The following is a 53,876-nucleotide window of genomic DNA, read 5'->3' as shown; positions in this document are numbered from 1 at the left end:
AGTTTCTATGATAGTATAGTATCATAGAGGTAAATGTTATAGTTTGGATAATGTTTAGGATTTTTTGTCGTATTTTAATATACATTTTAGGATAAAATAGTAAAAAAATTGTTGTATGCATTTGTGTTTAAATACATAGAGCATCATAAATAGAATACTCTACTTACACGTAACATGACACTCTAAGTAACTGGACTGATGTTTAAAAGGTCACAGGTCAGAGTGCTCAGGATATTCTTGTGACCACACGGATCATGTACGAGAAGTGCTTGGAAGCTAGACAGCAACAGAAAGGAGGGGTCTTTCTCTTGTATCAGTTTCAGGCACTGCGATGTTCTTGTCACATGACTGACTCAGAAAGTTGTCTTTATACTAGATTTTTACTGAAACAACTTATGTGTCGAGCTTCAATAGCCACAAATGTCCTGGCCGCAGTTCAAAATATATTTCAAATCCGAAATTCAACAATTGACTATCAGATCTTTTTGATGTGTTGATATCACCATTACCACTACCATATTTAATCAATTTGTTCAACAGTATTCTCCAGATTTTTTTTGAATACCATCTATTTTAAATTGTAACTGTAACGGAATATAGTTACTCGTAATTTGTATTCTAAATACGTAACGCCGGTACATGTATGTATTCCTCCCCAACACTGTCTATCTGTATATACAATAGATGGGTACTACCTTAAGTGAGGCTTAGTTTGATGGTTTAAGTGGTTTAAGCTAAAACCACCTACGTGTCAAATTATCACCATCACTACCATTTGACATCAGATGCCTCAATGACGAGAAGCAGTTAAAGCCATCACATTAGAGAGAGATGTTAGTGTGATATATGCGTTCAAAAATTTGCTGTGGCCCTTGAGGGACGATACAAAACTTGAAGTAGCCCTTGATAAGAAAAACAGAGTCCAGGACACCAGTGAACAGTCATGTGACACACTGTTATGTACTATATATAGGGAGAATCATACACAAATAAATACTTTTTTGTTTGTCTGGTCATGATACACCTCTGTGGCAAAGTTTGATTAAACGCCATTAAAACACGATGTTCTGGACCATGAGTCTTTTGATGCTGAGCCGTAAACAACAACTCCACTCCTGCAGTGACAGTGTTCAAAGATCAAAGAAACCTTATGTCTTGCAAAGGCGACTCCCTCTCTCTTTCTCTCTCTCAGAATTGGACATTTCCTCAAACAGTGTAAACATTGAGGTACGGCGAAGGTTCATCCTTCGCCAAAGGAGACGATGTTGTCATAACTCCACTGTGCATTGTCTTATCACCACCAATTATTGCAAAGATTGTAAATATCTTTGCAATAATTTATTTCAATCATTCAGAATTCCAGGAGTTCCTCAATTACCTTGTTTTTTATCATTAAAATTCTTATTTTCAGTTGTCCTTTTTAACTTTTTTAATAAAAATCATTTTTGTATCACTATCCTTCTAAGGCACAACATTGTTCAAAAATGACCCATATTCATTTCACATGATATTTCATGTATGGCTGTGCTTCTTTGCTATATCTTTAAAATTGATTTATTTAATCATTTAATATTACAAAGTAATATCTTGTTTTTGATTACCACAAATCATTATTTTCATTTTCCCTGTATTCATTTTTTAACTTAAATAGTTTTTGTGTAACTACATCAAGATTACACACATGACTCAAAAATGACCCATGTACCAAGGCAATCTGCAGAAAGCACCAGAGAAACCTAAGCCCAATGGAAAGTCCAGAATTCACATGAAAGACACATCCAGTACTAAATTCAATAGTTCACTTGCAGATCACAAAGACACTGCTGCGTTTATCGAAGCTGTATCCAGTCTGAAGAATAAACAAATGCAACCTAAGCACAAGGAAAAGTCCAGAATACACATGAAAGAAGCATCCGAAATTAAATTCAATGAAACCAAAGAAACCAAAGCGCAGGGCAAACTTATCATCCTCTACTCCTTCCCGTATTGCAGGTGTTTTCATGAAGATTCACAGATTTTTCAAATCCCGCTTCACGTGTTTTAAGTCGTAGCAGATCAGATCTGATTGAAGACAAAGGAGAGCTTCCTGAACTCTGCATCCCAGACTCATTCACATCTTCATAGCTAGGTTTGAAACCTGCCCCTGGACCCAACTTACGGCTACTGTTGGTCACTGTGTGGTCGTTATTAATAATGACTTATCAATGATGAGTTATTATTGAGATGTCAATTCATTCATTCATTCATATTGGCTATAGGACAAAAGAGACTTGTGGTCAGGATTGTGCTACAAATGTATATTCCCATCTATTGTTCACCAATACTATGTCCCAACACTGCTTAAACATTCCAAAAGGGAGCCCCCGAAGAGCCTACCTTATAGCTTCAGCATGAGCAGCCACGGCACAGTCTTGCCAAATAAAATAAGCAAAAACTTTTATTTGATTAGTGTGATGTTTATAAGTTTGATCGATGTTGCTTTGATTTGTTGGTAATAAAAGCGTTACGGACAGAGGTGTCAAAAGTATTCACATTCATTACTCGAGTAGAAGTATAGATACTAGGGTTTAAAAAGATTTCTGTAGAAGTTGAAGTATCAACTCAAGCTTCTTATTTAAGTAAAAGTGTAAAAGTACTGGTTTCAAAACTACTTAAAGTATAAAAGTAAAAGTAATGTAAGGGGAATTTTTTTCCCATTAAGGACAAACTCTTAAGCCAAGTCTCAGGAGCCTTTAGTGCACTACCCCACCTCCTCCAAAAAAAACCTTTTGCTAAAGGCCATAATGACTATAATGTAATATTAAAAAGGTTATGTTGAAAAATGTGGGATGGACTAGGCCAGTGTTCCCCAACCCCCGGGCCTTGGACCGGTACCGGGCCGTGGGTCATTTAGTGCTTATCCATTGATGTCCAGATGTTTTACGAACATCAGACATCCATCTGTGATGATGTCACAGATGAAGTTTCATTCTTACAACTCTTCCATGTAGACCCCGTGTTTGTATCAGTGCTTCACAGTGGAACCATGCCTGTGTCAGCTGAACCTCCTTGCAGTTCCTCTGCAGTTTTATGGGAGATATGCAGATGTGCAGTTTAGGTTTACCAGATGTTGTCGGATTTCCACAGGTCCTTCTTCACTGCCATTTCTTTATAACATTAAAATCATTGTAAATAATCTGGAAGAATTCTGCTTCACAGGCAGACCCTCATTCAGTTGTTTGAATGAGCCGATGGTTGTTCAGTGTCACCACAAGGTTTGAAGTGTCAGTGAAATGCCACTAGCTGCCAATTCCTAATGCCCTTGACCTGCCGGAAGAGTCAAGGGTTCTGAGATTTATATGTACTCCAAATTTTCCACACGCTAGAATTACAGATTTCCCCCTCTTTTATTTATGTCATAGTCGTAGTGCATCACTGACATTTGGAGCTAATTTCGACATTCTTTTTTGAAGGAGTTGTACTTACTTAACTTTAAAAATCAAGAAAATATAGACACACACACACACATACACACACACACACACACACAAACAAATCTCAGGCCCTATGTCCCAATGGTTGGGGTCAGGGATCAGATGTCAGATGACCATAAAACAAGATGACGAGGCGTTTTTTCTTCCACTTCTTGAGGAAACAGCAGAACTTGAGCGACCAGTGTTGTCTACTGAAATCAGATGTGAACAGTCCTCTGCACCATCACTGTGCTCGGCAGTACATGAAACTAAAACCTACTAGTTTCTCGAGACTCTGGTGAGCTGTTCTCCTCAGAAATTGTTAGATCATCAGCTGAGTGTTCTTTCAAAAAGAGTGATAGATAGAGGATTGTGAGGCCCTTTACACAACAAGTTTGAATCCCAACAGTTTCCCAATTTGCAAATACTTGGCGACAGTGAAGTGTTTCGTTTGACTAAAAGAGGAACTAAAAGCTGCAGTGACCCTTGATACTGCTGCATTCGTCAGCAACATATAATCACAACACATTTAATAGAGGAGAAGATAGAACAACATTTAATCCACCATAGTTACAGATTTGATATATTTGTAAATGTCAGATACCAGAGGCAGACACAATAACAGAAACTCAATGCAGTCTCAAAATGTTCTGAATTTTCACAGAGAAACATTGATATAACTCTTCGGGGCAAGTGAGAAGAAGCAGGTGTTTGAGATCACAGTTTAGTATCCCTGAAATCTAATCCATATTCCATTTACCCTGTGATTTAGGTCCAGTGTCAGAGCAGGGAGGCCACTTTACGTAGCAAAACACAGAGTCAAGATGTGGAGGCTGGGCCGTTGAAAGAACATGACGTAAATCATGCAGGAGCAGTGGCGGATCTACGATTTTTTTGAATCAGGGGCCATAAACTGGTCAAAATTGTATCAGAGGGGCCAATAATATGTCCAACATCCATATGGGTGCAAATCTAAGTCAATCCTTGTTTATTGTTTGCTCTGAGGAAAATATCATTGAATATATTTTGAAAAATATTGCATGTTGAATTTTTGTAAGTTTTTTAAAGAATACTGACAGGACAGAGGGACTTCAGACGCGAATCAAATCTCAGATTGGGCCCGTCCCTGTTCTAACCTTTTTTTTTGCCCAAAACCAGTTTTCTTGTAATTATTTATATAGGTTCATGTAATATTGTCTCCAAATATTAAGGTGAAATCTAAATGATAAATATTAAACCTAAATGATCAATCAAAATATATGTTAAATCTAAATGTTAAATCTAAATGTTAAATATTTGTAAGTTGACAGTGGATATGATGCTTATACAATTATTATCTAAATATTAAAATGTTATTCAAAGCAGTGTGCACCCCTCTCTGTCTGTGTCACGTGGTTATGAACCTACACTTGGAGAAACGCTGCACGTCTTTCTCCTCGACTTTTTATATTTGGTCACGATTTTCTCGTTCCACATTGACTTCCCCTCCGTGTGCTGAGCAAGTCCCTGTGTCTGTCAAGTGTCACAGCAGACAGGATGAAGAGCTGAGGAGAGGGCGGAGGAGAGAGAAAGAGTGGAGCCAACAAAGATTGGACAGCACAAGAGAAAGGAGTGTGGGAGGATGCCATAGAAGAGAAGGGGATAAAGGAGGGAAGTAAGGACAGGAGAGACCCCAACTTTCATTACCCTCCTGCACCCCTCCTCCTCCTCCTCCTCCTCCTCCTCCTCCTCTGTATGGCAGAGCAGAATGTAGGTCTGCGCTTGCCTACAGCCATCAGTAACAATCAGTTCTGCCCCAGTTACTGACGCATCTCACAGACTAAACACACACATGCTTACGTCACAACAGGCAGAATTACACAGATGCAGATGCATGTAGAAACAGACACACAATATGCTTGTAGACAAGGAAGAACTTTCATATTTAAAAAATATTTATTAAAATAGTAAAAAGATTTTTTGCAAAAGGAGTCTCTCTGCACAATAGGGTCCAATGCATCCATCAGTCGACTTGTCCGGCCAGTGGAAGTACATCCATACAGATCTATATCCAGTGGATCTCACACTTGTTACCAAACGGTGCACCCTCAAAGCTTTATACGCTTCTGAAAGTATAACATCCTTGTCACAGCAGTGGCACACTTGATTCACTCCTTCTCCCACTCTTTCATGTGCCAGTTTGAAAGGTCAAACCCTCAAGAGGGTGCACCTCATTTACAGTATGTGTTCTGTTTAACTATGTGACAGCACAACGTTGTGGTAGATGACCATATTCAGGCAACGTGTTTTGCTTCCTGAGTCGCAGGACTTCAGGTGTAAATCCCTCCAGTACAGTTCATGGTTAGTTTTTATTTGTGTTATTTACAGACGTCAGCTCTTTGTATTAGGTGTGAAAATTGACATCCTCTCCCCAGAGTTTTTTTGAGTGTCAAGCTGATTGGATACCTAGCGAGACCTTCACAGCTATTGTAATAAGAACAGTAATGCTTAATCTCTGATGCACAAACATACACACACACATTTGTGCAGCTAGAATTATACTTCAATTAATTGTGGACAGCCCAACCAAAACCATATCCCTAACCTAAACCGTGACAAATTCATGCCTAACCCTAACCTTAACCTACCAACAATTCACAACTGACCGCTAACCTTAACCAGAACTCAAAAATCATGTTAAGCCTCATTCAGACCAGGGACTGTTGACCCCATGAGGACTGGTCTTGACAAAGGATGTGTTTAAAAGTTTATACAGGGGTAATAAAACGGGCTCACACACACACCAGTCTGGTCAGTCGACCACTGCAAGTTTTAAACACACATTTTCATGAAATGTGAAGAGTATGACTTAACAAATTCTTTGTATCTAAGTCAGATATAAATATTTACAAAGAAAAAAAAACCCTAGATGGATGGATGGATGGAGCATTTAACTTTTTAGCATAAGAGGGATAAACACTGGTGATGGCGGAAGTGATTAAACTTGCAGTATTGTGAATATGAGTAATGAAGGGAGAAGGCATGAGGAGTCTTCTCATCCTGTCAGTCTGAGGTCAACCAAAGAAAATCTTAACGTATCTGCATTTCACGCAATAGATTCTTCATGAGGGTTATCTTGAGGTTAATTGAATCCGCCACAGTGCACTCTACCCAATATCCATATTAATCTAAATTTCGTACAGACAAAAACATAAGGCCAGTATTTGTAGCACATTTTAGTATCATTGTTAAGTTTTTGGCACCTAATGCACGCTATAAGTTACAGACTCATTTTCAGCTTGAAAGCACAGTTACCTTGAGCACGTTTACAGCTGTGTCTAAATCTCCAGTGTCCAGGTCATGAGGTGTTTGATATGATCAAGTTTTAATCTTGTTATCTAAGTGTTTGTCTGTTCATAACTTCTACTTTTGAAACTGTGTTGCTGCTATTCATGGCCAGGTCTCCCTTGTTAAAGAGATGTTCAATCTTAATGGCACTCACCTGGTTAAATACAGGCTAAAAAATATTAATACTAAATGAAGAGACCAAACAATGGAAATATTCTGTTAAGTATAGAAAGGCTGTGAGCCTTAACACACAGCTAACAGAGCATCCTAGCACAGACATGTAAGCTGACCGTTTGTAGATGATGTGATGTTTGTTTATCTTTGGTACATAAACTGCTGTTTGCAAAGACTGTTTTGTTGTGCAACAAAATGCAGTTGCACTGAATTTTTCAACATTGTGTCAATTACTTTAGTACAGACTGAGAACGGTTATAAATTAGACCTGGCTTTTAGAAAATTCCAGATTTAATCCTAGAGAGTTGATGTAACTATTTTCTCCTTATGAGCGTAGCTGACCAATGTCAATTCAGTTGGATGAGAGCGTAATAGCATGTTAATGGGTAAGTTGGTTCAGTTATAGACTGAAGAACTGTCTGTTCATAGAATCGAGACATTGAAAGCAACATGGATGACAAAGGTTTGTTTCTCATGGTACAACACTGTAAATGCACTTTATTGTGTTATTTAAGACAAACTTCCTGAACATAGACAACCAAATATATCCATAATGTAGCCTCGTCTGTCAAACTTGCAACACAAATCAAGCTTTAAATTTAAGCAGATCATCAGTTATTTTTAAACAACACTGTGAGCCCTATTTCAAGCTCCTCTGTGTTTCTTATTTTTCTGAATAAATCACAGGGCTGTGGCTCATCATGATGCCCATATGGACACCTCTCTGCAGGCCCCATGAGGTGCCCTGTTTGTCTTCTATTTCACATCCTGTCAGTGTGCTCTCACACACATTAGCCTCCACGCTCCTATCATGTATATCCTGAACACTACCCACATTCTCATACATGCAGTACAAATACTTGGGGGAGTGTTATGTGGGAGGGTATCTCCAGATGTGTTTTTTTTGGTAATTATCAAAGATCAAAGGTCAATATCAACCACAATATGATCAGAGAAAAATACATCTCCCTAAAAAAATATGGCTTGAGAGATAAAAACAGCTTATAGTGAGTCATTGAATGATAGTATATGATTAAAGACAAAATGAAGAATGACAACATTGTTAAGGTATCTCTGCATCCTATGGGACTAATGACACAAGCTAAAGCTCATATGTTGAAAAAAATACATTGGTTTTCTCTGACTACTCTGGTTTCTTCCTATAGCAAGTTTATTGGAGACTTGAAGTTTACCTTGTATGTGAAGGGACGTTTGTCCCTGTATATCAGCCCTGTGTTGGACTCTCGACTTATTAAGGTGTAACCCACCTCTCTCGCCCTTATGTCAGCTGGGACTGGCTCCAGCCCAACTACCGTTAAAGGTAAAGTGGTAAATAAGGGATGGATGGATGGATGGAATTACCTAATCCTCGAAGTCAGGGAATATACAGGATCTGCAGATTCTATAGATAAACCAATCATATGGTATACATTGTGATGACATCATTATGCTGGAATATACCAATGACAATTTATGTAAGAGACCCTGCACATGTATCACATGACTGTTTTTTTTGTGAATTTATAAACTTTTTGTAGGACTACTGTATGTACGTTTTTGAAATGTCCACATCAGGATCTATCCTGATGTGGATGTCTTTCTCCTCCACGCCAAATCCTCTCTTCTGGAGGGGGGGGGGGGGGGGGGTGCAGAAGAGAGGATTTGCTCCCTCATTAATTTTTCACTTTCATTTATCGTAAATTATTTAAGAGCCAACTTGTGCTGCGTGTCTGATACAGCACGGACCCTTGTATTCGTAGGACACTTAAACACCAACAAAGGGGCAAATACACCCAGTCGCACACCAACCATGCACACTCCTAATCATACATGTACACTCACAATATTCATAGATTCAGACACACAGTGTTATGCACACAGACAGAGCTACACCATCCCAGGGGAGCTGATTAGGGTGAGATTTGTCAGGCAACCTGCTCCCCCACCCACATATGCCAGCTCCTTTTATATTGATCACACAAAAATATGCACACACACATAAGACAGACCTACCTGCACATGATAATAATGCCATATTGTTTTTTGTTAACCTGGTTAATGAACTCATGAACTGCATATTTGTGACAATGTCCAAACAAGAAATAATCAAAATATCAGGCTGTTTGTATTTAAAATAATGTACCATTATGCGTATATAACTCATGTAATCGTGCAACAGGACCTTTGTGCTGCTGGCTGCTCTTTCTGTTCAACATTTTCTCATCACTATAATCACACAGTTTAAAATTGAACTTTTGTGGTAATTCAATCTGTAGTTTTTGTGGTATACTGATCCTACAACAAACAAATAAATGGACAGGATGGAATACATGACGGTCATGGCAGAAGTAATAAAGTGGGATGAAGACATTTTTCATTTCTTATTTCAAACTATACATTCAGTACCTTACTGTTCTTATTACAATAGCTGTGAAGGTCTCGCTAGGTATCCAATCAGCTTGACACTCAAAAAAACTCTGGGGAGAGGATGTCAATTTTCACACCTAATACAAAGAGCTGACGTCTGTAAATAACACAAATAAAAACTAACCATGAACTGTACTGGAGGGATTTACACCTGAAGTCCTGCGACTCAGGAAGCAAAACACATTGCCTGAATATGGTCATCTACCACAACGTTGTGCTGTCACATAGTTAAACAGAACACATACTGTAAATGAGGTGCAGAACACTCCTGTGTCCCCCTCTTGAGGGTTTGACCTTTCAAACTGGCACATGAAAGAGTGGGAGAAGGAGTGAATCAAGTGTGCCACTGCTGTGACAAGGATGTTATACTTTCAGAAGCGTATAAAGCTTTGAGGGTGCACCGTTTGGTAACAAGTGTGAGATCCACTGGATATAGATCTGTATGGATGTACTTCCACTGGCCGGACAAGTCGACTGATGGATGCGTTGGATCCTATTGTGCAGAGAAACTCCTTTTGCAAAAAATCTTCTTGACTGATTGTGGATGTATCCTAGCACGACTTGCTATCCATGTAGTGTGTGATGTTTTCGAATGCTAAACACATTTCAGCAACTATGGCTCGGTGATCCACCTAGTCACCTCAATTTCCATGTCTTTAGGCAATGATGAGTACCAGTCTTCTGCTTGCACGTTAGCCCTCTGAGTATCAGTCATCTACACAGAGAGACTGGTGCAAGAAACCCAAGAGGTTTAGACTGTTTACCATATACAATACTCCTCTGCGGATAAACGTCTTCTGATCACCTGCGATCTGGAACATGAAAGCATCTGTGTGAATGTTTCAGGACAACCCAAGGCTACGTTTATTGGGTAGCTCATCAGCAAAAGGTTCTAGGTATTCCTTCATTCCATCATTGGAGCGATCCTCAGGTGGGAATGCCTCAATTTGATGCAATCTTCTGCAACTTGAGTTTAGAAGCTGAGGGCATTTTCGGTATACACTCGGAGTTAACGGATGGCTTTTTCCTTAGTGTCGAAGGATTTTAGAGCATTATCAACCTAAAACTCACAGTCAACAAAGCTTCTTAACAACAACACAACAACCCGTCAACAACAACCCATCCTCGGTCCAGCCTTTGAGCGAACAGTGCGTTGCCTGGACCACTTATCTGTTCACGGACCTTAAGGACCCTGAGAATGTCTCTGCCTGGTAAGAGGTGCATGTTTGGCATCCGGATCGAGGGATGGTATTACGTCGGCGAACTGTGCTGCGCTCGGGGTAGGTATCTCGGAGCTGTTATTGGGAACTTGGTTGCACTCTAGAAGTGTGTGTACGGGGAAGTGTAATCTCTTGTCTGCTGACTCTACATTGAACCCACAGGCTGTCCTCCCGGTTTCTCTTTTAGTCCAGCACATGGTTCCAATATGTACAGGTAAGATGCCCCTGAGATTTTGAAGACTTCAAAGAACTTGGGGAGTGCCAAGGATCAGTTGCTTTGCTAATCCAGCATTGCATCAATTTGGTTTGCCTCTTCTCTGTGTCCGACTTGAAAAACACTTACAAGTTATATCTTAGAGCAGGGGTTTTCAACTGGTTTTGTCCCAGGGACCACCATTCGGACTACAAAATAATCCGATGATGTACCTACGCGTGCGCGTGCCTACTTGTGTGTGCCTGCGTGCATGTGGATAGAAGGAAGTTTTAACATTGGTTTTCCATGTTGGCTTTATTTAAAAACCTCAAACAAATCTAGAAAAATCTGTGTAGAAAACTACAAAAACGGTTGATTTTCAGATGCTTAAGAATCAAAAACTAAATTAAAGTGCAGTTTGTAGTTGTACTGTATCTCAGAACCATATGTACATCAATATATAACGTTCATGACTTACATGTACAGACATGTAGCTGACATGTTTAGAGAACGTTAAAGTAACGGTGATCAATAACAATCAACATAATCTGGGGCTACAACTGAAGAGTAAGATGACAAAGTAATGCAGAATATGTAACAAATGATAATCATACAATATCACACAACAATTGGGGTGTGCTTAGGCCCGATTTAAGCGTGTCTGTTTATTCTGTTGGGAGAACTGCTACTGGATAGACTTAAGTCTTAAAGCTCTCCTAAGAAGTTGTTTCTCAACCAGCGAACGTGGTAAAGTTGACTGTTATTGCATTCATTGTTTTGGCTATTATGCCAATTTATTTGTCTTATTAAAAACTATTAGTTTTTCGCTGTTTTGTTTTATTTAATATTTTCATTATTAATTCTGCCCTTTTGGGCTTTCTTTTTGGGCAAATAAAAAAATCCCATCATACAAACTACATCTCCAAGACCTCCTGAGAGTTTTTCTACCTACAACCGCTCTTCTACATCTACCTTTAACCTGCATGCACAGGAGGAAACTACTGGCAGTTTCTAGCCCCAAGCCGGTTTCAAGGTTCCCCTCATCACCTTTATTTAATTTTAGAAATATTTTTCATATTTTAGATATTTTTCACGAAATTCAAGCGTAATCTGGAAATGTGTTGAAATATCAAAGCAAATTTCGCTGACCCCTGCAATGCCGTCGCGGACCACCAGAGGGCCGCGTACCCCGGTTGAAAACCCGTGTCTTAGAGCATGTTCTTGAGCTTACTCCTTCACCACACACTTGTGTCTACCTTGACTTGACATTCTGTATGTCCACTTTGTTCTCCTCCCTGCCATGCTAAGAAGAAGGAGGGGACGGCCTAGGTTTTTCCAGGCACATTGTCCTTGGTGGAGCTCTGTCAAATAAACACTGCTCCTGGTTTTCTTTTCTTTCGTATTTGTCAGTCCAGCTCCTGGATGTCTGAAAATATTTCCCTTGGTGAACCAACCTACCACGGCTCCACAGAGATCTCCACTGGTTTGGCTGCTAACAGGTCCTGTGCCTATCTCCTGCGGAATAATTTTTGGGATGACCTGTACTGGTTCATCAGGTCAATGTACTGGTTTCTCCCATGGTTTCTCCCAATGCCAAGCAGGCGCAGACCTTCACTAAATCCAAGTCAATCTCTAACACGTTTGCCAGCCTGATACAATTGTCTGCTCATCAATCAACACAAAGATTTGGTAGAGAAGCGTTTCATAGTAATTGCCCTGTAAACTGTACACGATGAAGCCATCAAGCGGTTGACATAATTCTGTGCAGTGCCACACGCTTCCTGACACCATGCCCTATCTCACAATGTCAAACAAAAAAGTCCTGGATCTTCCCCCTGATCTGGATCTGCACCAACATTTTTATGACTTCTTCTTTGACCCATACCACATCATTATACCAAGTTTTGTGAAAGTCCCGTAAGTTATTTTTTTGTTTTATCTTAATAACAAACATACCTACCAACCATCCAACCAACTATTATATTATAATACATGATATAGGTTTTTATATTGCACTTTTCAGGTTTACAAGGTGCATCACAGACATGCATACAGAAAGAACATGCAGAACAACTTTACACAAGTTAATGCAAGAGACAATGATTCAAATTAATCAATGAAACACATGTCTGTAAACTATAAATGTATTTTCCAGGTTATGAAAGATCCAAACATCTGCTCTGAAGGCACCTCTATGTGTGAATCAAAATTTGTACAGTGACGGAAACAATGGGAGAGAGAGTTACATCAGGTTATCATGATATGAGGTAAATTAATCATCCAAACCGTGAAATACAATTTTTCATTAAACTCATGATGCCAGATTTCCCTGGAGTGAATAAGTACTGTCCATTTTACACTTCATACACACATGCACACGCAATGTCAGTGTTATTAATGACCTCTATATTAGTTATGTACGTCTTATTGTGTTTTGACAGTAATGTGTTTTACTTAATGCCAATACATTCTTAACCATTTGCTGTTTTTACATTTTTGGATTTAAAAAAAGTGATGCATTTTAAACCCAAGCAGTGAAAAATAATTCAGACATCTATGTGAGTTCCTCTTTCCAGACACCTTGATGTGATTCATATGGAGTAGGATTACAATCTGAACCATCTACTTGAATCCTGAAACCAGAATAACAAAACTCATTAAAAACAAGCTCCCTGAGAGCAGATCTGTGCATTTTCCCATATCAAGTTTCACAAAGTAACACAAAGTAGCACCAGAACAAAATCTCCTCTTTGTCTCAGACGCATCGTGTATAGCAGTTCCGTCTGCTGCTTGGCCCAGATCCATCACAGTGTCTGGATACAGCACAGCAACAAGGCATCTGATCAAAGAGGGTAGGAAAGAGGAAGGGGAGAAGAGGAACAAAGTAGAGACTGTGGAGACAGACAGAGAAAAGTGGTGGTAAACAAAAACACAAAGAATGGCAGAGGGAAAATGGGAACAAGATTAAAACAGAAAAAGCTGCAATAAAAGGAAAATATCAGAGAGAGAGATAGAGGCCATTTGATGATGAGGGGTGATGGTTGAAGAGGCTGAAGAGGCGCTCTCATTTAGGGACACAGTAAATCTGGAGAAGATCGCTATCAGGACAAATTTCTTCTGTCTTCTTTCATTTGACTGATTTACTCAATATACAAGTAGGTTAAACTTAAACCTTTTCAGCATCAAGCCAGGGTTATGGCAGCCACATTTCTTTCCGGCAGAAGCAGTTTGGTTTTGATTTCATGAAAGGATAATTCAATGGTGGAATGTCAAACTTGGCACAAAAAGCCACACGGAATGAGATAGGAATTTATCCCCACTCCTGATATTAGAGGCAGTTTAGTGCAAAGAAAATACCCCAAATCAACTGTTCATATTTAAACACATGCCAAAGAGGGATGTATAAATAAACAGAGCCGCCAGTCTCCATATGTGTACAAACACACACACACATACACACACACACAAACAAACACACACAAACATATTTTACATTATTCAGTCCAAATGATATTGAGAATGTACAGATTTAGATGGTGGTCAACACTTTTGTTCCAAAAAGAGCAAGAGCAACGGTGTAGGTTTTCTCAAATGTCCAGAATTTCTTTAAATGGAAGGTTGATATCTTCACACTAACAACCCTTTTTTTTTCATTATGTACAAAACCTTTTATGTTATATTAAACAATTAAATAATATTTAAACATTGGTTGTGGTTTATCTTTATATCCCAATTATGGATTTTTCTAAAACTTAGAGAAACTTGTTGTTTCATGTAGACTTGAATGTAATTCCTTTGGCAGAATAATCATGAGATCATTTAAAGTGTACTTGAAAATAGGATCCTACTCTATACAGGCACATGTATGTGTTTAAAATAATTTGAGCATGTCAGTAAACAATATGCAAGACTTTATTAAAACTGTTTTTGAAAGGCAATTTATGACACCATGTGTCACCATGTACATTCTGCTCCCGAATCATACAAATACACTTACTTCACATATACTTATCTTATTTAATATTCCCCACTTCTTCACCCTGAAAACTGTTGCTTCATTTGAATTTATTTGACTATGTTATATGTTATACATATATTCATATTATTTTATTTAATATTCCCCACTCCTTCACCCTGTAAACTGCTGCTTCATCTAACTTTGACTTTAATTTGACTATGTTATATGTTATACATATATTCATATTACTTAATTTAATATTCACTTGACTGTGTTATATGTTATATGTTACAATGTTATGTTATATGTTATGTTACATAGTATGTTAGTATTTTTTTTTCATTTTGTAAAGTCGACTACTGCGTAGATGTTTGCCTGCCATGTCATAAGAATTTCACTGCTCCGATGATGCTGTCATTGGTGCAATAAACTTTGATTTGATTTGATTTGATTTGGTTTGACATGTTGAAACTGAAATTTTGAAGCTGGCAGAAAGAAATGTCCTTCTCTTTTGGAGGACTTTGAAAGGCAGCTTGTTTACCTTGCTGTAAACAAAAAGTTCAAAAGGAGCAGATGCTGTGCACATCAACCCCATGGTAAGTTCTGGTGCTGGTGTTGCAAAGAATTTAACTTTTGTCACTTCACTCGTGCAGCGGTTTAAAAAAAAAATGTATGCAAGCACCGGGGTCTGTTACAGTGCTGCTGTCTGGTGGTCAGTTTAAGTATATGCACCTATAAACAGGACCTAGCACAAAATGTTCGGTAGCTGCAGCAAGAGTGGTGCGGAATGAAAAAGTATGGGGAAACAAATAAAAAGCAGTTATTTAACCCAAGTAAATAACTGCTCATCCACCCATGACAAAATATAACTTCCATTCCATTCAGTCTCCTGTGAGGACTGATCTTATTCTGCATCAGTACTCACAGAGCACCAGAGGGAGAGTACCACTGGGCCTCACGCTGACCTTTTTGTGCTTTGTGTTAGAGATATATGCTCAGGGTCATGAATCCAATTGTTGATATTATGTGTTTCTAGTTTGAGTTGGCCTGAACATCCCTCTAAACATGTCTCAAAGAGTTAGATGCTACTTTTTTATCCAAATGTTTTCTTCCTAAAAACACACATATTTGTGTTATGCTGTTTTCTTGATTTCTGGCCATTGAAGTAAATAGGAAAAGATGGAGGTACATTTTTTGGGTTGACATTTTACTGACATAAACATAACAACAACTTATTATTAGTAGTAGTAGTAGAGGTAGTAGTAGTAGTAGTAGCTGTAACCAAAAGTATATATATAATTTAATTTATCTGATTTTATTTTAGTTTAGATTAGTTTGAATTTATCTCAATCACTGTAAGGGTTATTAAAAAACAAAACAAAGAATATAGAACAATAAACTTTCACTGATACTTATAAACATTCCATTAATAAAAAAGGAACAGGAAGGAGAAAGCTGTAATATTAAATAACCTGCCCTTTTCGTCCCCTTTTTTTTATTTCCTTTCATTTCCCAGATCACATAAACAATCAATTACACATTTATAGGCATCATAACATTAATATGACTCAATAAGTTGAAACCGTTCCATTGTTTTTCTTCAAATGATTTTCTTTAATTGAATTATATTTTAGATGATAAAAGACTGCAGAGAATTTCACTCCACAAACACACATCTGTTGTTTAATGATGGTGTGGACTTTCATAATGTTCCCTGTCACTCAATACACCCTGCAACCTTGTGAGGTGGCTCCAGGCAGGCGCAGCCAATCAGAGGCCAGGGACCGCTCCCCAGGCCCTCCTCTGCCGGCACGCTATTGGTTGCAGTCTAATACGTGATGGCGTTATGGGCGGAGCGTGCAGGCTGCTGTTATGTGATGAGGTTGATCCACTGCTGCACCTGAAGAGACGAGCCGCTTGTTCCACTGCGAGTGTGTGACTTCACAGGTGAGTACACACACACACATCACCATACTGCATATACAACTAGTCGTACAACGTAGTATTACTATGTGTATCATATGTGGAGACACTGTTATGTAGCAGCAAACAGAGGGTGTCGCTCGTTCTGTTCCTGGTGGTTAGTTCACGGATATTTACTAGGTGAAACGGTGCCAAAAGTCAGGATGTTGATCATGTACATATTATTTTACTGAAGCTCAAGTCAACGGGTTGCTCCCTCCTCCTCCCCCACTTCCTCTCCTCTTGTTATATCTGCTGCTGGAAAAAACAACCAGGCTGCAAACGGACATGTTGGGCAAGAGGCGGTTGTGGGTGGATGGATCAGGCTGATGTGGCTGCAGAAGAATAGGTTCTTCACGTTCAGACAACCCTGAGGAGATGTAGTAGTACATGTGTACACAGGCAACTGGACGGCTTGTAATTCTTCAAACAGCAAATACTGAACAGGACTTGAGAACAACCCGTTCGCATTATATATTAATATGGGAGTGAGTGCAAGTATATATGTTTACATATATTTTAGTTAATAAATGGTAAATGTGATGGTATCAGTCTCTTGTATAAATGAGCCAGGTCAAGCGGCTTTTCTTTGGATAACATCTATTTTATCCTTAGTTTGGCCAATGTATGTTGCTGGTTCAGTATTGTTGGTGAACGCTGCACTGTTTTAACAGGACAAGTGTACAAAGTGCAGTGTGTCACTGCGTAACTGACTCAGCTTGATAACTTTGTCCTTCACCACAGATGAACGGTGCAGTGGCTATGGAGGCCACCAGGAGGCGAGCTCAGCCCAGTGCCGATGGGAAAACATCTGAAGACAAGGAGCAGCCAGCACAGTGGGGGAGAGCATGGTGAGTTGATATGACACAGGCTGCTATAAGGCTGGTTTCACACAAAGTATAAAGCGTTGTGGAGGATTCATGAATACCATAATGATTTGTGCCAATCTCAAGTAAATGTTGAGGAATTTCCAAAGGATATGTGAAATTGAGAGAAACCTGAACATCTGCACAAACCTTCGGAAGAGTCATCCTGTAGCTGTTGATTTATGTAGGCCTGACAAACACTGACGTAACAAAATACAGTACATGCTGCTGTACATATCTGTATGCCAATGACAGGCAAGAGATGAGCTTAAAGGTAGAACGTTAATGAAACGGTATACTAATTTCATATCATGATTACAGCAACAGAGATGATGATGGCAATCAGAATGATCATGATTTTGTAATAATGTGCTGATAATGGGCGAAAAGTACTGGTACAGAAATGTTATTATAAATATTATAAGGATTGTAACATGGTTATTCTGACTCACTCATAAAATTGAATTGTCATGAAATCAAGACATTCTAATTTGTTGACCCCACACCAGCTTTAAACAATCCATAATGGCTTAAAATGGTGTTATGAACAGAGTAAAGATTTTTTAATATATATGATAATAAATTGGATTTTAAAACCAATATTAATGTACTTCATCAAAGAGTAGTTTACAATTCAAAAAGCATAGAAGTGTGCTGTATCTCTGTCTATTACTGAATAGCATTTCACTTAAAATTGGTTATTTTGTAAATTGGCAACAGAGGTGTACTAACATTATCTCAGGACTATATTGTGCAGCATGCTGGTAGTTAAATGTTATTTGTAATACTTTCGTGCATTTATAGCTATGACAGTCAAAAAGGTCAGAATTGTCCAGTGTAACAAAGTTCTGTTTAATACACAGTGCCTACCGAACACATAGAGATCTGTATTTGTTTGATGGAATCAAACTGAAATGTTTCACTCATTTGTTCAGTACATTGTCTTTATACTGTATTTGTTTGTTGGTCTGTGACTCGTCCTCAGGGAGGTGGACTGGTTTTCCCTGATTGCCGTGATCGGCCTCCTTTGCTTTGCCCCCTTCATTGTCTTCTACTTTGTGATGGCGTGTGATCAGTACCAGTGCTCCATCAGCCAGCCTCTGGTTGATCTGTACCATAAAGACACCACCTTGCTCTCCATGTGGGCCAACTCACCCTCCTTCAGCTGGACAGCTGCCAAGATATACGCAATCTGGGTGGCCTTCCAGGTAAGAGACAGGAGAGAGCTCAAAGTAGGAGGAATAAATAGGCAATGCATGGCAGTGAAAGAAGCAGCATGGACCTTTTTGTTACCAAAATGCAGAAAATGCAAATCAGCTAAAACAAGTTCTGTTTGTCCAACAGTTGTTCCTGTACATGTGTATTCCGGATGTTGTCCATAAGTTTATTCCTGGCTTCGTTGGTGGAGTGCAGGATGGAGCACGAACTCCTGCTGGTAATAAACACACATAAACCATGCTAATCAGTCCAACATGTGTTTCAACTGGAGGGAGCTTGAAGAGTGAATATGTCTGTCAGGGATAAAAACCTCACTTGCCATGTTAAAGACAGTGTAAAAATATCCTGAATCAGCCCTGCATTGTTATGAACAGACATTCTTTATAAATATAGACATCTATGATTTCAGACTTTCTGAGCTCATAATTTTTGACAGATTTTCTGCAGTCCGGCTCATTTCTGCAGTAAAGAGGTCAGGAGACGCCAAGAACTTGTTTTCATTCCTCATGATTGATTTCTTCTATGACGTTACAGCAGCATTCAGTGACTGCAGGTGTAAATGGATCAAACAAACTATTTAAAGGCGGATAAACTCTGGCAGACTCACTATAGACAGGCTTGAAAATACTCGCTGGCCGAGCAACATAAATCGCTACATATAACCCACAATACAACACTGTCTCCATTAAAAATGAATATCTGTTGTAAGGATGTAGGGCACGATTGTCTGTGCTAAGTACAAAACTACAATTCCTGTATTCTACATTTATGTGAAGCCTCATAATGCATGCACATGACATGTTGACGTTTATTTATTTGATCACTTTTTTTTTACAAGGTTATAAGTTACTATGCTCAAAACATACGTGTTAAAAAAGTTGAGTTTTTCTGTTGATTTTTACTCATACTCAAAATTCCAGTTGCTTATTATTTGGAAAATCAAAATATTGTCCACGATAATCACAATATGACTTTTTCGCAGCCCGAGATGAGAGGATGATAAACAAGACGTAGAGTATTAAAGCCATCTGATTTAGTGCTTTGGAGCATCTGATCCAATATTGTTGTTATAAAACAATTCTTAATTAAAAAAACATGATTGACATTCATTATTATAGCAGTGTATAGCTAATACCTCTAACAATCCACCTTCCTGTGTTGTTTCCTAGGCCTGATCAACAAGTATGAGATCAATGGGCTGCAGTGCTGGCTGATCACTCATGTCCTGTGGGTTGCCAATGCCCACTATCTCCATTGGTTTTCTCCCACCATCATCTTCGACAACTGGATCCCTCTGATGTGGTGTGCCAACATACTGGGCTATGCTGTTTCGACCTTTGCTTTCCTAAAGGCCCACTTCTTCCCCACCAACTCTCAGGACTGGTGAGTATTGATGCTGATGGGGCAAGATGACTGAAGCACTCACAACAGTAAAACTAAAATTTACATCTTCTCAATACTCTATACAATCTTTAAGTTAAACTTGTTTGCATTGATACATAACTTTATCCACTTGTCTTCCTCCCGGTTTACCTTGTACTTTGACAGCAAGTTCACAGGGAACATATTCTACAATTACATGATGGGCATCGAGTTCAACCCTCGCGTTGGCAAGTGGTTTGACTTCAAGCTGTTCTTCAATGGCCGACCCGGCATTATAGCCTGGACCCTCATCAATCTGTCCTACATGGCCAAGCAACAAGAGCTGTACGGCCAAGTCACCAACTCTATGATTCTGGTCAATGTACTGCAGGTAAGTTCTGAGGAATTTAGTGTCCATCCTGTCTAATTCCAGACACAGTCCCTTCTCTCCAAGTAGTACCTAAGGTCAGGTTATAGATAGAAGGACCAACTAACAGTACATTGTAGTGTCTACGCTCATGGACTTTCATAACTTATTCAGATGCCCCACACAGAGAGGCATCAACTTCAGCTCTCACCAACTTTAACTATTTTGCGTATCTCACCAGTGGCAAGACGTAAGGACACAACGTGATTAAGGAATACCTCAGGCTAACTATCCAATAGGATGCGAACACCTACATGTAACATAGAGAGTGATAGCAATTCAAGCCATTCATGGATGTGCTTTTATACTGGGTGATGCAAATAGAGGGAGATATACTGGGATGCTGTGGGAGACATCTTCAGACTTGGGGTTGACAATTGCTCATGTTACTCTGTTAGCGTTTGGATTGTTTCACCTTCTGGTCTCCTTGATGCATCAAGTCTACATTCAAACCTTCTACATAAGACAGGAGCTGCTGCCTGAGTTCTCCTCTCAACAGCTTCCACAAAACTGGATGAGTGAGGAAAATATTTAGTAATTATATTTAGAATAAAGGTGTCTAACCCACTTTTGTGTAATAATCCTGAGGAAGCTATGTCATGGAAGATACTGAAGATGAACTTAACCATAGGCTGTAGATAATAATGGAAGACGTGTCTCCACTTATTCTCATTGTACCAAAGTAGCTAAAATAATCAGGGACACAGGAGCCGACGTCTTGCGCTGGTTGTAATTTGAATCCAGTCTGCCCAGTGGTGATCCTGGAATGGGTGAGTGGTGTCAGGGATGTCACCAATACATGGGCTCAACTAATTGTAAATCAGGCTCAGCCGTCAATCTTAATGTTTCCCCCTGTTTTTAGAGCATCAAATAACGAATTCAATCCAAACTTATCAGAAAAAGAGAAATTCACAACCTTAATTCACCTTAATTCACAACGACTCAATGTGTACTTTGACCTTTTAGTTTGGTCCATGTCCCATCCACGAACATGGAGGAGGCATGGAGTAGAAATGAGCTGGATGGAAGTCCCTCTTTACATACACTCATAGTCTATGAGCTCAACTGTATCTTTACTTCTTATCTTGGCTTTGAGTCTTTGACCTTAATCATGTGCAATTAACCAGTTGTTTATAATGTAATGTTATCTCACCTAGGTGTGGAGTGTGCTTATCCTCCCCAACTCCTCTTACATTTGCCACTAAATGTTGAATGTTGAAGATCATCGAGACACAGCTCAATTAGTCAGTAGACTAGTCAGTTACTAAAACCTTTATTGTGGTGATGTCTGTGTTTTCTCATAGGCCATTTATGTGTTGGATTTCTTCTGGAACGAGGCTTGGTACCTGAAAACCATTGACATCTGCCATGACCACTTTGGATGGTATCTGGGCTGGGGAGACTGTGTGTGGCTACCATACCTCTACACACTGCAGGTAACAACCATACATTACATTTGTTAACACAAACACAGTAATAACACTGATGTCACATGTTTAGGGATTCTCAGCTGCATCTTGTGTAAATACCTATCTGATATCAGGGAAAAGGTTATTTCAGTCAGATTATCAGATGATATCACAATTCAGAACTTTAGTGTTGATTTGTGGTTGAATCGAAGTTGAATCCTGTTTATCCACCTTAGCCTTGAAATTTAAGCATCTATACAAAAGGACATTTATGCATGTAGTTTACATGACATATTATAGATGAATTAAGCAATAATGAGTGTAAATAAATTTGTTTCTGTCTCTCCAGGGTCTGTACCTGGTGTACCACCCAGTCCAGCTTTCTAACACCCATGCCCTGGCTGTCCTCCTCCTGGGCCTTGTCGGGTATTACATCTTCCGATCCACCAACCACCAGAAGGACCTGTTCCGCCGCACAGAGGGAGCCTGCTCCATCTGGGGGAGCAAGCCAACATACATCGAGTGCTCGTACTACTCCGCAGACGGTGGCCTTCACCACAGCAAGCTCATGACCTCTGGCTTCTGGGGCGTGGCCCGGCACTTAAACTACACAGGCGACCTGATGGGCTCTCTGGCCTACTGTGCAGCCTGTGGCTTTAGCCACTTTCTGCCCTACTTCTACATCGTTTACATGACCATCCTGCTAGTGCACCGCTGTGTGCGTGACGAGCACCGCTGCAGCAGCAAGTACGGCAAGGACTGGAAACGCTACACAGATGCTGTGCCTTATCGGCTGATTCCTGGAGTGTTTTAGAGGGGAGGAGGGGGAGAGGGAGGGATTAGGGAACATTATGTACATCTTTTGAAATGGGGTGGCAAGAAAAACAGGTATTTGTGTGTTTTATTCATATCAAGAACTCACAACCCCTATACTTAACATACAGACTGTCATTTGGATACATTTCATGTGTTTTCATCACTGCTGTACGTACATAGAGGTACAGTGCCGTTTATTTGTCTGCCTTGGTAAAGGCAGTTTGATGAATCACTCTGCTGCTTTCTACTGTGGCTGGGAAGTCTTACACAAAGAAATTTATGGATAACACAAACTTAAAAGCCTAAACACAACTACAGAAGCCACACAACAAAAGCAGAACCAAACCGGAAGGGAGTTATTCGATTTTGACAATGAAACGAGCAGAGTTAGTTTAAAATGTAGTGGTGGTCTATCTGAGGTGTTCCGGGACAAGTGCTTGAAACACACTCAAGAGCTAACTCAAAATGTTTGTGTGCTTCCTTTTCCGGTGCTCCAAGCATCCGTACCTGTGTTTTCCTTTAATGTACTGTAGTTTTCTTAATGATATGACAACTAGTACAGTTAGGCTCACTTTTAAAAGCTCTACAATCTTTTTCTGTGAGACAAAGCACAATTTTAACCAGTTTAAGCTAAAATCATTCCTAGCAACAGAACCACTTCTGTAGTCAACTGCACAACACTGTGACATTCCCATAATATAACTTGATATTGGTTATATGCTAACTTGATTAATTATTAGTCAAGTTAATTAAAAAAAAGTAATACTTTTTTTTACAGTTTGAAGTCATTCATCAAGACATGACCAAAACATGACTGGTCCCTGTTTCAAAAATGAGAATTAAGTGTCTCTTTGCACTCGGGTATGCTATGATACAGATATTTCATTGCTGTGGCTAATTATAATTAAATGACTAATCCCAATATAAGCTGATTGTTGCTGTTATCCTCTACTGACCTAAAGGAACCAAAGGACTGTTGGCTCCACTGACTGGACCTGCCTCATAAAAAAGTTATCTAATATTTGTGTAACGGTTGTCTGAGACCTTGAACTTCATCACTGTTATCTGTTTGTATTGTTGAGTTTCTCTCGTTGTGGTTGAGAGAACATGAATCAGGTTTGTTATCGACAGGACAAGGATTTATTGGCAGTGATCATCACTTTCAGTTCTATCTGATGAGCTGACCAAATACTGTGTTGATTTAATAAACTTTCTGCATTTTATATCTCAACAACACATCTGTTAGGTTTGGTTTTACTGCCTCACACCTCACCTTTCTAAGGGATGAAATAGCAAATCAAAATAATAATTTTTGTTATGAATAACAAGTGTTTCTGTACTTCTTGAAATTTCAACTCAACCACTCTAGCATTGTCTGATATTCTACATTTCAATGAAACATTGAAGGAGTGGTCAGAACCTGGTTTTTGAAATTATTGCACCAGTGGAAAAATATTATCATTTTCATTAATATAACCCTATGATCCTGTCTATGTTGAGGAATGTGAAGGTCTTAGTGACTCACTCACAATAATACATGTATAATAGCATTGAAAGGTAACAGCACCTTATAACTGTATTTGTCAGTGTGCTTTTATTATATACCACAAGGGGACGGCAGAGCCCATGCCTATGATCAGTCAGCTATAGTGAGATGTATTTGTAACATTGGGTTTATTCCAAAAGGAAGCTTAAAGGGATAGTTCACCCAAAACTGCCCTCATTATCTACTCACCACTGTGCTGATGGAGGGGGGGGGTTTGAAGTATTTGAGTCCACAAAACACTTCTGTCATCTCATGTGTAAACAGCGTTGCAGCCAAATTCAATACAATTGAATTGGTGACTCCTTGTTCAGACATATAAAACAGAAAAATACATTAAATGCCTCCATCCTACATGTGTGGTGTCATCAAAGTGTTCGTGAGCCCCGACATTCAAATTTGAATCCAAACGAGGTAATTTACTTTTGTTTTAGCCTAAACGTCATCTGATATCCACGCATTAACGTGGCTCCTGTCATACCCCTTTATTTTGGTTCAAAACATGGTGTAAATGATGCCTGAACATACATGTTTTGATATAATGCAGAATAATGCATGGGTTCAACTTTATCCTTGAACATGAAACACAAATCTCCCTGGTCACACAGTAAGAAAACTCAATTTTGGTCTTATTTGAACATAGACGCCTCTTTAAATATCTCTTTTCCAATTTCACATAGAGGAACATAGAGGAGCCTCGTTTCCCAGTGTCTGTATCCAAAGCCTCTCCTGTCATTCAGAGATGTTGTAGGTCTCTTATTGGTGTGGCTGGCTGAAATCCTTTGTGCCTGCTCCCTCAGGCTCTGAGGATGAGGCAGAGCAAGTATTTTGTATATAGTTTATTAACTTAGTATTCAATTCGAAATTAAAGGAATTAAAGATTTAATTATATTTTGAGTCAATCACACCAGACAGCATAGTCAATTGAACATTTCACAAAGAAAGTATGAACACATCTAATGTGGGTAAAAATGTCTGTTTTTAGACAGAGGGAATGCCACTGGACTTATGTGCTTAATGTCAAAACATAAATGTGGCCTAGTTGATATCCACATCCAGAAGAGTTATTCAAGAATTGCTGCAGGTGAGGTTTAGGACAATTGAAAGAGAACTAATTTATAGTGTGGGAAACCTGCTCTCTCTCTTAGTTTTTATCTCTCACACACACACACAGATTATAGCAATGCACAGATGTGTCTGGCGCTGAGTCATGTTGAAAAGTGGATGGTAATTATCTTGGCATTGTGCATGGGTCTCGGAATCAGAATGGAGGGCAATTATTTTTCCTCTTTGCTTTGAGATAATAACTGAGCCACAGGTGCTGACCTGTGTAGGTCTGCCTATTATTTTAAATTGCAATTGGTTAGTGAATCCTCAATTCACATGTGAGGCTCATATATGTGAGTTTATCAATTTAAATAAGTTTATTGGGCAAATATATGACACAAGTACATTTACACAATAAAAACACAATAATCTGAAAATAGAAGAGGAAACTTGGCTCACACCATGAGCAAATATTAAACATAAGTATTACATCAGAAGGTCTGAGTGAGTCACTTACACCTGCGTTACTGTTCGACACTACTCTGGATTAGAATGTCACAGCACTTCTGCAATCGTTGATTGATTTTTATTCTCGCAGAGTCAGAAGGGACATTTTATGTATCAGGACAAAGAGTTGTATTTAAATTTTCTCCAAATGTTACTGAAATTTGTCAAACATATTTAAAAGCACTAAAATTGTCCTTCTTTAAATTAATATTCTTTTGTTTAGCCTCCACATATATGCAAAATATGCATATACTCAGGCAGCAACGCACATTTGCCACTGGATTATTCTAATCTTTGCCGACAATTGCATATAGAAATTAGAAGGAAACTCATACAGGCCATACCTCCGCCACTTTATCACCATATTGTGTGCACATTTATTCTGTACCTTACACATTTATAGGTATTAGCACTCCACATATGCCTGTTGTATTTCCTCAAAATGCATTATTTCTTGAGAAATGCACATAAATGTTACAAAAATGCCTAATCTGTTGGTGGATCTACGAAATTGCTGTGCAGGAAAAGTAGCGAAAAAAATTATATATTTGAATTTGAAGTGATCTGACTTTCAGCTGGATTTCAAAAAGTCTTTACAAACTGTTGTATCTGACAAATAAGATGTTATTAAGTGACTCGGAAACATCCCCAAACCTTTGCATATACCTCATCACTATCACTATTTTAAGACAAACAAGACAATAACAAAATGGAATATTATAATTTTATTGAAAATTAAAGGCAAACCTAGCTCTAATATTATTTTTCCATATGTTTTTTTCACATATCCTTTAGCTGACGCTGTCAAAACTTCAGTCAGCTCATAGCATTTTTCATTTTCTGTTATCTTGATTTTCATGTAGGGAACAGCGGGGTAATGTGGGACATTTATTGCATTTTCTCCCCTCTAGGCGAGCTAAAATGATATATCAGTAAAATGTACACATTTCCCATTAATTCAGGATGTTTTCTAGCAATGGAAATGATCAGAATGTCTTCAGGACAAAGGGCAGTGAAAATGTGATTGTTTTAAAAAAAGTGGTCTTGTGTCCCACTTTACCCCAGCTACGGGGTAAAGTGGTCCACTTACTTTTTCCACTTTAAAACTACCATAACAACACAGGTTGTAATAGTTAAAATCCCGACAGCTAGATTGACAACCACTAATATGGGACTAGTAACAGAATCATGGGGATTGGTCAATTGAGCACATCTATGATTATTATGATTCATGTGATCTCTTGCACACCCTAGCTTACCTGCACATTATTTCTCTGTCCAATTGGCAGGGACAGGGATATTGTTTTTTTCTGTATATTCAAATCCCGGTTCACAGCAATTAACTGGAGCAAGGCCATGGAACTGGTCATCTAGTTGTTTCAAGTGTTTGGCAAGCTCCTCCTCCATCTCATCTGTGAATTTTCTCTTTACCTCGGCTACTGCACCCCAGGCTACTGGTTTTACTTCCCCTTTCTCTTTTTTCTTTATGAATCTTTTGAGGGTTGTCTTATCAATATTTATATCCCTTCCGCCTTTTCTTAAGGACTTCTTGCCTTGCATGACCTCAGCGGCTGCACTCTCCATCTCTGCGAGGGGTGTTTGGCCCCAGGTTGTCTTCCTGGTGAAAACAACATCTCTTAGCAATTCAGGCTAATCTTCAGCTAGCATCATCACACGGTTTTATATGTTGGAAGTTCACCCACATGTATGATATAAGTTTTTCTACCTGATTCAATTTGTTTTGACACAACAGTTGATTAAGTTCAAAGCAAGAAAATTTACTTTACATGCAAAAAACAAATTTTTGTGAAAAAACATACATTCCACAGCACCAGCACCAACTTCTCCTGCATGGCAAGTTGGTGCACGTTGCCTAGATACAGGGGGTGTCTCACATTACCCTATGTCCCATATTACCCCGCTCTCCCCTACTAATTCTCATGTTGTTTCAGAATTCAGCCACTCCCCCCTGCTCTGCATCACCTCTTTCCACTACCTGCCCCACCCCCAGATTTTCTTGCTTTCCATCAGTCATCAGTCAACCAGTATATATATAATTTCCTATGTTCTCTGCCAGATCATCTAGTGTGTTTTTCCTAGCTTTCCAGCATTATCCCTTGTTTCACTGCTCTGCCTGATCACCGCCTTCTGGACCCTGGAATTTGGATTTGTTTGCTATCACTGACTTTGTACCCTGATCATCCATTAAACCAGAAACTCTTGCTATTCCTAAGGCTGCTCAAATGTCGTGCTTTTGGGTTCATGTTTGCCATTTTAAGCCTCTCCACATCCCCCCGAGAGGTCAGGGGTGGCCTTTATGCTCACCCAGTGGCATGGGATTGGGGAACCGCTGAGTGGGCGAAGCCGTCGGATATCTGTTCATCCTTGTCAGGCTTCTCTGATGGTGTCCGGAAGTTTTTTAACCATGCTACCCCTGGCTGAGAGGCTGCTCTAGGACCTTGGAATTACGAAATAGACGTCATAGTCGCAACATGCCCATTTAGTACATTCCCCCATAGCTCTATGCACTCCCCCACTACCACTCGACCCACCCCTAGATGGACCCTCCCACTTTATAGACGGTTTGTCCATCGGTGTCCTGCCGCCATTTCATTCTTGTAAGCCTTGGAAACATTTGGATAAGCTAACTAGCAGCATGAATCGATTTCGACAACCGAGATGCTCAGTGGTCGGCTGCACAAATGTGACTCCAGCTTCAGAAGACACAAGATTGAGATGGATTGAGTTCATATATATGATGGCAACGTTCCTGCCACCACTTTGAATCTGACTGTTGAATCAACCTGGGCCAATATAAAGCCGGATTCTCGAAAAGGTGGTTATTGAAAGAGGGGTCAGTGCCATCTTTCCGTTGCAGCACTGAAGACGAGGGAAATGTAAGTATTTTTTTTTTTATAATTCTGGTATTTGCTTCTTTTAGACATTTTGTGTGGAGGCTAGTGCCGTTAGCATGTTGTGCCGTGTGTGTGAGGGGGTGGGGGGCTAATATGTAGTGTTGGGGGATAGGGAGAGACTTTACAGGAGTTTTCATGTTTGACTTTTAATAATGTTATTGAACAATTAATCTAGGAAGGCTGGCGAGTCTTAGCGAGAAGACGGCGTCGGGGTCCACGGTGAACCTCAGTTGTAAGAGGCTTCATTTGGAGGAGGGAGAGGACAACCCAAGTTGTTCAAGTATGGACTTCGGAGAGCCACAGGATGCTACAGTACCTATGATCCTGATGACTCGATAACAGTCTTGAATGAGTCAGCAGATGTGACGCGAGAGACTCAATATTTAATCTAAACATTTCAATAATCAGATGGATTACCATCCTACACTTTTTTAGCTGTTGCAGCCTTTTGGTGAAATCTTTGTTGTTCTAATAGAATGGAATCTTCCAACCCTGTTCATAAGACACCCACATATATTGTCTATGAAATATGCCCCCTGGAGCTGTTTGAGGTGTGTCCTGTGTGTCGTCGGGGGACAGATGTAATATATAAGAAGGGCGAGTGCACAGCAAAGCCGGTGAAAGCAGATGCAACCTTCCGTGATTCTCACAGGCTCTATTTAAAATCCAAACAATGTACAAACAGTATGTGAAACATAAATAACGTATCAATTAACTGCTGTCTTTAAATGGTCTACACCATTTAAAGACCATTTATTTATCGTCTTCACAATAAATAGAATAAAATAATTACAAAATAATTATAAAAAGAAAATAATAAATACAAAAAGTGCAAAATGTCCAACTTTTTTTCCCAATTTGTATTACAGATTACGTGGATAACCTGTTGGACCTCATCTTTCACGAGTTTTTTCTGGACCCAGCCCCATATGTGAATGAGGGCTTGAAGATTTCAAAACCTGAGGATCTCTCTGCCAAGTATGAGAAACCTGACAAGCAGGAAGTTATAGCCAGCTATGTGAGCATCAGGGAACACGCTGCGTATCTGGAGCACCACGCAGGAGGGCAGGACCACCCTGATACTCCAGCCCAGATAGCCTCAACACCAGCTCACAAAGCTTCTGTACTCCAAATACCTGTAACGGCTGAGCAAAGTTTACATTGTATTTAGAGAATAAAAGGTGACACACAAACATAAAGTGTTCCTTTGTTTACAGTATGGCTACTGATGGCACAAAGTGTATTTTTGTAATCAATGTTTTTATTATACTTGGTATTTTTTGTATTTATTACCTCTGTCCCAGCCAGTACATTTAACTATTTTTAAAAAGCTCTGTTGTATTCTTTTGTTGGGCCACAGTCCAGAGGCTGAGCACCAGACACTGGAGCCGACGGTGAGGACAAAGGGTTGTAAAACTTTTGGAGGGAAAACATTCTCCAGCAGGCCTGAGAATCTCCCCCTGGTGGTTGGGAAATGTCCTGAAGAGCCTTCAGGACCCCCGCTGAGTTCCAAGCCCCGCCCACTGAGGTCCAACTCTGACACTCAATTGGCTTAAAGCCAGCATCATCCTATGACCAGCACCTTAAGGAGGCAGAACCTCTCAGGTAGAATAAAACCACTGAGACATCAATAATCGCTGCCATTTTTCCCTGCTCTGAAGACGTCAACAGACCCCTCCGGGTCTTTCCAGATGATTTAGTTGCTAAAGGGGGCAACCAGAGTTATTTTCTTTCATTTTCTTTTATCTTAAGTCTGATCTTACTTTAGAGACTATTTTTGTTTTTAACTTGAAAAGGCCGTGCACAGGAACTCACTCGCTCGCTGGCCGAGCTCGGAGACTTTCTTTCCAAATCCACAGCGGCGTTACCGCTGCTCATCCCTGCAGAAGAGACGAAGCCGAATTTCGTTCCAAGAGCAAGAGACTTTGCTCTTTTCGGTCCAGCGCTGACCTCCGTTGCAACCACGAGACCCACCGGAGCACCGCTTAAGAGGCCAGGACACTGATTTGTTTTCCAGGAATCCGCCCGTTCGCACGCATCCTGAGGTTTAACGACAGATTCACTGGACTTCCGGGAAATCCGCGCCCCACGCGCAAGCAACACCACGGAGGTCACAGTAAGAGGCTTTATTGTCTGGGCAGAAACTAGTTTAAATACTTAGCGTGTCATTTGTTTGATTGTATGTTTGTTTGTAGATCGCTGATCTGTTTTTAGCCGTGCTACACGGCGGGCCGAGACGACACATCCGGTTCCTTTGTTTACTGTGTTTTTGAGAAGAGCACGGTACAGAGCCGGCGCTTCCTTTTTGCGTGTTACCGTCAAAGATATTGTGCGGAGGTTTACATCTGTTAAAAGATAAATCTCACGTAACTGGTCTGCTTCGCTGGAAGTTTATCTCTGACGATGTTTTGAGAGCTTTCCTGATCTCTCTCTCTCTCTCTCTCTCTCTCTCTCTCTCTCTCTCTCTCTCTCTCTTCTCCTAAACCTGTTTTTACACACGTCCCGACCTACATTTATACATTTCATGTTACATGGAGAAATCTAGATTTAACGAGCATTTATACATCTCGACGCCATTCGGCACCAAAACCACGAGATAAGAAATCTCTTTGTCTTAAAGATCCCCTTTGTTAAGGTCAGTGACCGGCAGCCATTTTGCTTTTCGCAACGTGGCTTCACTAAGGTAACCTCCATCTTGAAAGTACGTGAATGTAACATCACCTTGAATTCGGCCAGAGGACGTCACCACGTCATTACGCCATAGCCACTCCCCTTTCTCTTTCTTACACACACACACACACACACACACACACACACACACACACACACACACACACACACACACACAGACAGGCAGACACACACACGACCACACACACACATAGATACTCCGTATTACATGTGTGACAATTGTGATAAGTGCTGCTGCTGTTGTTACCATCTTTGAAATATTGGAGTTTGTTAAATGAAGAATCATTGAAATAACATTAACTTTATTTCCCTTTTTTAATAAATACTTTTGTAATTAAAGTATTTGTATTTCTGTGATTATTTGTGCATATGTATGTGTATACAGCTGGATTACTATAGCCTGTGTTCGAACTTAAAACCCTTCATGGTTTATTATATAATCATTAATACTAAATATTGAGATTATTAATATAACCTATATCATTGAGACTGATATTTAAAGATTGAATTGTTGGTCCCTGTAACCAGGGTGGTGCCCCGCGACAATAAGCAATGATTACAGATTTGTATTATTCTTAATTGATAATTTTATTGTTTTCATTAATTATTTTAACTATTATTAATGGATAACCGTATCATTTCTAATTAAATGTGTTACTATTCTTAATTAATAGCTTTATCATTTTTGATTATTTTTAAGAAATAATTGTTATTTTAATAATCATATTTCATGATTATTAATAATTAGCCAACGTCAATTCTACTCCTAATATTGCACAACACTTTCTAGCAATCTTTCTGACAATAAAAGTATTTAGAAACAGTTGTGTGCTTTTAGTGTTTGATATGTAACAATTGACACGCGTAAGATGAGCAGTTAGAAAAGTAATACAGAGGGAAGAGTAATTAATTTATTTTATTCCTCAGTCATAATTTTATTGCAGAAATGACTGATATCTCATGCATTAAAAAAAAAAAGAACTTACTGCTCTATTTGTGAGGACTGTGTGTATTGTGGTAGTTTTGTTGTTGTCTCCTTTTTCCCGTCTCCTCCCTATGCAGGTTGGTTGTGGCAGGGGGCGTGGCTGGCTCTGGGTGCTACAGACGAGACACACCTGCAATCAATCCCTACTCATCATCCACCCCATAAAGGCCTGGTCTTTCCACCACTTCGGTTCCGGATTATTCACTACTCAACGGTATCGTGTGCGCTGCAGAGACTCTAACCTTCACTGCCTCTGGATAGCTTCTAACCTGTGTTTCACTCCTACTCAGAATCTCCTGGTGACTCTCCACTCTACAACACTTCTTGTTCTCATCCCGGATCATCCAGCCAGCCAGCACCCGGCCGCTCCAACCTGCTCCTGCGTTCACATGAATAAACTTTGTTCTTCATTCAACTATTTATCCGTCTGTGTCTGCTTCGGGGTCCGAACCTGACTTCCACCTTAACACTATTCCTCCTAAACATAAAGACCCACAATCTGCCCTATAGATGTTGAATGCATTCTGTAGTGAGAACACATTCAAACACACAGGCTAATTAATGGAGGTAAAAACGTTATGTCCTACACCTCCATGAGAGGGGGGAGGGGTGATAAGGGGGAGGGATCAGAGGGGTGAAAGGGGGTGGGGCAAGATGGGGGCGGGGTGAGAGGGGGGCGGGGTGTATTTTGTTGTCCACTCCATGTTAAACACTCTGCAGTCATTGTCCACTTTTTGTTTCCTTGATCCGCTCATTTTAAAGAAGTGCTCACAGGGCAAAGTGAAAAGTGAAGGGAGATCATGTGCCCTTCCAAGCCCTATACACCACACTCCCGGTCAAATTTAATTTAGCTTTTATCCATAGCGACTTACAATAAGTGCATTCAACCCCAAGGTTTATTTTTTTTATTTTTTTATATTTCGGCGGGCCAGATTAAAAAGCCAAATGGCCCGTATTCGGCACGCGGGCTGTACTTTTCCCATGTCTGGGTTAAACGCACCCTAGCTCTATTGAGGCAACGCTTCTGGTGGGGTTCCATGGAGGAGGACACTAAGGAGTTTATCGCAGCCTGTCTCCTTCCTGTCTGCTCCAGCCACTGTCCATTCCTCATCGTCCATGGTCTCACATTTCTCTCGACTTTGTCACTAGACTCCCTCCATCAGACGATAACACCACTATTCTCACCATTGTCGATAGATTCTCCAAACCTGCTCATTTTGTTCCTTTGCCTAAATCGCCGTCAGCAAAGGAAACGGCTGAACTTATGCTGCACCACGTTTCACATCTGCATGGCCTCCCCAGTGACATTGTCTGTGACCGGGGCCACAATTCACCTCTCAGTTTTGGACAGAGTTTTGCAGTCTGTTGAAAGCCAAGGTAAGCCTATCCTCAGGGTTCCATTATCAATCTAAGGGGCAGACCGAGCAGATGAATCAGGAGATGGAGACTGCTTTGCAGTGCGTTGCCTCCAACAATCCTTCCTCCTGGTCCAAGCAGCTCCTGCGTGGGGAATACGCCCACAACTTGCTTCCCTGGTCGGCTACTGGACTCTCACCTTTCCAGTGCCCCTGAGGTTACCAGCCCCCAGTTTTTCCTGCACTGTAGCGAGAAGTGTCAACGCTCCTGAGCCCGTCCTGCTTGCTCGTCGTTCTTTGGACCGTTACCAGAGATGGGCCAACCGGCACCGCATCTCGGCGCCCGACAACACTCCTGGCCAGAAGGTTTGGCTGTCAACTTGTGACCTCCCACTCTGGCTGGAGTCCAGGAAGTTGGCTCCATGGTTTGTGGGTCCTTTTCCCACAGTCCATGAGGTTCCATTCAACATTCCATGTCTCCAAGCTCAAACCTGTTAAAGAAAGCTGGATGACAAACGCTTTCAACCAAACTGACTTACAATAAATGCAATCCACATAATCCTTGAGTAGGGACACAGATATTTCCCTCCACTCTTGTTCATGGTGACCCCCACTGTCTGTATGACAAGTTTAGTACGTTATTGTAAACTAAAAGTAAGTTTGGCTACCTTTTCCATTTTAGCACTCACAACTGTTATGGAAGTTTTTGGAAGCTGGTGAAAGCAGTATTCAGGAAGAAGCTGATGTCTTATGCAGAAGCTTTTAATGTAGATTTGATGCATCAAGGAGATAAGAAGGTGGAACAATATAACAACGCTAACAGAGAAACATGAGCAATGGTCACCTCCAAGTCTGTCCAATCCTTGAGTGGTGACCCCAACTGTCAGTATGACAAGTGTTGCCAGATAAGTGGATTTGAAAGGTCTCTCACCTCATTCCTGTTTGCTGGTGACGTTATCAGGTCAAGGCAAAAAATACCATTAGGCCAACAGGAATTGTCCCGGTGCTCACGATATGCAGTCCACCACTGGTTGCACGTCATGTTGGATTTCTCCTTGAGTTTGGCCAATCTGAGCGATCTCCTGCTTCAGCAAAAATGTATCTCCATTCGATTTCCGTCAGTTATACTTCTGCCTTTTCCCTACATTTGCTGCTGCACCTTCTCCTGCTTCTCGTTGATTTCAACCGGCACTCTGGTTCTTACTAGCACCGCTTGGCTGCACAGAGTTTGGCCTGACTATCATGGTACTCCTGGATCAGATGAGCTGGTTGTTGGTGCACTTCTCTCTGCTGCTCACCTTCTCCGGATTCTTACTGACGTCCTCCTGCAGTTTGTACAGGTAGCTCTTTGCCTCTTCGAGTGGAGACCTAATTCTGTCTCTGTGTTGATGCATCTGGTCCACGTGGATCCTCCAGTTCTTGTCTGTCTTTATGGGGACTTCGGGCTCAGGCAGGACTCCCTTCAACTCTGTGGTTTGTGTCAGGTAAGTTGGTGCTTTGAATGATAACCCCCTCTTCCTCAGAGCCTCCTTCCCCAGTTGGTCCAGCATGAAACTGACAAACATTTCCAAACAAATCTCTATCACAACGAAGTGCAGTTAAGCTGATATAGGACCAATGTCATCCTCATCTCCTTGCTATTTTTTGCTTTTTACCAGCCACTCGACAGACAATGAAATTTCCAAATAAAACTTGATAAACTTTGAGGTCCTGCTTACAGTGCATGTGAATCCTAACTGAAGAGCTCTGTTGAATCATGCTTAAACTGCAGGTACGATCAACTTGCAAAAATCAACTTTGGAGACCGTGAATGTTTGAATGCAAATTCCTGTTCATCCAATTGACCAAACTACAGACACATAAACTGACATTACCTTATTTAAAAATGTCTGTAGCTTGGACACAAACACCAACACAGCAACATTATAATCCAGGAGTATCAATTCCTGCAGCACAGAACTGGGCATCAATTAGCACAAATATGAAAATAGATAAATCCTAGAAATCATTTGTGCAAAGCGCTGGTACATTATCAACAAACCTTATCCATAATTAACTGACTGAGGTTGTTTTTGTGTGTTCATGTAACGCACCTGCCCTGATTCTGTCAGGAGGACTCACATGACGTGGATCAGCAGGGATGATGTAACCTTGTGAGGCAGCTGGATTTCTCACGGTAGCACTGAACAGTGGTTCAGACCAATCAACTTTGGGATTTATAACAACAAACTTGAAGGGAGAATGTGAGCACTACCACAAAAAGTCTGACCGATGCGTAGGAACATTTTGGAGACAGGAAAATGACGATGCTGACGTGAGGAGGTGAACTGAAGCCAGATTATTGATCTACTTCATCATTAACATTAAAAACAACAGCTTTAGTTGTGCTTGTGTGACAAAACTATCCATAAGAACCTTCAGTTGATAAATATATAAACAATTTACAGCAATAGGCAGATGGATGTCTTCCCTGATGGTTTACTGTATGAAAACATTTCATGACAGCCATACAGTAGCACAACCTTTTAGCAATGTAGAAAAAGGCAAATCATTGTTGACCCATTCCTAAAAGGGAAAACATTTTTTAGCGTGCAGTCCGTTGGAAAGAAGCCAAATTCAGTTAATCTCCTTTCTCCTCGGTGGCCGTCAGAGACTACTTACAGCTTAGTTTGCTGGCAGGTAGACCTGAAGGCTACCTGTCAGGTCTGCTGTTTTATTAACAGAACCACAGAACATAATATACAGTAATGCAAAATATTTGGGAACCTAGTATGTTTGTTCTTGATCATGTGTTTCTACATATATTTAGGACATTTTGTTAAATTCAACGAACATTGTTTGCTTACTTACACTTTTACACATTACATTAGAATTGTTCTAATCTTACTCAAATGATACACGTACTAACTATACGTTTTCTTATGTTTCCAACTCTGTGTTTTGTTTAATCATTTGCTTCCCACATTTTCAGTACGGCAGTGCCATAATTATAAAAATAATTATTTAAAAATGTTGTAATTTTTCAAAATGACGACATAAAGAAGAAAGAAGAGAATAAAGTCCTATCTTTATTGGGAAAAGTCACTGGAAAATAATTTGGTGATGATGTGAGAAGGATGTTTTTGTTATTTGTTATTGATCTTCTGATACCCCCCCCCCCCTTCTAAAATCTCCTATTATTATGACTTAAATCTTAAAATCTCAAAATTGCTTATCCTTTAAGTGGCCCTAATACTAGCTTGAATTTTCAGATTATGTTATAATAATAATAACATTCACTAAATACATACACTGTCTTTAAGTCAGTGGGTGCTGACTTAAAGAAAACACCTTTAGCATATAACAAATAATTCAAAAGCAACACTAACTATAGCTGAGTTCCCTGAGAACCTCAGAGTGAATAACAACAGCTAGTACAGTAAAGGCAGGACTCCAGTAAGAGTTGCAGCAGATTGCATTAGATATATTTAGACTGACAGGGAACATTAGCTGTTTCCAGAAAAAGTAAAGTGCATCCATCAAACTGCCTTAAGTGCATAAACTAAAGAGAAGAGAAAAAAGTAAAATCACTTCAAATTAAACAGTTCATTGCTCAGTGATGAGACTTCACCTACTTGAATCACAGAAGGTTGAGAGTAAAACGTATAATTCTATGAAGATACAAGATACATTTATTGATCCCAAACACATGCACAGTCACACTACATGCAGATGAGGGCAATTCGTCCGCAATTCGTCCGCTATGTTGACCCATCTGGGGAACATAGCAGGACACACAGAGCAGTGGGCAGCCATGCACGGCGCCCAGGGAGCAGTTGTTGGGGGAGTAAGGTGCCTTGCTCAGGGGCACTTAGACAGTGGGGGTAGGGAGAGTCCTCTTTGGACTTTTCAAACAGATCCAGGGTTTGTCCATCCAGGTATGCTTTTTTTTTATTGTCACTGCGAGGAGTGGAACCAGAGACCTTCCGGTCTGATGTTCCGTAACTTTCTGCCCATAGTCCAATTTTCCTGCCACTAGTTCACCGCCTCTCCACTTATGAAGTATGAAAAGCACCAAATAAACGAGAAAAATAAGGACAAGAAACAATAGAGACTGATCGTAAGCCACTTTGAGAAGTTGTGGACCTACAGTCCTCTTCACATCCACAAAAAGAGCCTCTGTTATTAGTTATAAAATATTTTCTTGTCCTTGAAGTTCATCTTTTGTGATAACCTGCAGTCTAAACCAATTCTGTGTATGTCAAGTGTGGTTTCAGTATCTTAGGACATGTCAAATCAACTTTTAGTCAAGGTTGATAGCTCCTGCATTGCTGAATGTAATTTATTCAAAGCCCTTGCACAAGGCTCATAAAGTAAAAACCTTGTTTATCTTATAATTTTGTTCAGTGTTATACAACAGAACAAATCATAAAACAGTACCTCAGTCACGAACACTTCTTCATAATTTAACCATTTATTGCAAAAATGGGAATACAGCTATACTTGGCACGGATGGCTCCATTCTTTGGATGTTCCCTGGATCAGCTAAGCAGTATGCTAAGATAAAACAGGGAACACGTGCAGAACCCCCCAATGGGAATAGCAGGCAAGATATATTAGTTCAAGATGAATACCCTTTACTACAACCATGTTTGGACTCACTGCTAAAAGGTGGAAGCTAGGGTGGTGGAGGAAAGTTGCCGATAGCAGAGCATGAGTGGCTGTGTAGCTGAGCAGGGATAATTGAGGAGGAGGTCGTATTTAAAGGGACCAGTTTGTTGAGAGCACGGCCTGTGATTGGTAATGTAGTGAAGAGCCCCCATAAGCAGTCTGTGGCTGACAGCTTATGACAGCTGAGCACATGGCACAGTGTCCAGCATGAACTAACGCAATGCTTCATGAATAAAAGTGTGTTAGTTTTAAACAATGTATGTAACTATCACTGCACTCACGTGTCCCTTACGTTTGCATGGTTTCTGTGCAAATCATCCAGTAGAGGGCAGTGCAGAGGCAAAAAACAACAAACATGTTGATGGCGGTGGAGGTTGGTAGAAATGTCTTCCTTGTGTCCCATGATCATGTCACTTGAATTAGTAGCTCACCTGCCCCCATGATCTTTTGGTGGTTCTGCTCCGTTTTGGACAAAATTAACGCATCAGTTCAGACAGAAGGATACAACTGTTTCCATGTACTTATCTAACATTGAATACCTTAACATGTCTTTCAATGTGGCCCCTTCTGTCTGTATGCGTATGAGCTCTCAGTCAAGGTGAACCTGACAAATTATGTGTTAAGTGTAAATCTCAAGCAAACCCACATCAAGACAGGCCCTATGTCTCCTGAAATAGCGCCCCCTACGTGGCAGGCCATTGTCTTCATGGTAACAATAGTGCAATATTTGGCTAGGTTTAGGCACCAAAGCAACTTGGTTACTTGTAGGGAAAGTTTTGGTGTGGGGTAAAATAAATAATTCCTAAAGATAAGAAAACTTAGGGTTGAGGAACAGTCACCAGAAAAGAACATTTGTTTCCTGTGTTTTGCCCAGAGCCCTCTTCCAATGAACAACTGCGTCACTGTGTGTCTTTTATTCAGCGAGGATAGTCCTAAGTCACATTGACTGGAAACCTCTTTTGTATGGGATAAAAAGTTGCAGACAAAATCAGACAACACAACAAGGGTAAACAATAGGTGACAAAGAATAAAATAAGCCCAGAACAGTGACATTTAACTTGAAGACATTCTTTTCCATTTCTGCTGTAATTCACATTTGAGACAAAGCTCGAAATAAATAAATTCAGTGATGTAACTCTGAAGATGACAACAATGACACAGAAATGGCCACTCTGATGAATGAGTTGTTTTGCAACACTGTGCTGAGACATTCATGTATGACAGCCCATATTGTAAGAAGAATTGTAAGAAATGGGAACAAGTTGGCACCAATCAACAATTTCCTGAATGGTGTTAGGACAGAGGTGCTGAGACAGAGATGTGTCAGGGCTGTGGTGCAGCCTGGTGCAGCCACATATCTTGGTTGTGGAACAATTCAGAATGTGAATGATCACATTACTTGACCTCAACACAAGCAGCTCAATTACTGTGGATTAACGTGAAAACACATCTGTGGTATGATATGTGTGGATCTGGGAAGGGCATAGCCTTTTTGGACTGTATCCCAGAGTCGACATCTGCATAAACCAACAGCTGCTCCGTCACTGTGCACAGCTGATAATCCACCTCTGCTGAGGGGAGACAGGAGAATATGTGGCTGAGGGCTCAGGCAATAACACATCAACAATACAGCTGTTTTCCCCTCTGCATTGTCACTGCCCAGTGCATCCAATAACTCCACTGATGGAATGTACTCTGTGATTTATCGTATTTATCGTGAACCTTTTAATTCTTCAGAGATTATCAAATAATTGTTTCCACCGTCATTAAAGACAGCATGTCATTCTATCTAAACATCATTTCAATAACTTTTTGCAAATCAAGGAAAACTAAATTGAATTTTGACAAAAAATAGTTTACAGAGGTTTTATGACAGAAAGTGTATGAAAGTGTATGAGCTTGCTGCTCCCTCACTGCAGGCTTACCACTCAACAAAATCACGACTCTTTGCTGTCCTAGCTCCTAAAGGGTGAAAAGAGCTCCCCATTGACATTAGGAGAGCAGAGAGTCTACACATCTTCTGTTGTAGATGGAAGACACATCTCTTCTGACTACACCTTGGATAAAAAAGTTAAGAAATTAAAACACTATATTTAGTAGCACTTATATGGCACTTACTTACAGCACTTTGTAGTTTGGCTTTCTTGAAGAAAATTGTACTGGCCTGATTCTTGCTGTTCTGGGTTTGTTCCCTCATGGTTCAATGCACTTAATGTCAGTCTCTTTGGATAAAAGGGTCAGCTAAATGAAATGTAATGTAATGTAATAAAATTCAGGGCCATTACAGGTAAGCATTCTGTCAGTGTGTTGGATGGATGAATTTAATTTTTCTAAAAGTACAATAAACAGAAGAAGAAATCCCTCTCAGTCTGTTTGTCTGTGGCTCGCACAGCTCAAAAAACCTGCACCCTATTAGCTTCCCACTTGGTTTGTGTATTGTTAAGGGCCCAAGGAAGAGTAGTGAATATCATAGACTTTTTAAATGGTCAATGTTATTAAACTTCGAATAAACAGGTGACCAGTCCTCTGCACCAGCACGTTGTACGTTGATGTACAATTCAATTTGGTGGTGCAGCTTCAGGGTTCTGTGGCCTGAATCCAGCTGCAGGTCTTAGCTTTCTGTGGCTCAACTACTCCAGGTCACTTTTAATTTCAGAGAGAAAACTGAAACCAGAATCACCACAGGCCAAACAAACCCATTCCAAACAGGTAGATTTAGAGCCGACAGTACATGAAAAGGTCCCTGGACCACACTTTGAGATCCCCTGGTCTAAAAGCAGAATTCATTCATTTGTTTTCACTTTGATCATTATTGCAGCTTTTTTTTTCTTCTTTTTCAACACATGGAAAAACAACCATATGCTTGTGGTTCAGTTTGTGGTTTGAAAGTGTTGGAGATCTATAAATTGCATATCAACACAACCTTATTACATCAGCACTTGTTTATCTGTGATAATCTCTAACAGCTGGGGTATTATCTGTCTCTCTTCCATGATGCGGTGCCTTTTCTATTTCACCTCTCTTTTTTTCTTAAGAGTCTTTACTGGAAAAACACATAAGAGGTTTTAGGTTACTTACTATAAATATAGTATAACTATAACTATAGTTATAGCTACTATTTATTACTTTATACAGTAATATACTATATGTGTGAATACAAGAATTGTAGAATTAACCTTCAAATCTATAAAATTAAAAGATTAATGCTTTATTCATTGTTAGAATCAGTTTATTGCCACTGGTTGAATTTGCTTGCTTAAGATTTGGATTAACACACTTTTTCTCCGTCTATTTTTCAAAAATGTGATAATTTTGTTTCTTGCTGAGAGTTAGATGAGAAGATAACACTTTCATGGCTCTATGGTAAATATGAAGGTTCAGCCCCATGAATGAGACAGACTATGTATAAAGATGGAGGCCATGACAGCTTCCTAAACGTGAAACCAGGTCATCCCTGGTGGCTGTCAGCAGTATAGCTCATAAACCCAACCTCTTCCATGTTAGTGGAGGGGGCATGGATCAAAGAAAAAACACATATTGTACTTCTTCTGATGTTTTTTGTCATTTTAGGTAGTTCACACTGATGTTTGTCCAAGTGCTAGTTTTACACAAAGTGTGGTAATATGGTATTTGGTGCAGGAATAAAAATAAGAAGTCTGATAGATGTACCTTTGAACGAAGTTGGGTTCACTCTTCCCCAATAGATGCATGTATGTGTAATTTGTATATTGCACATAAATACATATATTTTAGATGTATAAATTAGTATATACATGAAATATGTGACAAATATATAACTTTATAATTCGGGTATATGGGCTTAACATATATATCAATGTATATTACATACCCGGCAAATACTTTAACTTCAAAGGCTTAATTCATTTATGGAAGTTCAATGTGCATATGAGCACAGGAAACACTGTGTTGCCTATTACATTGTAAGATACTAATGACATGTACCATATTGAATAAATAATACATGAGTGGACCAGATAGAAACATGTAGCTATATAATGCGCATGCACGCTCTCGTGCAACAACGCCACAAAATGTGCACTCACAAGTGAATTCAACCGCTGTCTGATTCCGTTTCAGGAGACGTCCTGCACACTGGGCTGGGTGCATTGTTTAGTGCAGACGTTGTCATTCTACACGCAGTAAAGAGCAGCAGGCTTCCTCTGGTCCTGCTGAAAATGACACTCATGGGAGCAGCAATGTCTTGTGCTCGTTCACCGTAGATGAGCGGATCCTCTGAGAAGCTCGTGGCCGCGCCAACGCAGCGAATGTGACGCTCACTGAAGACCTCCCGCGTCAGTGAAGTGAGAGTGAGTGAGGACCATTGACCGTCTGAGGACTGGAGAGTGTTAGGAGCAGACTCTGACAGACCTGAGACAGTCAGGATGAGGACAGCAGCAGGGACATGGAGCCACAGCGGACCCTGATACTTCTGTAGAGAGGATCTCACTTTGTTTTATCTGGGATCTGCACCACTACACGCACACACATGTAAGTCGGCAGGATTTATTGTATCAAACTAATTGATGTGCAAATAGAGAATAGAGACAGCACAGTAGACAATCAGATAGTAAAGCATAAGCCATTTATTTATTTCAATGTCTTAATTTGTGTGTTTCAAGTGTATTTTGTTTGTGTACGTGTGTGCGCGTGTGTGTGTTTGTCAGTGACATTATGTTGGGTTGTCTTCCTTATGGGGACAAAAATCAAGTCCCCATAAGTAAATTACAATTAGAAGCTTTATTGTCATTGCATAAAATAGTACAATGATATTTGTTGTGCAGCACCTAAAAAACACACACACACACACACACACACATCTGTCCACATTCATTATTCATAAATAAATCATAAGTTTGTCCTGAGATATTATGATGATGCAGAGGTGGTGGTCGTACTGGGGAGTGTTTATTAGTGTTCAGTTCAGTGATGGCTCGTGGGAAAAAAATCTGTAAATCATTGATTGTTAAGGTGAAGAGATGTTTTAAAGTTTGGTTTAGGTTAAGATTAGGATAAGGTTATGTTTAAGATTAAGGTTCTGTTGCGGGTTAGGCACGTAATACCTGTGGTTAAGGATAAAGTAATGGAAGTCAATGTAATGTCCTCTGACGTCATGGAGACAAATGTGTGTGAGTGTATGTGTTTGTGTGTGTTTGTGTGTGTTTGTGTGTGTGTATAGAATCTTTAATTGTTAATGTCAATGCCTCATTAGCTCATCCTTCAAACCAAATCATTCACGATGATATCACTGGCTGCTTATTTCAACTTACCATTAAATGCAAGTCTCAACCTGATTGCTGATTCATAATCAAGAAAAACATATCATGCAAAGTATAGAAACCATTATAGGTTGTTTTTATTGCAATTTGAATTACTTATGATAATTGTTTAATTGAATAATTCAATTGAAAGTTTATATTCTAAATACCAGAAGGAACCTACCAATAGAAAAGAAAGATGAGCTAAGGAAGATAAGAGGATGTTTTCATTGGGGTGTAATTAACTTGACAGGTTGTCAGGTGTTGGCACCCACCCACCCACACACACACAAAGTTATGTTTTTGCAGTTTGTTAGAGGCAGTAATAACATCTGTCCACCTCGGTGAGCATCACAGATGCTACACGGCACACTGCTCTCTTTTTGTCTGCCACTATATTGCTCACTGAACACATTTGTTTGTCTTATGCAAATCTATGCATATGAATCTTTTACGACGACTTCATACATAAGGCTCATGTCTTTATTTTGCTTGATCCCCTTTTGGCGCTGCCAGCCTCCCTGGATCTGAACTCAATGCTGACTCCTTGGTGAGGGTCAGAAAATGAACGCCTCCTCCTGCTGGGATCCTGAGGTCACCATGTACAAGCAGAGCGACAGATTTGACCTCAATGCCAGCTGTGACTGGACATCAGGGGACGCAGCATTGCGGCTGCCTACCTTTTCTACAGCGGCCAAAGTCAGAGTGATCATTACCTTCATCCTGTGTGGCGTTTCCACTTTCTGCAATTCAGCTGTGCTGTGGGCAGCCAATGGCCACAAACGCAAATCCCACGTCAGGGTGTTGATAATCAACCTGACTGCAGCCGATCTCTTGGTTACCTTCATCGTGATGCCTGTGGACGCCGTGTGGAACATCACCGTCCAGTGGTTGGCTGGCGACCTGGCCTGCAGGTTACTGATGTTCCTCAAACTGCAGGCCATGTACTCCTGTGCCTTTGTCACAGTGGTGATTAGTCTGGACAGACAGTTCGCTATCCTCAACCCTCTGTCCATTGGCATGGCCCGCAAAAGAAACAGGGTCATGTTGACAGTGGCGTGGACTATGAGCACCTTATTCTCAATCCCTCAGGTATGAAGAACTGGTTTGACATGACAAGCTTTTACAGATGGTGTGGTTCAGTTAATCAAAGACTTGCGACTTGGAATAAAATGAGTCAGTGAGATGGGCTGGGTTGTAGGATGATTTCCTGTTACAGTGAGTAGGCTATAGGTCTTTATACCTGGCATTAGAAGACTGGATCTGCATATATTATATCATTCTCATAGAAATATTAAACGGTATGACTACTGCACGTGCTTAAGGAAATAATGATCTGGTTTAACTTTAGCTTGAATTAAACATGTTTCACAATTATCTGTTTACATCTCTTTGCATTTGCATGAAATGTGAAAAATCCATGTAGCTTTGATGCAGGCAAACCTGCAGCGTGATCTCGGAGCCCACAGAGTCTCAGTTTGAGGGATTAGTGGCTCTATCACTGAATAACACCGGGATGGGAATCCCTAATCCTGTCAGTGCACTGTACATGCCTCTCTGGAACCATTAAGATATTCGGCTGCATAGCAAGAAACACTGTTGATCATGTTGTGAGGAAAAAGCAGAAATGTGGTTCAGCAGGCAAAACTGAAATTTGATGTTGAACCTTTAATGGCAGTTAAACAGTTTTAAATATACATTTTCATAAAAAAGTTGTTAACTATAATTCATAAAAATCTACACAAAGCAAATGTATTTAAATAAGTGCTGAAATGAAAAGGTGATCAATCATTTAGTAAATCAAAAAAATGTATATGTATATGTCACTGTGACAAATGATTTATCAATGTAGTTGATTTAAAACATATATGTATGCAATAAGTATAATTTACCCAAACTTGGTCAAGAGATGGAGACAAATCATTTTCACCCAGTGTGAAAATAACAGAGTCAGCACTAACTGACTTCGATTGTTGATCTTTTCATCCACATCACAGCACATACCCAGTTTACAGTGAAATAAGTGGCTACCAAATAAAACAATGAGTCCTAATTCAGACAGTTAATGTCCTATAGCACGTGTGACAGCTGCCACTGGCAACTTTCTACCTAATCGATCTAACATAAGTTTGTTAAAAAGAAAACACACACAATAGAAATAAACAGCAGTCTCCGGTGTGAATGCCCTGTGTTTTAACAAATCACCCATTCTCTCCAACCTGCTCCTAATGTCGATTCAGCTCTATTGGCTCCCGTCAGCTGAATTCATAATTGCTACAAATGCCACCAGAGGTCACCAAGCAATACAACGTAACTACGGGTCAAAATAAGCTCCTGGCAATTTATGGGGTCCTGTTTTAATGAGGAGAGGCTCTGCATCGCTAAAGCTGCATGTGTGAGACAATGCGACCTGCATCCTCATTGGCTGGTGATTCATGTAAAAGGAATTAAGAGAAATGGTTGTCCTTTCATACCCCTAGATTTAGTACTCTGTGGGCTACTAAATATGATATCGAAAAAACGGACAAATTTCTTTTTACAGGCCACACGTCACACTTACTCAAAACACTTTTCAAACACATTTTCAAAGAATATTTATTTTTTAATGTTAATATAATATTCTTTAATTTTGGGGACTCAGCAAGTGTTTGGCTAACACCATCTCTGGTATTGCGTTTGGCTGTGTTTAATGGTGTATAACCAAAACAGATTACAGATCAGGACAGAACTGCTAACATTAGCCGCCACCTCTGAGCATCCAGGGCGTGTATCCTGACAGTAAATACTGCGCTATTGTAAGTTTTTCTATTCATTTATTTGTTTAACTTAAACTGTAACCTTACAAAATTATACAGTAAAAAGTCGCAAGCTTCACAGTCAAATGATTGAAATAACTGCCAACCACCCCCACTCCTTTAGTCTCTGATATGTTACATAATGGGCTCGTCAGTAACCGGCTTTGGAATTAAATGACGTGAACTGAATACTGGGCTATTTTGTCAAACCAAAGTTATAGGACATAGTATGTGAACTTTTAAGTTTCCTAATATCGTTTGATTTCTCAATCCACAGATGTTCATTTTCCACAATGTGACCATCACATATCCAGCCAACTTTACTCAGTGCACCACGAGGGGCAGCTTTGTCACTCACTGGCAAGAAACTGCCTACAACATGTTCACCTTCTGCTGCCTCTTCCTGCTGCCACTGGTCATAATGATCATCTGCTACACAAGGATCTTCATCCAGATCTCCAAGAGGATGACAGGAAAGAGCTGTAAGTTCTCTCCTGGGACTTCAGTCGCCCAAAATATAAGCTGTTTTCAGACATGGACACCAGAAAATGTTCTGATAATTGGTTCCGGACTTTTTTAGTTTTACTTTTAAAGAACGCAGTAACCGATATTCCTTGTAAGACATTTTCACATTAACAGGACTGAGTAGAGCATGCAGGAGGCAGGAACATCATGTTCTGCAGATATCGCATGTTTTTGTTTACAGCATATTGACACGTACGTCTGATCTTATCACCAAAAGCTCTCGGATCTTGTGTTCCACTAATGCCTGTCTCTTTTTTTCTGCCTTAGTGTCCTCCAATGAACCACATCTACGCTGTTCGAACAACAACATTCCCAAAGCACGAATGAGAACTCTGAAAATGAGCATCGTCATCGTAATCTGCTTCATCGTCTGCTGGACACCCTACTACCTACTGGGTCTGTGGTACTGGTTCTTCCCAGATGACCTGAAGGGGAAAGTCTCTGACTCCCTCACCCACATTCTGTTCATCTTTGGCCTTTTCAACGCCTGCCTGGACCCCATCATATACGGTCTGTTCACCATACGCTTCCGCAAGGGGCTGAGGCGCAGCCACCACAATGCTGCAGCGATGTCACACAAGGAAACCACCACAGTGATAACAGATGCTCTGAACTGTACTGCTGTCACTTTGCTTTGTAAAAGAGGGATGATCACTGGTCAGATCAGAGAGAGTGAACAGGCTCAGACAAAGCCTGACTCCAGCTGCCTGACTGTGTTCAGTCAAGGAGAGGGAGGACAATCAGGCCAATTCAGATGTGAGAGCACGATGTGATGAAGAGAAAAACCAGAACCCTGAACTATACATAATATACTGGTGTTTCTTTACTGGATATGTTTTATATTATCATTTTATATTAATTTATATATACATTCAATTCAACATCTAACATGCATGAGTAAGTCTGAAAACATAACGTAACGTTCTCTGTTTAGAGTAATGTCTTCATGTGTCTTTGTTGGGTGACACTTGAGGCTACCCATCTTATTTTAAGATTATATAAGAGCTTTTTGTCTGGAGCTCTTTAATGGTTTTTGTGTTGCATAACTTGCTCGCTATGTCCAATGTAGATTCCCTGTTACACAACACTGCTTTTACACACTGCATACCGGTATTTTTGCTGGTCTCAAATGACTGCTGAGATTACAGAGGTTGTGATCAAACCTGATTAATAATCCATCACCTTCTTTTAATCTCACTCTAAATTGAATACACATTCATTTTACTGACAGACCTGAGACGTGACATACACTATGTAACTACAATCAGGATTTGTTATAGCTGACAATATTGGGGTAAGCTTGTATTAATGATGGTGGGCAGAGGATGGTGAACAGGTGTAGTAGTCCATCTAGCTATTATTCTATGGTAACAGCATCTCTCATCTATTGAAGTGTCGCAATATGCCACAACAGAGGGATAGCCAGCCTGCCTGCATGGCCCATATATGCTCATTTGAAACATGAAACAAACCCTCAGTCCCAATCCAAATACACTTATCCTTATTAAAGTTGGACATTCTATCTTTCACATCTAGGCCATATTGGACCTCATCCTTTAAAGAACAAACATTGTTGGATCTTCTCTCTGCATTAGAAAGATTTGATTTGATTCAGAAATCAAAATATCTCGGAGCTAAATACTTGTACAAAAGTTATTTAAATCTCCTGATTGTGGAATGGATACTGTATTATTTTTCTCCACTTATTTTGGGTTGTCTACTCGTATATTCCTCACATATGTATTTAATTCAACATTTCAGGCCTGTTTGTTTTATTTTCATTTTCAAGTAAATCTATTTAGTGGTTTATTCCTGTGAGTAACTGATGGTTGAATGTTGTGTCTGTATAAACTGAAAATATCTTTTCTCAGGACGTGTGATTCTTTTATAAACTTTATTATAACTCACTGTACAGCAAAGGGTACTGCACATTTTGTTAGTATCTTCTGGTATAAATAAAGTTGTTAAAGCAGAGTAGCATTTTCTCCACACAGTGGTTCTCCTTTCCTAACTCCTTGTGTCTGCTCCTTCACATATTTCATTGACCTTGTGACATCTTCATTGGGGTCAAGGAATAGTGATTAGGATAGGAGATAATTTGGCCTTCATGATTTCAGCGTGTGTTTGAAATGATGGTTAACCGTCAACAGCATTCTCATGAAGAATGGAGAACAGTATCCCTCATATATGGCACTCATGGTGCACAGCAGATGCTCCATGTATTGGGTGAGTGAGTCAGTGTCAGTTCTGTGGTAAATCATTCATGTAAATCTTTATTGGTAAAATGTAATTGTGGAAAGAGAACAATTAAATAGCAGAATGACAGGTCTAGGATGGAAGCCTTGCAAATGACTACAAATGATAAAAATGCAGGAAAAAAGGATGAAAGAGAAAAGTCTGTGTGTCTTTTTGTATCCATCAAGAAGGACAGGCATGCTAAGGAGTAAATCATGGCACACTAACCACAGGCCACAGGCGGCGAAGACTCTGGCAGACATGAGTTGTGTTAACAGAGGTTGACTATGGCCAGATAGAGGAAAGGTGAGAGAACAACATTAAGTTTTTTAAGAGGACGAGTTGTTCTTGTGAAACAGAAACTAAATGAAGAGATGGTTACCTCCTTCATAATTTCTGAAACGACCTACAAAGACAAACGGTTCACTTATCTAATCAATTGGTATGAAGTGATTTTCACAAAACAAAATTAAAAGATCAATCAATCAATCAATCAAATTTTATTGGTATAGCCCATATTCACAAATTACAATTCATCTCATAGGGCTTTAACAGGGTGTGACATCCTCTGTCCTTAACCCTCAGCAAGAGTAAGGAAAAACTACAAAAAACCCTTTTAACAGGGTCAAAATATGTAGAAACCTCAGAGAGAGCCACATGTGAGGGATCCCTCTCCCAGGACAGAAGTGCAATAGATGCCACGTGCAGGAGAACATCATCAATAATCAAAGTCTCTAGCAGCATTGATGAAGCACAGTCCATGTTCAGCAACCATCTAGACCACGATCCACCATCCAGACCAGACGCCACTTCAGTCCTCAGTCACCGTCCACCGCCGCCCACCAGGAGGACCCATCACAAGCCACCACCGCGGTCCTGGTCCAACGCCGCGACATAGGGTCCGCCACCAGCACCACGATCAGCCCCACATGACTCAGAATCCGCCACACTGGATCCAACACCGCGACCCCCGGTGCGCGATCCACAAACCGTAATCCATGGTGCGGCCACAGAGGCCCTGGATCTGCGGGTGATAAAGCAAAGGGATTCCGGGGAAGAGGGATAGGGATGGAGAAGAGGAAGGAGAAGCTGGAAAGAGAAGCTCTGTGTGTCATGTGTCATAAAATAGAACAAGTAACGCTCTGGCGCACTAATTAGCTCTAACTATAAGCTTTATCAAAAAGGAAGGTTTTGAGCCTACTTTTAAACGAACAGATGGTGACTGCCTCCCGAACTGAAAGTGGTAGATTATTCCACAGCCGAGGGGCTTGATGGCTAAAAGCTCTGGCTCCTACTCTACTTTTAGAGAATTTAGGGATGACAAGTAGGCTTGAATTCTGGGAGCGGAGTGCTCTAGTGGGTTTATAAGGTATTAACAGCTCTTTAAGGTATAAAGGCGCTATATTATTAAGGGCCTTGAAGGTGAGGAGGAGAATTTTAAATTCTATTCTAGATTTAACTGGAAGCCAGTGTAGCGATGCTTATATTGGAGAAATGTGCTCTCTTCTCTTTGTTCTCGTCAGGACACGTGCTGCGGCATTTTGGACAAGCTGTAGAGTCTTTAACGACTTCCTGCTGGAGCCTGATAATAATGAATTACAATAGTCCAGTCTCGATGTAACAAAGGCGTGGACTAGTTTTTCTGCATCTTTTTGTGAAAGGACATGTCTAATTTTTGAAATATTACGCAAGTGGAAAAAAGCGGTCCTAGAAATTTGTTTTAAGTGACTATTAAAGGATAAATCAGGATCGAAGATCACTCCCAAGTTCCTGACTGTTTCATTGGAAGCAAGGGCAATGTCGTCTAGCGCAGCTATATCATTAGATATTGCATCTCTAAGGTGTTTGGGGCCAAGTATTATAACCTCTGTTTTGTCTGAGTTTAATAAGAGAAAATTGCGGGTCATCCAGGTTTTTATGTCCTTGAGACATGCTCGAAGTTTAGTTAATTGATTACTTTGTTCAGGTTTTATTGACAAATATAACTGGGTGTCATCCGCATAGCAGTGGAAATTTACCGAGTGTGTCCTGATAATGTTTCCTAGTGGAAGCATATATAATGAGAATAAAATTGGGCCGAGCACAGAGCCCTGTGGAACACCATGATTAACTTTGGTGCGCACAGATGACTCATCATTAATTTGCACAAATTGGGAGCGATCAGAAAAATACGATTTAAACCAGTTAAGGGCGGTTCCATTAATGTTAATTAACTGTTTTAGTCTTTGTAATAAAATTTGATGGTCAATTGTGTCGAATGCTGCACTGAGATCTAACAGAACGAGGACAGACACAAGTCCCTGATCTGAGGCTATTAAAAGGTCATTAGTGACTTTTGCCAAGGCTGTCTCTGTACTGTGATTGGCTCTAAACCCCGATTGAAAGTCTTCATATATATTATTTTCCTGGAGAAACTCACACAGCTGATTGGCTACCACTTTTTCTACGATTTTAGAAATGAAGGGGAGGTTAGATATTGGTCTGTAATTGGCTAAAACCTCTGGGTCTAGGGTGGTTTTTTTGAGTAGGGGTTTGATGACAGCTATTTTAAAAGACTGTGGTACATAACCTGATGATAATGACAGATTGATAATGTTAAGTAACGAACTATCAATTAGGGGTAGAATTTCTTTAAGTAATTTGGTAGGAATGGGATCTAAGATACAGGTTGTTGGTTTAGAACCTGAGATTAATTTGGTAAACTGATCACGGGTGATCAGAGAGAAGCTATCTAAGTAATGGGTAGGATTCTCAGCCGTTTCTGAGATCTCTGTTGTTGGGAGGGTATTAGTGCCAATTGAGGGCAGGAGAATGTTGATTTTATTTCTAATAGTTTGAATTTTATCATTAAAAAAGGTCATAAAGATATTGCTATTTAGGGATCGAGGAATACTGGGTTCGGTGGAGGTGTGACTCTCTGTCAGCCTGGCTACAGTGCTGAAGAGAAACCTGGGGTTGTTTTTATTCTCTTCTATTAGTTTTGAATAGTAGGCGGCTCTTGCTTTGTGGAGAGCCTTTTTATATTCTTTAACACTATTCTTAATCCTCATTAATCAGCTAACAGGCATTAGCTGTGCTGATTAATCCTCTAGTATGGGTGGAGGTGCTCTCTGACACACATCAGGGCCTACGAAGGGAAAATAATGTACTTATTGTATTGGGAGTAATAATGGGTGGTCTTGCTGGGATCTTTTCAGAAGATACACATAGGCCTGTGCTCAATGTATCAACTTCCTGTGCAGCTACACAGGTAAGATAAAGTAGGAAAATCATGTAGCCATTATTCATCAGTTTATCGGTGTCGATTTAAAACCATAAATTGGCTTGTTTGTTATTTAAAGAATGGACACAATTACATGAGGGTTAGCTACAGAGCAGCTACCATGAATGTTGATTAATGAAAAGCTGTCTCTTCTTCACCGCTCTAAGTCCTCCGTCTCTTTATCTCTGTTTCAGATCATCATAAAGCAGCTGGTGGAGGCAGTCATCGAGATGCACTCAAAGGGCGTTTTCCCTCGGGACATCAAGCTTGAGTACGTGTTGATCCAAAACACCTCAGATGGTCCACAGGTGCGGATCACAGACTTTGGAAGTATCAGCCTTGTGACAAACATGCCTTGCAGCTCCTTCTATGGTACAGTACTCCTGCTCCTGCTCTTCATTCAACTGGTGATCTCTTGGCGATGACTTTCATTTAAACCGCAGCCTGTTCCTCATCCTGGGCTTTTTTCTGCCTGTCTCCTTCTGCATATTGTAGGAACCTTTGTGTTTACACCTCCAGAGTATTTAAAATATTAGATGTACATGGCCAGGCCAACCACAGTATGGCAGTTGGGGGCCCTCCTCTTCAACATGGTGGATGGATGCAAGCCATTTACCATTGGCGACCTAACCAGCAAAAACATTCTAATCATCGGTAAGTCATTGAGTACCTGAGTGTTGGTATTAATAGTGTAAAGGAGAGTCGCAACTCCAGCCCTCGGAGCCTGTGTCACCAAAGAGGCCGGGTGCTAATGAGGGGATGCTACGTAGCATTAAGGTGATGATGGACGATCAACGAACTGAAATTGTTGCAAAATTCGAGTCAATCATATCGGAGCTGGTCAAGAAGGAGGTGGCGACTGCTCTCAAACCGCTGCAGGAAAAAGTCTCCCTGCAAAGTGGAACTATAAGTGACCTGGAGCGCTCCGCTAATGAGCACTCGGACCAGCTGACTGGTATGCAGGTGAACATTGCTAAGCTATCTGCTAAGGTGGAGTCTCTGGGCAAGAAATGTGAAGAATTGGAGGCACGCTCTAGATGGCATAATATTCGACTAGTGGGTCTCCCCGAGGGATCCAAGGGTCCCCATCCTACAGAGTCTATTGCCAAACTTTTAATGGACCTGCTGGGACTCAACGTGATGCCCGGGCGCGACAGGGCTCACAGCACATTGCGTGCTAAACCAAAGGAGGGAGAGCCTCCACGCCCGATGGTCATCAGGGTGACATAGTTTCAGGTGAGGAATGCTTTACTCCGCCGCGCTGGACGGAGCTCCCCTC

General features: G+C 40.3%; 2 protein-coding genes across 3 annotated transcripts; both read left to right on the top strand.

Annotated features, from left to right (window-relative positions):
- The first annotated feature begins 16,609 nt into the window (after positions 1 to 16,609).
- On the top strand, positions 16,610 to 24,047 carry dhcr7 (7-dehydrocholesterol reductase). 2 transcript variants are annotated; one of them, XM_062390208.1, is made up of 8 exons: positions 16,610 to 16,698; positions 17,458 to 17,564; positions 18,565 to 18,787; positions 18,924 to 19,014; positions 19,967 to 20,180; positions 20,346 to 20,550; positions 21,891 to 22,022; positions 22,345 to 24,047. In XM_062390208.1, exons 2-8 carry the CDS (start codon positions 17,458 to 17,460, stop codon positions 22,807 to 22,809), a joined length of 1,437 nt encoding a protein of 478 aa, XP_062246192.1. In that variant the 5' UTR covers positions 16,610 to 16,698; the 3' UTR covers positions 22,810 to 24,047. The 2 variants fall into 2 exon arrangements, with proteins under 2 accessions (XP_062246192.1, XP_062246185.1); XM_062390201.1 differs by lacking the exon at positions 16,610 to 16,698 and adding an exon at positions 17,123 to 17,201.
- A 20,294-nt stretch (positions 24,048 to 44,341) lies between these two features.
- Positions 44,342 to 47,873, top strand: LOC133957894 (putative gonadotropin-releasing hormone II receptor). The gene is made up of 3 exons (XM_062393008.1): positions 44,342 to 44,872; positions 46,853 to 47,057; positions 47,368 to 47,873. The coding sequence occupies exons 1-3, from the start codon at positions 44,345 to 44,347 to the stop codon at positions 47,871 to 47,873; spliced, it is 1,239 nt and encodes a 412-aa protein (XP_062248992.1). The 5' UTR covers positions 44,342 to 44,344.
- The last annotated feature ends 6,003 nt before the right edge of the window (positions 47,874 to 53,876 follow it).

This window comes from Platichthys flesus, chromosome 1 (assembly GCF_949316205.1).
Source record: "Platichthys flesus chromosome 1, fPlaFle2.1, whole genome shotgun sequence".
NCBI classification, from domain to species: domain Eukaryota; kingdom Metazoa; phylum Chordata; class Actinopteri; order Pleuronectiformes; family Pleuronectidae; genus Platichthys; species Platichthys flesus.
Note: the sequence above shows the minus strand (reverse complement) of the source record. Positions and strands in the feature narration are given on the sequence as shown.

Bases quoted from the DNA above. Each gene is read 5' to 3' on its own strand.
- LOC133957894 (XM_062393008.1), top strand. From the start codon at position 44,345: ATGAACGCCTCCTCCTGCTGGGATCCTGAGGTCACCATGTACAAGCAG. The intron at 44,873-46,852 runs GTATGAAGAACT...CTCAATCCACAG, and splicing joins CCTTATTCTCAATCCCTCAG to ATGTTCATTTTCCACAATGT. The intron at 47,058-47,367 runs GTAAGTTCTCTC...TTTCTGCCTTAG, and splicing joins GAGGATGACAGGAAAGAGCT to TGTCCTCCAATGAACCACAT.
- dhcr7 (XM_062390201.1), top strand. The intron at 20,181-20,345 runs GTGAGTATTGAT...GTACTTTGACAG, and splicing joins CCCACCAACTCTCAGGACTG to CAAGTTCACAGGGAACATAT. The intron at 22,023-22,344 runs GTAACAACCATA...CTGTCTCTCCAG, and splicing joins CATACCTCTACACACTGCAG to GGTCTGTACCTGGTGTACCA.